This window comes from Falco punctatus (assembly GCF_963210335.1).
Source record: "Falco punctatus genome assembly, chromosome: 4".
Lineage (NCBI taxonomy): Eukaryota > Metazoa > Chordata > Aves > Falconiformes > Falconidae > Falco > Falco punctatus.
The window spans coordinates 110,202,400-110,269,468 of NC_137583.1; the positions used below are offsets into that span (position 1 = coordinate 110,202,400).

The 67,069-nt window shown below is 42.5% G+C and overlaps 3 protein-coding genes across 12 annotated transcripts; 1 reads left to right on the plus strand and 2 right to left on the minus strand.

Annotated features, from left to right (window-relative positions):
• Nucleotides 1–11,582: 11,582 nt before the first annotated feature.
• Nucleotides 11,583–25,078, minus strand: CBX3 (chromobox 3; the record flags this gene model as incomplete). 5 transcript variants are annotated; one of them, XM_080383160.1, is made up of 6 exons in its annotated part: nt 11,583–12,228; nt 13,791–13,885; nt 15,253–15,418; nt 16,944–17,086; nt 21,008–21,058; nt 22,706–22,826. In XM_080383160.1, 5 exons carry the CDS (start codon nt 21,029–21,031, stop codon nt 12,102–12,104), a joined length of 555 nt encoding a protein of 184 aa, XP_080239286.1. In that variant the 3' UTR covers nt 11,583–12,101. The 5 variants fall into 5 exon arrangements, with proteins under 5 accessions (XP_080239286.1, XP_080239289.1, XP_080239285.1 ...); XM_080383163.1 differs by lacking the exons at nt 21,008–21,058; nt 22,706–22,826 and adding an exon at nt 24,948–25,078; XM_080383159.1 differs by lacking the exons at nt 21,008–21,058; nt 22,706–22,826 and adding an exon at nt 23,845–24,348.
• HNRNPA2B1 (heterogeneous nuclear ribonucleoprotein A2/B1) lies at nt 22,936–36,997 on the plus strand. Of its 6 annotated transcripts, XR_013927501.1 has the most exons (12): nt 22,936–23,110; nt 28,375–28,485; nt 29,271–29,417; nt 30,895–31,105; nt 31,426–31,527; nt 31,633–31,722; nt 32,259–32,321; nt 32,785–32,904; nt 33,165–33,287; nt 34,288–34,370; nt 35,688–35,818; nt 36,653–36,997. XR_013927501.1 is itself a non-coding variant. In XM_080383156.1 (11 exons), the coding sequence occupies exons 1-10, from the start codon at nt 23,081–23,083 to the stop codon at nt 34,347–34,349; spliced, it is 1,059 nt and encodes a 352-aa protein (XP_080239282.1). In that variant the 5' UTR covers nt 22,936–23,080; the 3' UTR covers nt 34,350–34,370; nt 36,653–36,997. The 6 variants fall into 6 exon arrangements, 5 of the variants coding, with proteins under 5 accessions (XP_080239282.1, XP_080239281.1, XP_080239280.1 ...); XM_080383156.1 differs by lacking the exon at nt 35,688–35,818; XM_080383155.1 differs by lacking the exon at nt 36,653–36,997 and having other exon boundaries at nt 35,688–36,423.
• A 5,879-nt stretch (nt 36,998–42,876) lies between these two features.
• Nucleotides 42,877–60,280, minus strand: NFE2L3 (NFE2 like bZIP transcription factor 3). The gene is given in 5 exon segments (XM_080383153.1): nt 42,877–44,968; nt 47,362–47,422; nt 47,424–47,440; nt 48,356–48,460; nt 59,808–60,280. Coding segments are annotated over 5 exon segments (1,491 nt in total). The 5' UTR covers nt 59,907–60,280; the 3' UTR covers nt 42,877–43,759.
• Between the last annotated feature and the right edge of the window lie 6,789 nt (nt 60,281–67,069).

A 67,069-nucleotide genomic window follows, 5' to 3' on the forward strand; every position in this document is an offset into this window, starting at 1 on the left:
AGGATGTGAAGGTCCTCGAATGTGTCCAGAGGAGGGCAACCAAGCTGGTGAAAGGGCTGGGAGGAATGTCCTACGAGGGGTGACCTCATGGCTCCTACAGCTTCCCGAGGAGAAGTGGAGAGGGAGGTGCTGATCCCTTCTCCCTGGGATCCAGAGATAGGACACATGAGAATGGTTCAAAGCTGCACTGGGAGAGGTTTAGACTAGACATTAGGAAGCATTTCTTTACCAAGAGTCTGGTCAACCACTGGAACAGGCTTCCTAGAGAGGTGAAGGATGCCCCATGCCTGTCAGTGTTTAAGAGGCATTTAGAGAATACCCTTAATATCATGCTTTAACTTTTGGCTGGCCCCCCTGCAGTGATCAGGCAGCTGGACTTGATGATCGTTGTAGGTGCCTTCCAACTGAACTATTCCTATCCTATTCTATTCTATCCTATCCTATTCTATTCTATTCTATTCTATTCTATTCTATTCTATTCTATGCTATTCTATCCTATCCTATTCTGTTCTATTCTATTCTATTCTATTCTAATTCTATTCTATTCCTACTCTATTCTACTCTATCCTATCCTATTCTATTCTAATTCTAATTCTATTCCGTTCTGTTCTATTCTATTCTATCCTATGCTATCCTATGCTATCCTATTCTATTCTATTCTAATTCTATTCTGTTCTGTTCTATTCTATTCTATTCTATCCTATCCTATGCTATTCTATTCTATTCTATTCTATTCTAATTCTATTCTGTTCTGTTCTGTTCTATTCTATTCTATTCTGTTCTGTTCTATTCTATTCTAATTCCATTCTGTTCTATTCTGTCCTGTTCTGTTCTGTTCTATTCTGTTCTATTCTATTCTATTCTGTTCTATTCTAATTCCATTCTGTTCTATTCTGTTCTGTTCTGTTCTATTCTATTCTATCCTATCCTATCCTATCCTATTCTATTCTATTCTAAATTTTTCTGCCTACCTCCTTTCCCTAGGAGTACATGCTAAGGAATTTTTTGATGACATTTATTCCCAGCCCTGCACTGGCAGAAAGGATTGAATGGGGAATCATGTCCCAGCCTAGGCCCTGACTCTGTCACTTTGTGGGGAGGAGGCCTGTACCTTCTGCTGAGAGTGAAAGTTGTGGATTGTCTCTAGATAGTTGGAGCACCTGAACAAATTTGCAAAAAGCATGTGTGAACTGCAGTTTCTGAAAATCTTCTGTGTTCTTCCAGTTTGGCTGGGTTTCCACAGGATAGCACAAGATGACATCTCTGACACCAGTGAGGCTCAAAGATCAAGCCCCCCCAGGAGGCCCAGGGGGCTGTCCCTGCCCTTGGCAGCCATGAACTGGTCACAGCTGCTGAATGTCCCTGTGAATTAATCTGCACATTCAGACTATGTAAATAAAGGCATTTATAATATACATTCATTTCATTGTGGCGATGCCAGAGGTGAAAGAAAGGGTTCTGGTTCCCTCTGCATAAACTTTGCAGAGACGAAGAGATCATGCAGGATTTCCTCACCATTCCTTATCAATGCACCAAGTGACATTTGCTACTACACTGCTTATGGTGAGGTCTTCTTGGAAAGAAGTCCTGAATTGTTTTGTGCTCTTGACCGTATTTCACTTGCACTTCAATAGCTCTTTTCCTCCTTTGGCCTTCACCTTTGCTATCTTTCTTGAAAGTGATGGCAGCCCTCCCAGCCTTTGTCTTGCTCCTTCTAGTTGTCCTCTGTGGGCTCTACATGCCTCTAATCAACTGCTTTTGGTTGCCTTCATCCTGGACAGAATTTATCTTTCTTGAACCCGAGTAATGAGACATGCCCACAGTGGTACAGGTGAGTTTTCACCTGGGCTTTGCACAATTCTTGCCTTTCCTATGGAAAAGGCTTGTAGCATTTAAGAAATCTCTTTTGTGTTTTTCACAGAAGGTGTTTAGAAATTTGCTGGTGTTCATTAACATTAATGTGTCTAGTTCGGGGGGTTACCTGTTGTATTACTACCTGAATGCAACACTTCATTGATTGCTGCTTAATTCCATGTTGGTGTCAGATCAGTAAAGTGCTTTGATCCCAATTTGGTTTAAGCTGCAGGGACTGAGCAGGTTTTTGCTGCAACACTCATGAAAAACAAGTAACTGACTCACTTGTGTAGAATAATTTAAAAACCCTTAGCTCAATATCGCTTAAGGGTACCATAAAAAGGGTAAACTTTTAGAGAGTGATAACAAATCACCTCAGCAAGTTTGTTCACATCCTTGAAATGCAGAATGACTGTTGGTCTCTCTCCCATAAGGCTTATTTCTTGAATGGTCTGTCAGGGGAAAAGGGAAAGTCACCGAGGTCGTTATTGGAGATGTTGCTGTAGGTTGCAAAATGGAGCCCCAGCTGAGTTCCTATCTGAAATGAGGAGTTTTAACAAACTGTTCTTTTAGGCAAAACGCCATTATTCACACTGAAAACAGCAGTAGAAAATGCTGCTGTCTCTGCCCACTCCTGGCACAAAGTGAGCGTAATCACCTTCAGGAACAACCAGGAAAAAATAATACACACACACACATATCTCTCTATCTCTGTGTCTCTGTCTCTATCTCTGTCTCCATCTCCATCTCCATCTCCATCTCTATCTCTCTCCATCTTTCTCTCTATCTCTATCTCCATCTCTATCTCTACCTCATCTATCTACATCTACATCTATATATCTCAGTATCTATACCTACTCCCTATGTTAGCACAAATAAGCCCTACATGACCGCAGTCCCGGTAAGTGCTATGGAGAGCACGTGCCGAGGACACCAGTTCAAAATGCCAGAGCTGCAGCCAAGGCAAAGGGAGACAAACTGAGGGAACTGCAGCAGCAGCAACGCTGTGGCAAGAGCTGTTCATAAGCAAAGGCGGGGAACAGGGGAAGCCATGAAGGGACAGCTTGTTGCTGATTCACACGATGTCCTGAGCTGGTACCAAAAGGATGGGCTCTAGAAGGGAAGGATCAAGAAACAGTGACCTCCTCAGCTGTGAGAAGGACCAGGCCATGGAGGAAAGGAGGCAACAGACTGAAATCTCTGTGTTAAGAGAAACTCATTGTGTGCCCGGTAAAGGGCAGTACAGATGAGTTTTGCTGTGCTGGGCAAAGGACTGGTGTCCTTTGGCACTGGCTGGTGTGCCCATTCATGGGCCCCAATGTCAGTCCTGTACCAATGGTCTCTTTACAGAACGAGCAGTCTTCACAGCCTGTAACACCCCAGGAGCTGCTAGAGCTCCTGTCACTGTCCTAGTTACCCACAGACTCACACCACAGGTATCAGAAGCAGGGACTTGCAGAGGTTTCTGTGGCACAGGCTACATTTCAGAAAGCTTTTCAGGTATCATCTGTTTTCCTGACCATGCAAACCACCTCCCAACATTCCTGTCAACATCTGTGTTACACTGATGCCATGCACTGATATATGAAGATAATGAATTAAATTACTACAAATCATCCCCATTGTGATTGTTATCATTCACTATTTTTAGCTGTCAAGCTGGTGAGAAGTTGGGATACAAATATTTCCTCTGCCTATATACTTCCACCAAAAATCTCTACAGCAAGTACTAAAACAAAAGCTTTAAGCATATCAGCTCTGAAGTATAATGGCATTGAAGGAAAACCACAAGCCTGTTGGCATTTAAATACATTATGACCAGTCTCTTATGGTGCTCCTTATTAGACCTTCCTGCTTGGAGGAATTCTGCATGCAGTGGCTAAACCCAATACTGATCAGAGAGAAACTAATTCACCTACAAGAGAATGTGTCCTGTGAAGCATCTCAAAGGGATCAAACTGAAGCAAGCCTGCCTTGGAAGGTCTGAAGTTTCAGCTTGGGTAAACATGCAGAAAGTATAAACTCTTGTTTTAAATCTGCTGAGTGTGAAATGCTGAGCTGTGATTTGCAGGTGTGCTCCGGTGAGACTTCTCCTTGTTCTTCTCCCTTCAGGTAGAAATACTGTGAGAAACAATTTCAGAAGTTAAGCCTGAAAAGCAGTGCTCCACTGACAAATGTTCATGCAGAGCATCAATTTGCTTCAATATACATGTTCCGTCTGTGAACACCTGCCCCTATATACATCCCCACAAAGAATCAAACCACTGCAGAAAACAAAACAAAGGAACACATCTCCTGCTAAGCATGAATGAAACATAGATCTGTTTCATTAGGAGCAGGTTAGCTAATACTTAAGAATAAAAATAAAAATCATGAGAAGCATAACCAAGGTTCTCTTCCAGTCTGTAAAAACTCCTACAAATAAAGAGCTATACCAGATTAAACCAGTTCTAAGTCTTGGATCTCAGGCCCAAGAAAAACTTTCAGCCTAATGAAGATGATGGGAGAAGGAAAGGCAGTGGCTCAGTGCCACAGTACACAGCAGAGGCATTAGATGAAAGAGACAGTTTCTGACTGAAAGCATTTAATCTAGAAATGATTGAGAAGAAGAAGATTACCTCTGTCTTCTTTTCATTATGATTTCCCAGAGCAGATATGCGCCTTCAGATGTGCGAACAAATAACCTCAGTTCTGGAATTTAAAATACCTTCAAGTTGGGAACAGGGTGGAGATTTGCTCACCTTCCATCCAAAGAGACATAATTCATCTTTGCTCTGGATGGACAATGGTGCTCCACTTACAATCTTGTGATACTACATTGTATAAATTCTCCACATCCTATCTTGAGATTAGAACTATCTTTAGGATTATTTTGTGAGAATTCCTTGGATAAAATCAAGCAGAATCAGCGCATTTGTATCTTAGGCAGGTTAGTAAGTGAGCCAACTAGGGAAGGTGCCCCACTGGACCTGGCTGCGAACAGAGAAGGACTTGTGGGTGATGGGATGGCTGAGGCTGTCTTGGGCACAGTGATCATGAAATGATAAGGGGGTTTGATTCTCGGAGGAGGGGGCTCAGCAGAACCACCACCTTGGCCTTCCAGAGGGTCTGTTTAGGGGCCTGGTTGACAGAGTCCTTTGGGAGGCAGTCCTGAAGGGCAAAAGGAGTCCAGGGAGGCTGGACAGTCTTCAAGAAGGAAATCTTACAGGCACAGGAGCAGGCCATGCCCACGTGCCAAAAGATGAGCTGGCGGGGAAGAAGACTGGCCTGGCTGAACAGAGAGCTTTGGCTGGAACTCAGGAAAAAATTAGTTTATGGCCTTTGGAAGAAGGGGCAGGCAACTCAGGAGGACTACAAGGATGTCATGAGGCTATGCAGGGAGAAAATCAGAAGGGCCAAAGCCCAGCTAGAACCTAATTTGGCTACTCCAGTAAAAGACCGTAAAAAATGTTTCTATAAATACCTTCACAGCAAAAGGAGGGCTTAAGGAGAACCTCCATCCTTTATTGGATGTGATGAGAAACATAGTGCCAAAGGATGAAGAAAAGGCTGAGGTACTTGATGCCTTCTTTGTCTCAGTCTTTAACAGTAAGACCAGTTGTTCTCGGGGTACCCAGCCCCTGAGCTGGCAGACAGGGACACAGAGAAGAATGAAGCCCCCACAATCCAAGGGGAAATGGTCAGCGACCAGCCACACCACTTAGACACGCACAAGCCTGTGGGGCCAAATGGGATCCACCCAAGGGTATTGGGAGAGCTGGCAGAAGCGCTCACTGAGCCACTGTCCATCATTCATCATCAGTCCTGGCTAACTGGGGAGGTCCTTGTTGACTGGAGGGTATCAAATGTGATAAATGCCCGTTCACAAGAAGGGCTGGAAGGATCCAGGGAACTGCAGCCCTGTCAGTCTGCCCGTGGTGCTGGGAAAGGTTGTGGAACGGATCGTCCTGAGTACCATCACACAGCACATACAGGACAACCAGGTGATCGGGCCCAGTCAGCATGGGTTGATGAAAAGAGGTCCTGCTTGACTAACCTGATCTCCTATGACAAGGTGACCTGCTCAGGGATAAGGGAAAGGCTGTGGATGTTGTCTGCCTAGACTTCAGTAAAGCCTTGGATGTCATCTCCCACAGCATTCTCCTGGAGAAACTGGCTGCCCATGGCTTGGATGGGCCTACTCTTCACTGGGTTAAAAACTGGCTGGCTGGCCGAGTCAAAAGGGTGGTGGGGAATGGAGTTCAATCCAGTTGGTGGCTAGTCACAAGCGGTGTTCCCCTGGGCTCAGTACTGGAACCAGTTCTGTTTAATATCTTCATCAGTGATCTGGACAAGGGGATCGATTGCACCCTCAGTAAGTTTTCAGATGACGCCAAGTCGGATGTTGATCTGCTGGAGGGCAGGAAGGCTCTACAGGGGGATCTGGACAGGCTCGACCGATGAGCCAAGACCAACTGTATGAGGTTCAACAAGGCTCAGTGCCGGGTCCCGCACCTTGGTCGCAACAACCCCATGCAACACTACAGGCTTGGGGAAGAGCGGCTGGGAAGATAGCTGGTGAAAAAAGACCTGGGAGTGTGGGTTGACAATCGGCTGAATATGAACCGACGGTGTGCCCAGGTGGCCAACGGCATCCCGGCTTGTATCAGAAACCGCGTGGCCAGCACGACTAGGGAAGTGACCGTATCCCCGTACTCAGCACTGGTGAGCCTGCCCCTTGAATCCTGCGTTCAGTTCTGGGTCCCTGCCTACAAGGAAGACACTGAGGTGCCGGACCGTGTGTGTCTAAAGAGCAACGAGGCTGGCGAAGGGGCTGGAGCACAAGTTTTACGAGGAGCAGCTCAGGGAACCGGGGTTGTTTAGCCTGGAAAAAAGGAGGCTCGGGGGGGACCTTACTGCCCTCTACAGCTGCCTGAGAGGAGGCTGTAGTGAGGTGAGTGTCCGTCGCTTCTCCCAGGTAACAAGTGATAGGAAGAGACAAAATGGCCTCAAGTTGCACCAGGGGAGGTTCAGATTGGATATTAGGGAAAATTTCTTCCCCGAAAGCGTCCTCAAGCACTGGAACAGGCTGCCCAGGGAGGTGGTGGAGTCACCATCCCTGGAGGTATTTAAAAGAGGTGTAGATGTGGCACTTAGGGACATGGTTTAGTGGTGGGCTTTGTAGTTAATAGTTGGACTTGATCTTAAGGGTCTTTTCCAGCCTAACTGATTCTGTGATTCTATGATTCCAAGTTTCTTTAACATGTCTTTTCTTTATAGAGGCAACTTCCTGATGACCCTGCTTATACCAAGTCAGGCAACAAGGCCCAGTGTTTTTTGACAAATTTTGAAGCAAAAACCCACATGGATTTCAAATGGGAAGGAACCCTGCACAGAGCAGTGCACCTAAGAAAACCGTTTTTGGGAAGGAGGAATTAGATGTAGAAACCAATGATACCTCTGCTGGTCTGGCAAATCTGAGAGATTTGTACATCCAGCGAAGGAAACACACCAAGCCCTGCCATCCAATACCACACCCAGGAGGACTCTCTTTTCACCAGATTAATTTTGCAGACACTGCAATGAGTGTAAGTACTTGACCATTGACTAAAACCATTATCTAGTCAGAAAATCCATCGCAAAAGGCTATTGCATGCTCAGACGCCATGCTATCAATGCTAGCATCTTCAGACGTAAGACTATGAGCTCCCATCTGGAGCGCTGGGCATCATACCCAGTTCTCTCACCATGTTAGTAAATCCCACAGTACTTTACGAGGAAGAAAAGCACCATTCCTGCTTCCATGGGGCTGGATCAATTACAGGCTCTTTTCTAGGGCAAGTGCTGCTTTTTTTTTTTTAAATGATGCTTAAACCATCTATCATTTATTTGACATGAGAACCCAGAGTGCTTTCATAGTGGTCCCTGAAAGGGATTTTGGGAGATGGTAGTTTTCCATTTGAACTTCAAAAGGATCTGACGTTGCTGACAGCTGGGAATGTCCCAACAAGAAGGAGCAGGAGTGAAGCTCAAAGCTTCTGCAACTCTTTCCAGGTCCTGCTAAGATAAAGGTACTACCAAACACTTCTATGCCAGCTCAAGCATTGTCTCAGCCAAAGGCTGGGAGAACAGCAAAACACTATTGGTCAGAAACTACCCTTGAAAGGTATACACCTGAGTCAGATAAACCCCCCAACAGCCCGTCGGCGTGTTCGCTCTGCAAAACAAAGCACAACTCCTTGAGCCAGTGGAGACGCAGCTTCACCTATCACAGGGAAAAACGGGGCTCTGTTTGGCCCCACAGTGTTCTGGTCCAGGCACCATACAGCTGTTTCTTCCACGGCGCTGCACTTCAGCTTGTAAGGTGCAGGAAGTATGTGCAGTAAGGCTTTTCATTTTGGGGGAGGCACCTGGGAAACAAGTCTGGGGGCATCTGGCTGGGCTGCTAGTCCAAGTTCAGAGGCCTCTGTCAGCAGTGGAGATGTGCCTTAACATAAGCAGCTAAATTCAACAGTTGAAAAAAAGGTGGCATTTTGAGAAGACATTCCAAACAGAAAGAGAAGGAGACCAAGGTAAGGAAAACGCCAAGGATGTTGGAGAAAGCTGCTAGAACAAGAAAGGACAATCTTTTATAGTGCAAGAGCCTAATTCAGGCACATAAATAAGACAAATAATAATTTGCAGTTAAAGGAAATATTTACTTCTAGTTACATTTGAAATGATGGCAACATATGTTGAGTCCTAAAAGTGCTGTAACCTATTGTTAAGAAACTATCAGTTTTAAAGAGAACTGGACTGTAAAACTAGAGTTACCACAGAGCACACAGAATCCATTTGTACTGAACTGATAAAATTCACTTGCAACGCCATAGTTTTTTGCAGTTACTAAGAATTGTTTTATTCCATTTAACAGCAATTACTTTAATTAACTTGCAATTAATTCAATACTAATGAACAAATTAAGAGTTTTATTTTTTCCTAGCAAAGAAGTAAGAACCAGGCTTTGAGAGGATGATGCCATAACTGATCATGATTTGTATTTTGCGTAACCTAGCACTATCTGGTTACCCTTAACTCAAGCGTATTTTCTTCAGCCAGGGTGAGGGGTAGGATTGTAGAAGCAGAACTGGGGGTGGGGTGGGGGGTGTTCGTTTGTTTTTTTCAGGACAGCAGCACCAATACAGAGTGATCATGGAAGGACAGCAAAACCTATTTGTTCGGTATAAGAAAGGACAATGATGAGAAACCTCCGCACAACTCACTAACTACAGAAGATATCTCATTTATTTAATCAGTTAATTTTTAATTAATAACATTTGTTAACTTTTGCATATGTATGCAGCACATTCAGCATTTTACATAACTTGTAACTTTAAAGTGTTGCATTTCATTACTATCAAAATGGAGTTTGACACAAAGTGAGGAGAAAAAGGAAACAAGTACCAGTCAGCATTTCTACCATCATAATGTAAAAAATCAGAAATCTAAATAATTGCCTAACAAGCTGTAAAGCTGTTTAATGTGAATACAGTGCATATTTATAAATAGACAGAAGGAAGAACCAAATATAATGTAAAAGCTGTATCTAGTTGCAAATCTGTACTTTAAGGGTTAACAATTGAGGAGAATCAACCTTTCAACAAAAAACTGTCTACCACTTACAATAACCAATAATTTCAATCAACCGTTTAACCTGTATCACTTCAAATCAACAACTTCATATAAACTTCACATCCACACTTGAAACAAAGCATAGAAAATGCAGTTTCAGACAATAAAACACAAACTGTAGAATAACAGTTTTAAGACTTTAAAAAGCACTCTATACTGAAGAAGCAGGCAGGAGAAAGTAAACCGCTTTGGAATCTTTGTTTAGCCCGTGCATTTCTCAAACTACTGGTTAAAAAACCCAAGGATTTCAGAATCCTATATACTAGATGTATATCTATCTATCCGTAGATTTCTATCATAGGCCCCAAAGGATTAAGCCATGAACTCTGCAGCAGGCTTACCCATATGACAAAGCTGGAGTCATGTGCCTAAGGAACAGGCAAGAGAAGCTAACTAAGCTCTGAAATTATCATTACCTGGTGCAAGGGAACCCACACGCTAACAGGCGTATCAGGTTTTTCCTAGAGCCACAAATAGATGGTGACTGAATTCTGCCCAAACCCAGTAATAAAAAAAATCTCAACTCGACAAAGCTGTTACATGTAAAAAGGTAATTTATCATCAGTTTAGCCAATGAAATGTTTAACTGTAATTTTTTTACAAGTTTTGATTCATAATATAAATGGCTTTTGAAGCTACTGAGAAAAGTTACAGTACTGATTTGTAAAACAGTATTGAAAAAACACCAAGCACAGACTAAATTCTTTCATTTGCTCCTCAGCACACCATATGAGGGTTTCCAGGCCTACCCATCTTTTTTTCACCTTCTAAGAAAACATAGCTGGGCGACCTTAACTGTCTCAAGGTATCTAGGACTCTGCGAGTCCAGAGGAGGGGCACAAAGATGATCAGAGGCTGGAGCACCTCTCCTATGAAGACAGGCTGGGAGAGTTGGGGTTGTTCAGCCTGGAGAAGGCTCCGGGGAGACCTTACAGCAGCCTTCCAGTACCTAAAGGGGGCCTACAAGAAAGCTGGAGAGGACAGGCATGCAGTGATAGCACAAGGGGTGATGGCTTTAAATTGAAAGAGGGTAGATTTATAATGGCTATTAGGAAGAAATTCTTCATTGTGAGGGTGACGAGACACTGTAACAAGTTGCCCAGAGAAGCTGTGGATGCCCCATCCCTGGCAGTGTTCAAGGCCAGGTTGGACAGGGCTTGGAGCAACCTGGTCTGGTGGAAGGTGTCCTGCCCATGGCAGGGGGGTTGGAACTAGATGATCTTTTAAGGTCCCTTCCAACCTAAACCATTCTGTGATTCTATGACACTGACAGTAGTGTATTACAGGATTATTTTCTTTTTTTAGTCAAAACTCTTCAGGAGAATTCTGAAACAAGCATGGCCATTGACATATGGAGAGGCACAGCTCAAGGCAAACTAGACCATGGTAGTCAAAACACAAATAAAAGAAGGTGTAAAGATGGAAGCAAGTGAAAAGAGGAATGGAAAAAAAAGCAACTTTCTTCCTCCTGAGTTCCCTACCCCTTACTACTGCCCTTCTGAAGACATTCTCCAAGCAGCTGAGTATAGGACTCATTTTAAAATTCAATCTGAAACAGAAACAAATTATTTTGTTTAAAGTATATGACTTAAGCATCTTCATGAAAATATTCCACTTTATATTCCATCTTCAGGTGATGCCCTGAAGAATAATTCCATCCAAACCACCGCTACACTATAGCTTGTATTAAGACCTGAAATTAAAGCAAAGGCTGATACTGTCAACACATGTCAAATATTTCATAGTACACCTGCAGGGGCCACTTGGCCTTGTGACCAACAGCCACACCTAAGCAGTATGGTTGCCATCTGTGACTTACGTACCAAAAGCACGTTCATTTCACAGGCCCTCCCTGACTAAAAAAAACCTGTGCCTTGGACACTGCTCACCAAAAAAATACAAAGAATCAAAGCCTGGTATTTGTCTGGTATTGTGATTACACAGTAGCAATGGGGTAATATTAATTGATCAATCTACCCCCCAAAAACCCTAACTTAAATATATTACAAATTGAGAGCTTAACATATCAAAAGTTCAGAAATAGCATACCATTTCAAAAGAGTCACAGCCTGTCAGTATAAAGGAAGAATATAAAACTATTTTATTGACCACTGTTCACCAGTATTTACAATAAAGTAAACAATATACAGTCTGATAACATTCAAATTACTACAAAGTTAGTTGTCACTTGGTCTTCTCGAGACCAAGTGATCCCAAATACTAAAAAGAATAACTCTACAGGTTTAAAGGTCTAGGGGCTTGGGTAAAGAAGATACATGCACATCAATAGTATAGAAGACTACAAAACATCTGTGAGTTTGTTTAAACATTCATTATGATTCTGTAATAACTATGGAAGTTTATGAACATTTTATAAAAGCTTTTACCTAATATGGAGGAAGTAGTAGTATCAAATGCTCTCTTGTGATAAATGAAACAAGTTGCAGAAAGCTTTTATTTACTTGCTGTTGATGCAAAACATACTACTTCAAAAAAATATCAAATTTAATTCTTGTTAGAATGTATGTTTCTCACATGGCTAACAAATCAAATTTCAGGTTTTAATATTCATATATATAAAAAAGCAATGCAAACAATTATTGTGCTTCATCTTCTGGGCATGAATGCCAAGTTAGTCGCTCTTCATAAAAAGCAATTACAATCTGAGGACACTTCACGTTTGCTTCTTTGGCCAGCACCAGATCTGCCTCATCAGAGTCTTTCCTGATGTAGAAGAGAGTGAGACTTATGAAAATGTGTAATAATTCAGTACATTTAGCAGCTCTTGGTAGGTCGTAAGTTCTGAAAAGAACATCAGCTAGAAATCAGTTTTCAGTATACCTTTTGCTATAGCTACCAAGAATTTCCATGCTAATGGCGAGGTTTCATAGCTGCATCTTTCCTTTCCTCTCCACATTTCTGTTTGAAAGGAAAATGCTATTCTCAAAGGGAACCATTTATACAGTTACCTATTGCTGTATGTAACAGAAGAAGTAAAACTTTGCTGATTTTGTCTTTCAAAGCATAATCAAAACTTCAAAGCGAGACTTCTTAATATCAACAGCATCAGTCTTAAGAGGCGGTACTTAGATCCAAATTGTATTTACTATTTATGCAAGTAACTTGCTTAATTTCATACTACTATTCTTGATGCTGTCTTGGGGTGATAAAACAATCATTCCAGTCCGGCATGCTTCAGATTCCATTTTAAAGCATATGCTGTCTTTACAAGTCAGTTCTGCGCATACGTATTCACATCTGTGTTTGTTGCCTACAATCAATTATGGAAAATGAATCAACTGCAACTGAACTAACAAAAAAACCAGTTTATTTTTGTACGTTTCCTTTGTGTTTGATTTTTCCAATTATCTCTACAGAAATTCAAATAGTCACAATCTGTATTTTGCAACTCTTCCAAGTTTCACATAAAATTTATAGAGAATTTGAAAAGCCAGAAGGGAGGCAGAATTTTCCAAAGCACTAATCTTTAGCAGTCCAGGCATATCACATGACAAATCATTTTTCTCTCCATTCAGAAATTCGTGCCCTTCTTAAAGGCTGTGGAAAACCACCTTTCTTCTCATCCTACCACCATAAGAAATCTGACCCCCAGCAAACGTTAATTCAATCTCTTGTATTCTCAACACTGGGAAAAGTACCGAGTTTATCCTGCTTGCTCACAGGCAAGAAGTCCTCTGTCAACACTGTAGCTAATGAAGCCACTCTTCACCTGCTCTCCCAATAACACAACCCTCTCCCCATCAATTTCACCTCTTACTAGCCCACAACAATAAACCTCTCCTTCATATTGTTTATTCTTCATCTCAGCCTCAGCTTCCTCCACTAGTTGCTTCCAATTCCACTTGGCTGCACCCAGAGCAGCTGGCACTATGGTTGGTTAAATGGTTGGCTATGCAGCAACTGACTTATGCTTATTGAAACATGTAAGGCTGGATTTCTGCCTGCCATTCCCTCAGCAAGAACATTATAAAGATCCATATAAAGATCCAGCTTTTCCATACAAATGTCAATTTTTCCATATTTTATGAGAATTTACCTTTCAAATTTCTACTTCTCTAAAACCGAAGCTACAGAAACTGATCGAGTTTTGAAGCAATAAGGATGAATACTAACTGATTATAGAAGCCTTGTTTTTCTAACAATACAAGGTTAGTAAGCAGGCTACCAGCTTCTCTGTCTTCTGAAATTAAGTCGTCTCATTAGCCTAAGTGCAACTGTCTGCCCTCCCTTAATATGGACACATGAACTGTGGATATAAGACTTACCATTTCATGAGAAACATAAGCTCTCCACTGCTATCCGTAGCCCCAATTATCCGCTCAGGATCAAGACCCCTTGCAAACCCTCTTGGTTTATCAACCTATTAAGTAAGTTAGAAGACCGTTATCTAGTTTAAGATGAAATTCTATTCTGGCATTAGTGCTAGATACACATATTCCTGTACATACATATATGTGTGTATTAGAGCAAGAAAGTATAGCGTTACATAATTACAAAAGCTATCGTTACATATTATTGTCCAGAGATTACATTACTTTTTTCATGACTGATCTTCAGGCCAAATCATCTAGATGTAGAGTAATAATGAAGGATTTTACACCAATGTTTCTAGCGTTTATTTCTGAAAACTCAATAGGTGAAACAAGTGGTCTAAAATCATTATAGAACATAAACACACAAGCATGGCCAGCAAAAACAACAAAAGCAGCAAAGCAAAAATGCATTCTGGAAGTGGGAAAGACACATCCTTTTCAGCAAAACAACAGCCCTGGGTTGGCTTAAACCATCTGTGAAACCGCCCCTGGGGAATACCTCAACTCTTCCCGGCTGCCTGAGATCCCATTGGTGGGAAGGAGTATCACTATTTCCTGTAATAGTTCCTCTAGCTTCACAATATTCTTTTTGAAACAGTGGCCACTACTGTACCAGATGAAGCCACACACCAGACTTTATACAGAAACTAAATTCTTTGTATTATTCATCAACTGTTCCTTCTGATGCCTCCCAACTTAATTTTGACAGTAACCACACATCTAACAGCTGTCTTCGGTAAAGCACTGACTTTGCCAACCAGTTTAGTTTTCGAATTGCTAGTTTGAAAGTTTACAGCGACAAATGAACACAGTATTATACATCCATTATTTTATACTTATCAGCATTACATTTGTCAATTTTTTTTAATTTAAATTGTAGGAGAAACCCAGACCTTTTTAAAAAAAGTATGCTTTCTTCAGTCACTCTACTTCCTCTCCATCATATCTGGTCTTAATCCAAGTAACTGCCTGGTTTTCACATTTTGCCATCTTGCCACTCACCTATTCAAGATCATATACTAAACATGAAAGCCAAACCAGAACTTCATCTTTGTTTCATGTTTATTCAGGAACCCTCTGCTTTAATACAAACTGACCACTTAATATCATTCATTAAGAACTCTTAACCAGTCTTAATTTCAATTATTCATTCAGTAAGCATCATGGGACAACGCAAAAACTTTTAGTCATCATGTCAATCAATCATCTTTTTCCAACTATTTGGACAGTCTTATTAAATACCATGGATTACCCTTTTCAAACCACAGTTCCAGATGCTGTGCAATTTTTACAGTTTTAAACTCGTGTTTGGTCTCATTCTCAAAGCCACAATAGGATTTTTGAGGGGATGGGGATAGAGAGGTGGGAAAGAGACACAGGAAAAAAAAAGCTTAGTACATGAATATATACTTACAGAATCACGCTTTTTCTTTGATTTACTATCATCAGATTCGCTATCTGACAAAGATTTTCTTTTGGCACCATCTGTTTTCTCTTTACCAGCTTTCTGAGAGTTCAGAAAAGCTTCGATTAGCTCCGGACAATCTAAGTTTTCTTCAGGTTCCCATGTGTTGTCAGCACTGAAACACATATTTATGTAAAATTAAGAATAAAAATGTAAAACTATCCACACGGCTCACCTTAAGCAAGGTAATTTTTTCTCGTTATATAAGGCAGGTTTCTTAAACCTAAGGATGCTTATCTTGCCATCTTTAGTAACCTTCACGTACTGCATTTGATGACTGAATGAAGTATGCTCCGCTACTGTTGGAAAATAATGTTCTGAAACTGAAAATGCAGAATAAGCAGCTGTGTGAACTCCTGTGACCTATGTGGGATCACAAGAGTTAAAACAAGCAATCCCCACCCTACCAAAACCTACCTGTCCATTTAAACTGACTCCCTATATGGTATGAACACTCAAGACTTACGGAGAACAGAACGTACACAACACTCACTACAAAGAGCGTATATGTCTAGGCTTCTCTATACGAGGAATACTCTCAAAAAGCTGCCTCTGAGCACTGAGTTCAACTATACCTAGAACTTTCTTCCTCCTTCAGTTGACTACAGGAGGAGACAAAGGTTCCACGTCCAGAGCTGGGCATTGCAAATATTCCAGTAAGCGCATTTTGTGAACTAAAATTTTAACAAGTCCGTAAGTGTTCCCTACAACAACTAAGCACCTCATCAGAAGTCCTCATGCACAAATACTGCCACAGCATACTGCACAAGCAGGATGCCTACAAATTATTTTCAGTTACTAAAACGTATTTTCACAACTTCAAAACAGACCCTCAAATACTAAACACATTGCGTTTATGCACTTACCACTACACAAATTTCAGGTGCTAGAACGCAGTGTTGCAGTGCAATCACTTTGGGCAGAATCCAGCAATAATATCACTGCATATGTAACTACTTATATTCAAGTGCTAGGTGCATCCCCTTTTTTCAGCTAGTAAAGCAGTCTGCCAGTGTCACAGAAGGGAGGGAGGAGGCACAAATACGTGCCTTCTTTATCAATCAACTTTTTAAGTAAACTGTAAGGTTTTCTTGTGCCTCCACAAGTCCTGGGAAAGAGATTCAAAAGCTACCTTTCAGGTATGCCTGATGAAGGTGACCATGCCACAGAACTCCTCATGCAAATTCATTTAATTTGAGAGCAGTTCCGAAAAGTGAGTAATAAGCAAACTATCTGCTTCAAATTCACACTTAAGAGCTGCCTACAGTTTAAATCCCTGCAAAATTTCTTACTCAGAAGTAACATTCATTCCACCACACATGTAACAACTGACAACTGTCAGTCTAGCTTACCTTGCTAGATATTTACACAAACTGAATCAAAGAACAGTGGCAGAAGAACAATCACTAAGGAACTGTTAAACCTTTGGAACACTGTATATAGCACAAACACTGAACTGCGTATCTTCTATTTTGTTTTCATACTTTAGTGCCTGACTTGAATATGCATTTATGGATGCCCTTCCCTTGAGGTTCTTTAAAATGTATCCACATCATCCAATCTCCTCTCTGCACAGTTATTTCAAATATATGGTTAGTATTTAGCATTCTATCAGAAAAAAAAAAAAGGTAATGCCTTACTCTGTAAATCCTTTCCACTTCAAGTAGTATTCCACCTTTCCATTTACAACACGTCTGTCCAGAACTTTCTCCACAACAAATTCTTCAGGCTCTGCCTCTTCAACCTTTTTACCTTTGCCATTCTGTTTCTTTCCCATTTTGTGCTAGAAAAGAAATTCAGAACGACATTATTCATTCTTCTGCTTTACACAGTTACTTCACTGGCCAAATCCAACTTTGCTCAGTAAACAGCGAAGAATCATGTACTTATTCACATTAAAACCAGAAGCTCAGCCTCCTTTTTACATTAGTGCATGTGGTCAGGTAACCTGAGCAAGACATGTTAAATGTTTTGGTTTTTTTCAGGTGCTTGATGAGAAACTCAACACCAGTTTTTAAAAAGGTGAAATATTTTTGTCCATACACTCACTGCCTCTACTTCCCTTATTAATTTAATTCTCAGTGCTACATGCTCAAAAACTTATGAAGCTTCTAAAAGTTAACTCTATGCCCGTGAAAAGGCAGAAGGCAAGAAACAGCATACAGCAGAAGTAAAGGAAAGTAATAAGGGAACTGTGAAAATGCATAAAATAGAAAAGGGATGGTACTCAACAAGGTGGTTACTACCTTTTCCAAAACAAAAAAAAAAAACCAAACAACAAACCCAACCAACCAAAACAAACAAATGAAAAAAACCAAACCCAAACAAAAAAAAAAAAATCAAACCCAAATCAAACCAAAAAAGGAGAAGCTGATGGAAGCAAAGTTTATGATGTATTGCTACAATAACCAAAATACTCAACAATAACCCATAACTATTGAACAGGAAGCATGCTAGGACCATTCTGTTACTGCAGTCCCTTCTCATTCTTAGCCACGCACCAATGTTACTTACATTCAAACAGGTGTCACAAAGGTGCAAAAAATTAAGACAGCTACACTTAAAAGTACAGCACTTAACATGTAAATGAAATTTTGCTAACTTAAAAAACTTTATGTTTTAAGTTTATATTTTATACTTCAAATAATATTCTAAGATCTTAAAAATAAATATTACATCCACATCATCCTCAAGGCATTCCCAGTTTAATAAGGCACAATTAAATAGTAATAGAAGGACACATTTCAGAATTTCCTTGTTTGTAATCTTCAAAAGGTTGTAACAAGCCCATCATGTTGTTGTGTAACATTTCTGGAGCACCAGCAGACCAAAAGCAGTTTGCTTGCCATTTTGGACTGCACCTTATAAGGAAATTGTTAAAGTGGCAGTCATAAACTAATGGAGGCAGTATTAAGCTCCTAAAACATAATAGTCATGCAGCACCCTAAATCAAGGTAGATAGAACTAATTCCTCATAATGCACTTCCTATAGAACAGAAAACACACAAGCAAAAATCACAGGGCACCTCTACTTGCTTGCTGGCCTTTCTCTAGAATTCATTGGTGTTAGTTTGAGAATACTGCAAAACCATTCTGAAACTGACAAATTTTTAGACCTTCTAGAATTTTGTCCTGATGTGGTGAAAGGTAAAAAAACAGTATGTGTTAGACACAAGGAAAACTGCCTTCTTTCTGTAAACTGAAGATCTGAAGCTGATTCTTTCTTTCCAAAGCCCTGTCTTTGTGCCCCTTTTTTATAATTGATTTTTCCCTCTATCCCAAAATAGTTTTACTCTGGTTAGCAACCCACAAATTGAACGTGCAAAACAAAGAGGAGGAAAACTTCAAGTTTCCCTTTCAAACAGCAAGTTGCTGTATATGATTGTATCTTCTTTGACATTGGTTTTGATTTGGAAGCATTGAAGAGTGATTATCTAAAACTGAGCATGTATTTCCAATTAGATTTTAGCTGCCTGCATATCCCAGGTCTGTTTTGACCACAGTATTCCTGTCTGAAAAGTGTCAACTTAAGCACACTGGCTTTTTTTGCCTCCACAAGAAAAAGAATGTAAGACTGAAATTGAAGGAAAATAAAAACATGAAGATGTCCAAGGCTTCTATGAAGGCAGTTTCTTTCAAGCAATGGAAGTGTGAAAAAGAGAAAGGGGCACACGATGAGGAAAACAACAAAAAAAGCAGAGGGAAAAAAAAAAAAAAAGACTCACTAAACTGTAGTAATGGCATTATATTACTGGTGATGAGGCAAGCAGGATACAAGTGGGGAACATCTCCATCTGTGTTCTCTGTTGGACTAAAATTATTTGATTGAATGAAAGATTGTTTTCCGGTACTCTTTTCGGCTTCACTAATTCTTGTCACCACAAGATAAATGTTTTGGATTTCTGTATCACAGCAACAATTATTTTTTTTTACTTTCTAAGACTTAAGTATCTATATAATCTTCCACAGAAGAAAATTAATGTCATGGGGGTCTGTATTTTTTCTTGAAGTGCAGGAAGAATTAACAAAATTGAGAATATGTTGCTTTCTGGTTTAAATATTAGCGTTTAATTATGTCTTGCGTGCATCAGGACTGCTTTCCAAACTCTTGAGCCTTTCCAACCTATTAAAATAATGCTTTATTGTAGAGCCTGCAGAAATACTACTGAACATTTGTTAATAACCTGTACATTCTGAGATTACACAAGCCAATGTAAATCTCAGCCCACAAGTGAATTTGGTACCTGACCGAAGTTAAAGGGTACTAAAAGGTCCACTAGACCCCTGAAGCTCCATTCTCTAAGGCTGCATGTTATAAACTGCAACCTGGGCATTTGACCACTGAATGCTCATCTGTGGCTCACTTCCTTTCCTGCATTCAGAAGTCACATGTGACAGCTGCAGATCTGTGGATCACTCTTTCTTCGAGGGGCAAGATTAAAACAACTGATGTGACACTGTGGTGAAGTGTTTTAACATACAAGAGGTAACAAAATCGGAATTACAGTTCCAGAGCTTTGCTATTCCTTAATACATTTAGATTTTGCATGCAAATACATAATGAAACAGAATTAGTTATGGTTCCCATGGGAACCATAACTGATTTTCCTGACCTGTGCAGCAAAATTCTCAACAACATCAAAAGATTAAAAATACTGCATTCACAGATTCTTTCCTCTCCCTGAGGCATCCCCTCCCCAGGCTGGCTAACCCCTTCTCTTCCTCAAATTAGGGAAACGCGGGCAATCAATTACTAACAGAAAGTTCAGACATTCACCTTGATGAAATATTTTTAAATAGTTTGTTATTGTACAATGTAAAGGAAGCACTCCATTGCACTCCTAAGCCAGGAGTTAATACTAAATTTATCTTGATATGGGTCAACCAGCAATCATTTCACTAACTTTAAGAACAGGCCTTTTGAGTGCATTATAGACCAGTTGTTCTGCTATCCAAATTCTCAATTGAATACGTGTATTTTTGCTTTCTTTCCCACCTCAACCTCAGATGCATCTCATGCTATACTTCTTCAGTTCTGCCTTACATAGAACTATGTGTCATTATTAGCTGAACAGTAACCAGCCACCATCTGCCCTTAGAAGTCCCTATTTTAATGCCAAGCAAAGCTTTACAGGACTCGAGATCCGTGAATACATCATTAAAATGGTCGAGGAGGGGCTGACATCAGATAATCTCTGCTCCTATGAAATTGAAAGAAACCATTGTTTGTTAAAAATAATTTCAAAAGGCATCTTAACTATGCCACATAATTTCCCAATAATGTTATTTTTCATCTGTAGAGACTGCCTTTCCTCAGGCAATTAGTGTTCCCCAAATACACTGGGAGAAATTAAATGGATATATGATTTGGATTTTATTTTTTACATATATGATGAATTACGCTGTATGCTGAAAGTAGGATAAAAAAATCCTTAGTGTTTTCTACTGTAGAACAGACGAAATAGTGTGGAGTCCTTTAATGTTGTTTTTTTTCCCAACAAGTCTCTTTAGAAATGGCAGATTTATTAAAGCCAAAGCCAATGTCCTTTCTAGTAGCCTTACTTTCTGGATCTGAAATTTTGGTCAGAATAATGCTGGGGAGGGGAGATGTGGATGTATCTTTTAAATGGAGATGCCAAGTTATAAGTTTGAAGAAAAATATGTTGATTAAATCCTTATATACTTTAGGTGTGCATGAACTTACCAATGTAGTTTTATTGGAGGCCATTTTTATTGCAGACTTGCAGAGCTTTTACTAGAAAAATGCATGACAATTAAAAGGAAGTTTACATTACTCAAAGAAAGGCATCCCAATACAAACATGGTCCTTGTTCCAACCCCCATGTGTTCACTGCATATAATATTTCTAACATGGATTAAATCCAGAACAAAAAGTAGGCTACTACTTTGTCTGGCATAACCCAGTAATGCACCATTATGCTAGCCGGGATAAACGATACTGACAAAGTGGTATATAGGGTCAAAAAAGGTTTTTCCCAAGGCCTTCTAAGGCATAGCAACGTTTCTAGGGAAAAGGGGGAGGACCATCAGGGATGCTTATTTCCTTACACCCAATAGAACAGGAGTTCAGATTCTAGCAGTTAATTGAGGTATACCTAGGTATATTAACTGTGAATCTGGTGGGGAGCAGCTACAGCTCTGTGGTGTAATAATGAGTCTCCCATTACCCTTACATCATAGTAAATGCTTATAAACAGCAAATATTTATCTTAATGCAACTATAACGTTGCCTTCTGATTCTGAAGTTTGCAAGAGTTAAAGTCCTAGAGCAATATTAACTCGACTAGGCTGTACACACTACACATTTAACCTAAGCAAATTATGTTGAACACAATCCACCCCCTTTCTCATGTCATTTCTCAAACTGAGCACCTCCTTAGGCATGTATTGTCCCCGCCCCACCGCAAACTATAGAACTGTTAGAATTCCCCATATGCCTCTGCAAGGCAAAAGAGAAAGTCCTTCCAAGGCCAGAAAACCTCCCCGCCTCGGCAATCCCGCCCAACTCTCCCCTGACACCAAGCGGGGTTTGGCATTCCCATAGGCGGTGGGGTAGGTGAGGTGGGAGAAGAGCAGGAGCTAGGGCCCCAATGCAGAGGGGCTTCTCTCGTCCCCGTCGGAAAAGCAGGATAAAGGGAGAAAGAAACAATAATAAGAGCAACGAAAGCCCCGTGCCACCCCCGCCGGAAAACAAGGGCAGCCCCGCGGAGGCCTGCTGGGGGAGGCTGCGCCTCGGGCCTGCGGTGGGCGCACGTGAGGCCGGCGGGGCCGCCCCGGGCGAGCTAACGGGACTGCCCCGGGGGGGGCGTGGGGCCGGCCCACCGCCCCAGCGCGGGGGCCCGAGGGAGGCGGCCTGCCGCTCCCGCCCCGGGCAAGCCCCCGCCGCCCGGCGGGCCCTGCGCGCCGCGCCCCCGCCGCCTCCCCCACCCCGCCACGTTTCCCCCGGCCCCGGCACACGCCGCCGCCGCCTCCTGGAGCGGGGACGCCCGGTGGCGGAGGCCGCCGCTCGGCGGCAGCGGGCTGGCTTTGTCTCCCGAGCGCGTCCGCCGCCGCGCGGGTGCCGCTGCCCCCGCCCCCCAGCGCAGCCCTCCCTTCCCGCGGCGAAGCCCGCTGGCTCCGGGGCCCTCCCGCCCTCCCTCTCCCGTGCGGGCCGCGGCCCCCCGGCAGCCTGCTCCGCCCGTCACCCCCCGCCGCCAAGGAAGCGGCGGCGTATTGAAGGGGGGGGGGCGCAGGCGGGCTGCGCCCCGCTTCCTCCCGCGGCGGCCCGCAGACGAGGCCCGCGCAGCGCTGCGCGGGGCGCAGAGGGAAGGGGAGGTGGGGGGGTGGGGGGAAAGGAGGCGGCTGCAGCAAGAGAAAGAGGGAGAGAGAGAAGGATACAGACTTCAATGGTGCCCAGCCGCTCGGGTCTCCCGTCTCCTCCTCACTCTCGCCCTGCGCGCACTGAGCAGCGGCGGCAACAGCGACATCTGAGGGAGGCTGAGGCGGGGGGTGGGGGAAGGGAGGGAGGGAGGGAGGGAGAGAGGGAGGGGGTGGGGAGCGGCTGGGCGGCAGCGCGGCGCAGGGCGGGCGCGGCGGCTGGCGGGGCTGGGCTGGCCGAGCACTGCGCGCCGGCGGCTGACGAGGCAGAGCGCACGACGCCGCCTACGCGCGAGCTGCAACCTCCTACCGTCGTCGCCGCCAGCACAGGAGGGGGGCCAAGACGTCTCTCCAACGGGGGGCTAGCGCAGGACCGCGTCAGGCGTCCAAAAGAAGGAAGATGCCTCGCGGCGACAGAGAAAGCGACTGGGTGAGCTGGGGGCGGCGGGCGGGGGAACGGGCCCGCGGCGCCCGGTAACTGCAGCCGCCATGATGGCCGCCGCCATGAGGGCGCGTTGGGCCAGAGCGGACGCCGCCCGCCGCGGAGCGGGGCCCTCAGTCGATGCGGGAGAGCGGCCCCGGCGAGCCCCGGGAGCGGGGAGGGTAGGCAGGAAGCGCTGGTGTGCGTTTGAAGCTCGATGCGGCGCGGCTGAGGGGGCCGTTTGGAACGCGGCCATTTCCCGCGTTGCGGCGGGGAGGCCTAGTCGTTAGCGAGGGCGCGGGGGGAGGGAAGCGGGCTCGGAAAGCAGGGGCGCAGGGGAGCTCGAAAACTCTTTATTAGTGGGGAAGAGGGCTTGGAATTGACTGGGAGGCTTACGCTCTGGGCGAGGAACCGCGGGTGGACCTACGCTGGCTTTCCCTGAGAGCTGGGGCGGGGGGGGAGGGGGCGGGAAGAAAGGAGCAGCCCCATCGCCATTTCCCTGGCGCGCGGGGCGGCAGCACTCACCCTTTGTCGCGGTGCGTGCGGGGCCGGCCGAAGGGGGGGGGGGGAAGGAGGGAGGGGTGGAAGGAAGGAAGATCAGAGCCGAGAGCCGCAGCGGGCGGCGCACGCGGTGTCAGCGGCGCAGGGTAGAGCGGAGCAGGCTGCGGCGGGGCCCGCCTCCCTCCGCTGGCTCCCGGGCCCCCGCGATGTGTCGGCGCTGGCGCCAAAATTTAGGTAGTTACCGCTTTCCCCTGCCCGGGCGGAGGGGGAAAGAAGAAGCCCGGCTGCCAATGACTGGGAGAGATTTCGGGGGGGCGCTCCGCACCGTGCCAGTACCACAGGTGGCCGGTGAAAGGTTGGGGGGGGGCGATACGAGGCCGCCTTCGGTTAATTATAACCCCTCGCTTTGACCGTTGCGCCTTCGGAGCCGTTCGGCAATTTCCGGAAAAAACGGCACTGTGCCAGTCGTTCTCGGGGCTGGTTCGGCTCCGCTCGGGCACGTATTGCGTGTCTCTTTCGTTGTCGGAAATTGCCGAACGGGCTAGATAGTCGATGACTGCTGCGCCTTTTTCTCCGGAAATTGCCGAGCAGATCCCGAGCGCCATTCTTCTCCGCTTCGGCAAATTCCGGAAATTGCCGAAGCGAGTCGAATGGGCTTCCATTCCCCTTTCGGCTTTTTCCGGCGACTGTCGAAGCGGATAAGGTCGACGACGACGGCTCCTTCGGCTCATTTCGGAGACAGCCATTACTAACGGAGTTGATGACTTTTTATTACGTGATAAAAACACGTAGGGACGTTATACCAAACTGCTGCCGCTTTGGAGATATTTAAGCTCCAGAATCGAGGGCGGTTGTTTGTTGGTTTGGTTTTTTTTTTTTTTTTAAACGAAAACCTTGGAAGCGAGCCGGGGCTGGAGAAGGAGGGCGCTAGCACTACGTGGAGCTGAATTTCAAATTACGTAACAGTTAAGGCAGCCATTACTGACCAGTTGTACGGTACTCTCAAGCAGGAATACGTAAACCATGAAGAATATGGTACGTGAAAAGGGAAAATTCAGAGTTTGCTTTTACGGAGGGTGGCGCGTTTGTGCGTAGGGAGTAAATTTTTTTGGGGTCTGGGCGTTACGAGCAGGCTTGAGCCCTCGTTGGCGCAGGTTTGGGTGCCGCCGCTGGGTCCCGGTCGTTGCGCCGCGGGTAGGGGGCCGATGTCTTCCCGCAGAGGAAGCGTTAGCGGGGAGGAAGGTTCTGGAAGAGGTGGTTGGGGCTAGCGCGCAGCCGAGAGGGGAGGCGGAAGCTGCAGTAGCCGTGCATGGCGGGTGGCGAGTTTTTAAATCACTTGACGTACCCGTTGGCCGAGCTGCAGTTAAGGTGGTGCTGGAGGAGGGGGCCGCAGGACCATGGAGGTCTGTCAGTCCACGATCTGGCGGGGGGGGAGTCGCCTTTGCCCTGCGAGGTGCTGACCGGCCGGTGTGGCGCTGCTAGTAATGGCGGTGGCGAGGGGGAGGGGTAAAATGGCGGCGCCGAGACTCCCCAATGCGTGAGGCTCTGAGGATCGCTCCGAGGGCGGGAAAGCGAGTGAGGCGGGAGGGCAGTAGGGGCTGCGAGGTGGGCAGGCAGGCAGCTGTAGTCGGCTAGGGGCTGCGGGGGCGGAGAAGAGCGCTTGCAAAGCTTTTCCTGGTACCGTGTGTGTAGCTGCACGCTGGGAGCGGTTTGCAGCGCTTGGTTTGTGTTTAGCCCGAGGGCCCGGGTGTTAATTATTTCCTCTGCCCTATCTGGGGTCGGTGCTTCCAGCAGCGCTTTCCCTCCCGCCGCATCGCTGCCCCTGGAGGTGACGGCTGCTTCTGGGCGCCATTTTCCGCTTCTAGCTGCGGGGGCCCCTGTTTTCCTGATAGCCGCCACATGGCGGAGCCGGCGCGGGCACCGCTCCGCTCCTGATAACGGCGGGGGCGGGGGAGGGGGAGAACCAGGCTGTTGGATTGCAAAAGCCCCGTCGAGCGTATAGGGCCTAACTGAGCGCTTGGAGCGGCGGAAAGAGGGCGAGCGGTAGCTTTCTAGTTTGGGAGCAGTAAACCCAGCTTTGCGTTTGGCAGGCCTAGCCATGGAAGTTCAGAGATCCTTCTCGCTTGTGTCTGTTAACCATTTTTGTTACTCGCCTTCTCAACTCTGCAGAAGCCAGCGGTCAACTTGAGAGTATTTGTGCATGCATTATTGCTATATTAAACGCATTTCCTTGCTCTGACCATGAATTTTCCAGCAAAGGCTATGTGTTTTGCAGTCCTTTGAAGTGCTGCTTTAAGCCTGTGAAAGAAGACTTAAAATAAGCACTGATGAAGATTCTACAGAGTTCATAAATATTTCCTATCACACTCCATTCCTGCTAGAGAGTGTACTATGGAAATCTTGAGAGAGGTTTTTCTTCCAGCTTTTATATTGCGAGCCTTGGCAGGAGTGGGTTCTGTGTGTGTGTGTGGGGGGGTGTTTCTACCAAATGAGGATTTTCATCGAGATTCTCAGAGGGACTGGAGAATCTATCATACATTTTACAGCTTCAGCATAAACTTCAGATGGTCAGAGCTCTGCTTAATGTTTATTAGTAATGTGTGGTATGTGTGTCCTTTAAAAAACAAACGCAGTTGTTAGAACTAATAAGATCCCATTCTTGATTTTCATTTACATATTTGTAACTGATTTCAAAGGTAAACCTAAGGCTCACTGGAAAAATGCTGCCTGCCTACTAAATTTGCTTGATTCTCATAATAAGAATTTAAATTTGTGTGCATGACAATCCGTTATATAGGAAAAAGTGTCTTTTGTGGGTCTATGAAACTGTAGCAAGTAGTCCTTAATTTTCAAGCAACAGAACAGAAGTAATTTGAGGGGAGGATTTTTGTTTCAGCAGTATTGTCTCTTAAAGTGACGACTTGGCTACCCTACTGAGATTTTAAATGATAGTATGGCTTGCAGCAGACGACTTTTTAGTTTGTCTAGTATGCAGCATCCTTTCCTTTATTCCTTTTAAGAGATGAGGTGGAAGGAAACTTCACATGAGTTTGCTGCTTTTAAACTCTTTATGTCTTATTTTCCTTGTCTGTATAAGGAGAAGACAGCACTGGCTTCCTCTGTATTCCTCTGAAGAAAAAATGAGAGATCCAACAGCAAGTGCCAAGTGTTTTTTTAAGAGACTGATTGTTCTCAAATACTGTATTTATTGGGGGGGTTCTAATGTTTGACTTCCTTGTCAGGCTGCAGTATCTTAGGCTGGTAATAGTGATGTATTTTGAACAAAAACTGGTTCAGTACTAACTGCAGTAATTGTCTTAACTGTTACGTGCATCTAGATCCAGGCCTGCCTTGGACAAACTCAGAAGACGCGTTGGTCTACATGCAGATTGGCTTAATACTTTTTAAAGCATTTACACGGAACTATTTTGCTTATTTTTCAAATCGCATTGTTTGTTATTGTTCATCGTAATTTCCTTTTACATTTATCTTAATGTCCAGTGCATAGTTGTTCATGTTGCGTTTGTCAGTTATAGCTAACAATTTGGTGTTTTAAGATAAATACCACCCTGAAGAAAACACCAAACCAAACGCCCAAGCAGATTTTCTTGGTTTTTTACAATTAGTTAACGGTATAAAGCTGAAGTAATCATTGCATTTGAGTTCTGTTGTCCCTAGCAGGACAGATCTTTTTCAGACAACATTCTGAAATTTAAATTTTGTGGAAGAGGACTACCTTTTAGTACATTTTTTAAATCGTTGATTTTTGACATGAAATTGTGAAATGTATGATCCAGTGATACTACTCTGTGTAGAAAATGGCAATTATGATCCCTGCTTAGTATAAAAAGTTAGTACGAAAGTGTTTTTAACTGGTAGAGGTTGGAAGGTTGTCCTTCCTGCTTTGGTATAATACCGCATGCAAACCAGTAAATGTAGTACCTTATTAGTGGTCCTGTGTTTTTTTTCAACGATGTACTTGTCATCACAGCAGAAATTGCTGCTGAACAAGCGCAGTGGTAGTTTCTCTGGAAGGTAATAGAACTAAGTTTTACTGAAAGCGTAGTTTATATTAGTGGATACATACGGAAGTACATAGTATTCTCATTTCCAATTTACAGGGAATCTACTTAGTTTTGGTATTGCTGCTGTTGAGGATGGGTAGGTTTACTGCTAATTCCAATGGTGCAGGATCCCAGATTGATTTTACAGATGCTCCAGCTTTCATTATTTTAATAATTAATGAGAAAACTTGAATCAGTGACCCATTTTAGAACATCTTTAGCTATATATTCATATATCATTATGTTTAATGCCTTGGATAAATAGCATCATAGTATTCATGTACAACAATTTGAGCCAGAATGGTTTTTAAAAAATAAATGTCATCTGGAATAGCATCAGACAGTATGAATGAATACATGTTATCTGTAATGAGAACTTTTTGATTTGTTTTTATTTTCCTTTTCTTTAAAAAGCATATCTTACAAAGAGGAATATTCTGGAAATCTTTGAGTGTGATCCCTTGTTCTTGATGTTTGGAGGGAGAGATGGAAAGAAGCACATTACTAAAATCTGTGTCATAAAAGTAGACCCATAGAATTGCGTAATTACTTGAATAGTGGTAGAACATTTAAAGAGACAAGCCTAATCTTGAAAAATGTGTCTTACTGCAAGTTTTTACCAATTCAGAAAATGTTACTTAGGGTCTAATTATGCTGGTGCGGAAGGGGATATTGTTAGTTATGTTAATGTAATCTTTTCTGTGACAGAGGGAAAAGGAGCAGTTTCGCAAACTGTTTATTGGTGGCTTAAGCTTTGAAACAACAGAGGAAAGCTTGAGGAGTTACTATGAGCAATGGGGAAAGCTTACAGATTGTGTGGTAAGTTTGGCATACTCATGCACAATAATGGCATAGAATGTTTATTTAGAAGTTGTAAACATGCGGAGTTTTTCGGATAGCTTAATGAAAAGATGGAGTATTAAGTTTTCTTAAGTGTACAGTTGGTTGATTTAAACCTGATTCAGTCCATTGAAGCATATGCACAGACTTTTCCTTGCAAGAACTCTTGAGCATTCACAGTTTCCTATAAAAATCTTACAGATTAACTGTTTTCAACAGTTTAGCTTGGCTGTCATTGGCTGAAATGCATTAGAGAGTGCCTACAGAGAGCACTATTGTATCTGTGTAACCTTTGGCAGAAAGCTGATACAGTGGTAAGCCTCAGTAAAGCTGGAAAATGATGTCTTTCTGTGTGATGTTTTCAGAGAGTCATTTAGTTGGAAAAGACCCTCAAGATCAAGTCCAGCTGTTAACCTAACACTGCCAAGTCCACCACTGAAACATGCCCCTAAGGACCACATCTGTGTGCCTTTTAAGTACCTCCAGGGACAGTGACTCCTGCAGAAGTTCCTCCACTGATTTTGTTTTGGGAGTAGTAAATGCTATTTCATAACACCAAGTGACAACAATGGCTTGAATTTCTGTGATGCCAAGTAGTGCCATTCATGTACTTAACCAGCATAGCCTACTACTTCATTATAATATAGTATTTTGAGATCAATTTGAGTAAAATATAAGTTAAATTTACATGTCTCCTGTAAATATTGCTAGTGTTAACCTTAGGTGACAGATAGAAATGGTTAAAATGTGTTTATTGTTTTTAGGTAATGAGGGATCCTGCAAGCAAAAGATCAAGGGGTTTTGGTTTTGTAACATTCTCCTCCATGGCTGAAGTTGATGCAGCCATGGCTGCAAGACCTCACACGATTGATGGAAGGGTGGTTGAGCCTAAGAGAGCTGTGGCTAGAGAGGTAAGTATGACTTTGAAAGCAGATACTTTTCGTGCTTTGAAAAAGGCATCTCTTGTTTTGGTCGGACAGTTCTGCTTTGTTCTTGTTCGAAACTGCCTGGGTTTAAATTCTCTAGTTAAAAGGATGTAGTTGGGGCATTGTTTCCCACATTTTAGGTCTGTTATGTGACACTTACAGAAATGTTCCTTATTACAGTGAATTACTAAGTTACTCTGGTTGTGGAATTGTGTGTGCAAGGGACACAACTGGGGTCTGAAAATATTGTTATTGAAAACATGTTGAATGCCTGTAATTAGGCAAATTCCATCTAACTCTTGTCCAGAACAGCTACTGTTGCTAAACCTCAAATTGTAAACTCTTGTCAGCCTCTCCTGACTATTCCATGATAGTCTTAAAAGGTGTGTAACTTGAAGTGAATAAAAACAGAGAATGTAGTAGGGAAACTTTTTTCTAATGGTGGTATACAAAATCATCTTAGGACGACTCTGGTTTTAGCCCCAGGCATACATGGTTTTAAACTTCAGGGTAGAAATTAGATCTGTGTGCACAGGGATGCACTACACTTGTAAACTTTGCAGCCAGGGTACTGTGGCACAAAGGTACTTGAGGAGCAAGTGCAGGTGTAGTTTCTGTTTACCGCATTGTGGGAGTTCTTGGAGGGTTTACCAGTTCAAGGACCCCAGCTATTTAGTGCATTTGGACTGACAAACGAATTGAATGAGTTGTCCCAGAAGTCAAGGGAAATAGAAATCTTAACCGCTAGTACCTCTTTTAGCCATCCCGGTTTTCTTCTGTTCCCTGCAGAATGCAGGGTTGGCTAGCGTTTGGGAAAAGGTAATTAAAGCATCATACATGCATACTTTTGTACACACAAAGCTGTTGCTAAGCTTTAGGATGAATCATTCTTGCCTAGTGCAGCAGCTTGGATATCATGCTCAAAGTGTAAAAAAACCCATGAATGTGGAGTTGTCTTCATATTTTGAATAGCAGTTAAAATGCATAGGTGTGGATATGCTGAGGTTGAAGGACCTTTGTTGTTGATAGGAGTGGAATGTGGGTTTCACTGCTTTTGAGGAAATGGGCGGAGGAAGCTGCTAAGTCTTTGTTACAAAAATTGTGCTCTAGCTACTAAATTACTTAGTTATTAAATACTAGGCAGTTCTTTCAAACAGTTGACTTTATGTTTTGTCTAAATCTGTTTAAAGGCTTTTTACTTACTTCTATGCATTTCATAGCCTTTCTACCTGTATCTTCTTCTTCAAGTGCTTCTAAGGCTTTGATGTAAAGGGAGAGAGGAAAAAACCTCCTAATTGCCCCATGTTATTTGCCTCCCAGAAGACCTGCCAAGCAAGGTTGCAGGGACTTGCATTGCAAGAGGGTGCTTGAAAAATCTTAGTATTCCATTCCTGAAGTACTGCCAAAATACAGTGATTTGTGAAATTTTTCTTGGTGATAATTCAAAGGATTCTTTTAACAGGAATCTGGAAAACCTGGTGCTCATGTTACTGTGAAAAAACTATTTGTTGGTGGCATTAAAGAGGACACTGAAGAACACCACCTTCGTGACTATTTTGAGGAATACGGAAAAATTGACACTATTGAAATTATTACTGACAGACAGTCTGGTAAAAAGAGAGGGTTTGGATTTGTTACATTTGATGACCATGATCCTGTGGATAAAATTGTATGTAAGTAAGCTTCATTTGACGCTTTCATTTGATAGTATTAAATTTAGCAGTCAGGGTAATTGTGTAAAGCTTAAACTAAGGAGATAATGAGATTAGGTATGTGCATGAGTATTTGCTATGTCATAGTTCCGGTGAGTTGCATGGGAACATGTACTTAAAATAAGTACTGGCTTCTTTGCTTAAAAATGATATGTTTGGTGTGTTCTTAAATGATGTACAATATGTATTATTTGGGAAATTCCTTTTGGAAGCCTGCTATTCTTTCTTGTTGCCAGATCAGTACTTAAATGCTGATGGTATCTTATCTGATATGTTTACAGTGCAGAAGTATCACACCATCAATGGCCATAATGCAGAAGTAAGGAAAGCTCTCTCTAGACAGGAAATGCAGGAAGTTCAAAATTCTAGGAGTGGGAGAGGAGGTATGTATATGTAATGGTTAGTGGTTTGTTGTTGGCTTTTTGTTTGTTGGCTGGTTCTGTTTGCTTTCTGTGATCTCACTGCTTATAAATGTTAAATTGTTACAGGAAACTTCGGTTTTGGTGATGCTCGTGGAGGTGGTGGCAACTTTGGTCCAGGACCTGGCAGCAATTTCAGAGGGGGAGCTGGTAAGACAGGCATGTTTGTAGCATATTTTTTGTTACCTTATTTATACTGTCGTTCTGGTTCTGGGGAACTTTGTAAGATACTGCTGTTTAATTTAACTGCTACAGCTGCATTTATGAGAATTTTGGGGAAAAATAACTCGCAGACCTCTTCTGTAGAATACAAATGGATTATGTGGATAGTCCATAAAATATAATTAATTTTCTTTCTTTTTTAAAAAAATAAGGATTGTATTAAAAACCAAAATCAACTTAATTCTTTTAAGGAATTCAGAGATTTCTCCTCTGTAATTCTATGCATCGCTTGCCAGACCTTTACAGTGGAAGGGCTATATGCAAAATTAAACCGGGGTACCTTACTAGTGCAATAAAATGGAGATGTTAAGCAGTGATTGGATGTGTTATTCACATAGATTTTTCTAAATTCAAATCTATGCATACTTAATAAATAATGTCTTGAGGTAGTTATCCTTAAAGTCATAGGGATTTGCAAATTCAGTTAGTTTGCTAGAGTTGAATTGAACTTCTTTGGATTTTTTCTCCAATAGATGGCTATGGAAGTGGCCGTGGATTTGGTGATGGATATAATGGATATGGTGGAGGACCTGGAGGTTAGTTTACTTGGTGGTGGTGGTTGTTACTCCCTCATTCGTTTTTCGTTTTTACATTCACTTGTCATTTGTAGAAAATATCTAATTTCCACAGCCATTTTGTTTGTTTTAAGAAGCACACATGGTTGTTGGCTCCTGTTAAACCTTTATATTGCAAATTCTGTGGTTATTTCTTGGGCAACTGTGCCCTATTCTGTTTCTTGGATTTCCTGAAAAATCAAGATTTTAATTAAGCCTTTTGATTGAGGTTTTTAGGCGGTCTGACTAGTGGGTTTTGGTCACAGTTCAGTTAGGGTGGGAGTTAGCATGTGCCTCTAAAAACAGTGTTCATAAAAATTTCTTTACAAAACTACCCCTTTCTTCCCCTGTAGACTTCTAGACTGAAAAGTATCCTCTTATTCTCTAGAATTTGGTTGCCTTCTACATGGAAAGGTTTATTTTTAAAAGGATTGTATTGTCATAGGTGGCAACTTTGGTGGCAGTCCTGGTTATGGAGGAGGAAGAGGAGGATATGGTGGAGGAGGACCTGGATATGGCAACCAGGGTGGAGGCTATGGAGGTGGTTATGACAACTATGGAGGAGGTAACCTACTCGCTTGAAATTACCTAGTGTTTTAGTTGTAAATGAGTGCAAGTCATCCAAGACTGGGATGTGTGTGTGCAAATGTTATCTAAGGAAGCTCTTGTTTTCCAAAAAGCATGAAAAAGCAGTTTGTTGCACACACTATTGGAATATCTGTGTGATTTTTTACTTTTAACATTCTGATAATGAGATAACTTTGTGAGTCCTGTATGCGTTGTAGCTCACCTAGGTATTTCTCCACTTTTGCATTAATAATGCAGGCAATTACGGAAGTGGAAACTATAATGATTTTGGAAACTACAACCAACAACCTTCAAATTACGGTCCAATGAAGAGTGGAAATTTTGGTGGCAGCAGGAACATGGGGGGACCATATGGTGGAGGTATTGTATATGTTCTGGCCTGTCTTGGAGTTAGAGTGGGTGGGCTTCCGTCTTCTGGGAGGGTGGTAGGGAAGATAGGACCACGGGGTAACTTTTGTACTAAAAGAGGGTAGATCAAGATTAGGTAGAGGGAGGAAATTCTTCGTGAGAGTGGTGGCACTGGAACAGGCTGCCCAGAGAAGTTGTGGATGCCCCATCCCTGGCAGTGTTCAAGGCCAGGCTGGATGGGGCTTTGAGCAGCCTGGTCTAGTGGAAGGTGTCCTGCCCATGGCAGGGGAGCTGGAACTAGATGACCTTTAAAGGGCTCTTCTAATCCAAACCATTCCATGGTTCTGAGGTGGATGTGTAGAAATTGGGTAACTTCAGCAACAGAATGGACTGTAGTGCTCCTGCTCTTTCTGCAATTCGGCTACAATTTCTTATCTTAAGACTGTAAAGGTGAAATTATAAATGACAAGATCCTAACTTTTTTCCCCAGAATATTAGGAAATGTTTTGCAGTTTCCAGTTTGTAAAGATTTTGGCCAAGTTTTTAATGTTCTTTGCTATTGGCTTACTCCATTTGTAGGCAGTCTAGTTAAAAGTCCACTAAACTTGCTGGAATTTATCTTTTTCCCCCTCTTGTAGCGTTATTTTTTCCTGACACTTCCTGTTGTCTAAATGTAATTTAATATGTCGAGTAGAACTCACAAAATTGAAACACGAAGCCCTTTCTTGTAAGGCTTAGCCTGCAAGTAAAGTCAGCCCTTGGAGGCTCAAGATGGTACAGTGCATCAAATTATGTGTAACACTGTTGAATCTTCTAAGATTTCAGCATGTACTTCTTGTGGCGGTTTTTGGAAGTTACTTAGATTAGGACACCAAAATGTTAAAATCTTTGTTGTATGTGCCATCTCTGGAAGTAAAGCAAATGTTAATCTTCATACAGAATCAAAAGCATTCCTAGATTTAAAAAGTTTACTGATGAAACTGTTCTGCTTCTTGTTTCTCTGCAATTGCAGGAAACTATGGTCCAGGGGGCAGTGGAGGAAGTGGTGGATATGGAGGGAGGAGCCGTTACTGAGTTTCTGCAAGCATGCCATGGGTAAGTATGTTTATAAGTGTTAAAATTGCAGTGATTCTTGAGAGTAGCTGCAGGAGTTAAAAGTTTTTTAGGATCATATTATCTTTCCTTTAAAAAATGGTTAGATGAATAATTTCATAACCTATTTTTTTACTCTTTACTTCTGTTGAAACAGGCTTCACTGTATAAATAGGAGAGGATGAGAGCCCAGAGGTAACAGAACAGCTTCAGGTTATCGAAATAACAATGTTAAGGAAACACTTATCTCAGTCATGCATAAATATGCAGTGATATGGCAGAAGACACCAGAGCAGATGCAGAGAGCCATTTTGTGAATGGATTTGGATTATTTAATAACATTACCTTACTGTGGAGGAAGGATTGTAAAAATGCCTTTGAGACAGTTTCTTAGCTTTTTAATTGTTGTTTCTTTCTAGTGGTCTTTGTAAGTGTAGAAGCATTCCTTTGATAATGTTAAATTTGTAAGTTTCAGGTGACATGTGAAACCTTTTTTAAGATTTTTCTCAAAGTTTTGAAAAGCTATTAGCCAGGATCATGGTGTAATAAGACATAACGTTTTCCTTTTAAAAATTTAAGTGCGTGTGTAGAGTTAAGAAGCTGTTGTACATTTATGATTTAATAAAATAATTCTAAAGGAAATATTGTGTAATTTTAGATTTTTTTTTTAATACTGTAAAATAAGGCAAGGAGTGGGTAGTATAAGGTCCCACAAATAATATAAAGCTATTGTTGTACGTGTAAAATTAAATGCTGGTCAGAAGAAAAGTATGTTGTTTGTAAATGATCAGGTTTAAAGTATCTAGATAACTTAAGGGATATCTCTGCAAGGAGAAACACCTTTTTAGATCTTTTAGATGCTGCTTCTTCAATGGCAAGGAAAGGAAATATCCCCAGCGAGGTACTCTTCCAGGGACACAGGTCTAGTACAAGAGAAGTCTTGAAAACGTCACTAAGTTCAGCCAGTCTTAAAAAGCTGCGCTGTATTTCTGCAAAGCTTTAACCACAATAGTTTATAAGGATGCCAACGAAGGCTGAGGGTGTAGAGCAAAATAGTTCTAAGCTTCAGTTAAACTTCTTTAGGTAAGATCTTATTTACTTTTCCTTTCTTAATGTTCCAAAACCAAGAAATTAATATTGTATGACAGTATTCTTTCAGTATAGTGATTATCGTTATGTAGTTTAACATAGCAATGAATTAACAATTACCAATTGAAAAGAAATTTGTGAATCCTGTTTTTCTTGTATTATTAAATTTTTTACAAACAAATTTTTGTTAATTTCAGCTACTTAACATATTTTTTTCCTACTGGAATCTAGCTATGATATGAACCCTGGACAAGCATAGACTGCTGCCACTGTACACTGCTACAGTTGAACAAATGAGACCTGCAAGTGTCCATTAGTAAAGCTTTGCAAGGGTTCCATCCCTGGTGTTGGTAGTTAAAATGGTAGGTCACAAGTTAATTAAATCATACAACTTTATTTTTGCATCCTGCAACATTTTATTTTTTCTTGGGAGTCTATGCATTATGGTGGTTGCAAGGTAATGCAATGAAGGTAGTTCTGTGCTGTTGAAAATGAACTATGTTGTTGTGTGTCTTGTCTACTGTAATCTATTTTATATAACATGTTTCATCCTGAAGGTTCCCAAGTAACTGTAGACTGTTTACGTGTAAGGAAAAAAATTTCACCACAGAATACATCTGCCTCTGTGAAGGAATGTGTCGTCCATTCTTTTAACAACTGCATAAGCAGTTCTTTAGGAGGGGAAGTGAAAACTTCAAATGAAACTGCAGGTGGTATTTCATAAGTGTATACTGTAATTACGTAAATTGGAATTTGGCTAGAATGTCGAGGTTTCCACCATTTTTTATAGTTCTTGCAGCTAATAAACCTTAGTGCCAAATTCAGTCAGCCTTACTCTCACTGCATTGAATGTTTGCACCTCAAATTAATGAAAATTCATCCAAGTAATGAGTTATTCAGAGTAAGGGTGGCATACTCTGCTAGATTTGGTTTTCAAATAAAAATCAACAAAACCCACAAAAAAAAAGCAACCAAAAATAAGCCCTAATTTCAAAGTTCCGTTGCCTTTAAAAGGCTACCCACTGAAGAATGTGGACTCAGCTAACAAAAGTCCTGTTCCTTTTGTGTTAGACACACCAGTGAACTGCTTATACTTAAAAAAAAAAAAAAAAAAATGGCTGAAGTTCCCCTATTGGTAATTTGGTTTAGACATATGTGATAAACTTCTTCAGATACACTTTTTTTTTCTTTGGCAGGAAGGTGCCATGCTGCAGGTAACTAATGAAGAAGTGGTCAACCACAGAAACGCTTCAAGAAATAAGAAATTCTGTATCATCAGAAAATAGTTGTTTTTGCTGCCTTCATTAAAAATCTAGAGGTTAAATGAATACTGATAAAACATCACAATTAGTACAGCTCCCTGTAATGCTGGGTTTTTTAAATTATAGTAATAATGTCTTGTAAACCTTTCGAATAAAATTCAGATTCCTTAGGAGAAACAAATCACTAATGTTAAAATAGCAAGCATTCTGTGAGTAGAAAGTTTAACTACATATTTTTATAACTTTCATAGCTTTAAAATAAAGTATTTTTATACCAAAGTAGTTCTAGTGTAATGCTTAATAAAAAACCTTAGTGTGTGTCTAACATTAAATAATGTTTATGTGCAGCTTTTAGACCCTTTCATGATTTGAAACATTAAGTTTTGAGGTGAATTTAAAACAAAAAAGTCAACTTGGCAAGTGTATTCACAGAACTTGTATCTCTGTCCGTAGGCATCTGTTCTCTGTTGGGAGAAACAGTGCTACAAATTAAAAGTGCTGATCTTTTTGCTGTTGGACACAATTGCTTTAAAATAGCTTTTTGGCTGTGTTTTATATTACTTTTATAAAAATACCTCCTCCTTTCCTGTTAATGAAACTAACCGCTTCAGACAGTTTGTCAAAATGTGATAGGACGATAGTTTTATCCTTTTTACCTGTAAAGAGCTTCTAGCATCAAGAGAGAAAGACTGAATGGAACGTACCAGAACTGTACTGCTGATAGATGCATGTTGGGGGGGGGGGGGGGGGGCGGGGGGGAACCCAACAAAACCCAAACCCAAACAAAAAAGCCACCACCAAACCAAACTGCAAGTGTGAGCTTGGGAAAGCTTCAGCTGGGAATGTATCTGAGGGAAGCTATCTTCAGTCTGTACTATTTTACTCTGGTACCTACATACACAGTTTATTCTGAACTTGAAATTTATATGCTTGCTTTGGCAGAATCATTATGTCTTTAACGTTATATAATTCAAAAATACTATTTAAGGATTCACATACGAATTTTTTTTCTGTTTCTTAAGTTGCACTTTGAAGTATTTGCATAGGTAACCAGTGGGCTGCAATGGAAGCAGAAAATGAAGATGCACAATCTGCTTTACTTTCTTCTTTCCAGCAGAATGAGTTGACCAGATGATAAGGAATTTGCCTTCTTTCCTGTAACTTAGATTTAGTTGATGGAAGTTTTTCTTTACAGTTGCCAAGTCCACATTCATGACATAACACACTTCAAAAAGGAGTAATTGTTCTTTTTTTCCTGTTTGAGATACTTTCAGCAGTTTTGCAACAAAGTTTAAAACCTATTTGAATTAATTTCATTATATTTCCCATAATGAGGTGGTTTTAATTTTGATACGCTGGTGATGGGGGAGGGGAGTGTATAGGGGACAGCAGTACGCAAAAACTCAGCTACTGGGTATTTGAAGTCTTGAAAGGTAGGAGTATTTGAGTAAGTTTCCTGTTGTCTTACTGTTGAACTTCCATGACTTTTCTTTCTTGCTATGTGCCTAAGAATTGAGGCAAGTGACAATCGCAGTGTTCACTGATGAATTCAGCGAGGGAAATCATTGTTTTAAGTCAACTGAACACTGAAAGCCAGCAACTTGAAATAAAAACCAGCATGTGGTTAATTACTGGTCGTCAATTTGTAGGCAATGTATACTTTATTTCTAAGTAGTTGGTTTTTATGTCACTCTGCAGACTTTGTTTTGAAAGTAACGGTGGCATTGCTGGTCAGGATGTTTGAGTGTACTAAGAACCGAGGATGAGGTTGTTGGTACTAGGCCCAGCTTGCCCCCAGCAAACACTTTATAAACTGAGTGAAGAATGTGGAAGACAACCAGCTTGTTGGTAACTGGTATGGGAGCAAACTACAATGTGTGGCTTGTGTTTATGGAGTGGCGAAGAGAGGTCAGTACTAGGGTTCTGGCTGCTCAGACTTTGTGTTGTCTGCGTTACTTACAATGCAAGTTGAGTCTCATCCACTTCTACTACTTACGCTTCAGGTGCTGAAAGTGTTAAGGGAAATGTGAAAAATTGCTCTCAATACTGTAAAACTTGCAGGAATTTAACATTGTCACGTGTAGGGAAGAAGACTGCATTCTTCTGGTTTGACAATGAATGTGCATACTACCTTGGGGATGAAATCATGCTACTTCTGGGGAAGAAAAAGCACCCCCCAAACCCCATAGATCCGAGTTTTGAAGGGGCTGTCAGCCGAGTTTGTTTTGGCAACTTGACTGCATTTGTGAAAGGGGACGATTTGCTGAGAACATACTGGAGCAGCACATTCCCTACTGTAGCTGTAGCGTTTCAGGTTTGTGATGCAAGTGGAATCCCATAATACTGCTGTTACTTCCCTCTCCCCCCCCCCCCCCCCCCAGTAAGGGAGATGCCACCTTTTCTTCTCACTCATACACAGTGATACGGTAGGAACGCATCGCAGTGTAACGGAAGGGTTTGCCTGTGTAACGGTTGTTTTACTAGAAGTCACCCTGTCTGTCCCTTTAACGGTTCTTGATTGCAGCTAGTGTTGGTTTGCGTTGCAGCAGAAGTTTTCAGTGTTTTTAGAAGTTACTCGGTTCATGAAGCAAGAACAGCTTTCTTTATCAACAGTAAAAGTAAACGGTGTTTAAATGGCTGTGTGACTTGCCCGACAGTGCGATGAAGTAAGAAACAGTGTTCTTACTTCCCCGCCAGTGTTTGGGGACCATGTAGTTTATGAACTAGCTCGTGTGACCTCCCGTGCTGCTCCATTGTATGAACAAGGTGACTGGGCAAGTCCCAGAAAATTGCTGTTTCCCCCAAGATCTTGCCAACACATGATTCCTGCCCACCTCGCTTTTATTTGGTCTGGTCTTTCTTGGTCTGTTCCTGGGCATTCTTGCATGAAAATCAATGGCTGATGCGGTTAATGGAGTCTTAGTAGCTGTTGTAGCAGCTATCAAGTTGCTGCAATGCTTTCAGCGAGGTGTGCTACAGTAATAAGATTTCACATGGCTACACGTGTCATCTCAGTTTGGTTTATTTAATAAACAGTACTGCACTATACCTGGTGTCGAGTGTCCTGTTGCCTTATTTATAGGCCTCTGCCTGCTCTGCACTCGAGATGTTGGAACCGTACTGGTGGCTCCATGAGATACAAATGTAGTGTGTGTATTTTGGGGCAAATAACAAGCTGTTAAAACAGACAAACTGATCTTGATGAAGTTGCCTTGTCCTTTGAAGCGTCTTACTCCAGTTACCCCATTTAAACTAGATTGTAAGCTCTTGAGCAGGGATGGTCTTCACTCGTACAATTTAGCTTCTGTAAAAAGCCAGCTCTACTGAATAAAGCGAACGCAAAGCTAAAGCTGCGCTGCAGTGCAGGACTGTTGGTGGTCATTCGAAAGTGGAGTTGCACAGCAGGACGCGTTGCCTCTGCGGGGAGGGGAGGGCTGGTTTAAAGTAGTAAACTTGGGTTTGTTTCTAATGGATGCTTCTCTAGAAGAGGTATGGGTCGAAGTGCTGATGCTGTTCCGCAGTGCCGATGCGTGGCATTGCTGGCAGTAACGGGAAAGTTAATGTGTATGCTTTGTGATTTCCTTGCCACCCACTGTTTCGCCTTTTTACTCAACCTTTCCTAACCTCTTGCAGATAACCTCTTACTTCTCATTCATTTTACCACGCAAATGTTACAGACTACTTAATAGCTTTACCATGGGAACGATATTTTAATGAGAGCTCCCACATTGGTATTTCCATTTTGTGATGCCGTAGGAACAGCTACATCTACAATCCTCGGCTTTGCAGTTTTGTAGCAGTGTCGCAAGTCTTAGTGTTTTTTTCATTGTTCCTACTTTAGGGAGATGCTTTTTCTCCATGTTGAGTATTCAAGTGAGGTAGGATGCAGCCCTAGTAAGTCTGATACCACGTTGTGTCTTTTTACACAATGCTAGTTCCCGGTTTGCATGCTTGGGCTTTCAGTTCCTTGAAAGTTAGATCTACCAGTAAGAAAGCCAAGATTGACTGTAGTCAGGGGTTTCCCCTCTTTTACAATCATTTCAGTTAAAAGCTTTATTTAATGCTTTTCCTGAATTGCTGCTCAACTCCTGTACAGTGTCTTATTTTTGTATGTAGCTAAAAATGCAGTCCAAGGCCGTTGCGTGAAGCATATTAAAAGTAGCTTCTGGAACCCTTTGTCTTGGGAGGAAGTCTTGCTATAAAACCTCTTTCCTTATCTGTCTAGCCTAACTTTTAACACTACAAGGTCATAAAAATGAGGTGTAAGCAAGATAAGGCAATGTTTGGAGTTGGTTGGGGGTTTTTGGGGCGTGGGTTTCAAACAGGCTAGTCACGGAAAGGGAAGACACTTCCAAAAGTGTCGGCAGTTTTTAGGTGAAATTGAATGGTGGTCTACTAAAATGGAAAAAACAGGACATCATCCTGAATTCTGCCTACAGTTTTTTGTCTTTTCTGTGGGTGGGTAGCTGAAGGTTTTAAGAAAATCACGTAGTGCATCCAGCCCTGATGCTCTGTCTGTGTCATTGGCACTACTCACAGTCCACCCAAAATTCACACGAGAGGGTTGTGTTAGGGGTGCAGTTGCTAGTTGTGTTCTCAGAAACTGTGATCCATATGTAAATTTCTTCGTAGAAATACAGTTGTTGAACAATAATGAATGTAATTGGCAGAGGGCAGTTCGTGATAACTTTCCAATGTGCAGATACACAGGTAAGGGGATGGGGTTGGGGCCCATGTCTCTGCTTTCTATGCTTCAGCTGGAGCATGCTACTTCCTATTGGGATTGCTTGAAAGAGTTCAGCGTGGTTCCCCATTTTCAGCAGGTGCCAAAATGTAACCATGCAACTGTTCCTCAGTTGGGTGTATGTTTTATTCCACTAGTAGCTGGCTTTCGTCTGCAGAATCCCCAGAACTTGCTCTCTAATGCTACTAAATGAGTGGGCATCAGGAGGTTTAACCATTTTTAATTTTAAAAAAGAATATATATTTTTTTCTCCCCTCCTTCATAGGACTGTAGAAACTTGTGAGACTCTAAAACAGAAATACTTGGGCTTCTGGCTTTATCAGTTATAGGCCTATCTTGTCAGAATGTGTGCACGTGGGCCACTTAGACCTGGTCCTGCAAAGGCTACCTGCATGCACTTTAAAATGTTTATGTCACTTAATTAAAAGATGAGAATTGTGCTCACTCAAACGTACTATTTTATTTTTCCTGGAACTAGAAAGAAAGGTCACAATTAATTTTATGTACCCGTTACCTGTGGCATGTTTTGGTTGATGAGCTATCAATTAAATAAATGCCTTGTGAATACCAGTTAGGATGGAGATGCTTCACACTGATGCTCAACCAACAGCAAGAAATTTCAGGGCCTCACTAGTGAAAGTTTCCACTATGAATTTACTCTATCAATTTGAGGCTGTGGCAAAACTGGTAAGATGCATGTGTTTGTTTAAAGAAATCTTTTAATATAAAATGCAGAGGAAACTGTTCAAACTGGCTCTTTTCATTATCGGTAATTCAGTGCGTTCTGAGGCAGTGCGCTCTTTTTAGAAAATAACCACTCGATGCTACCAGGTGCTGTGCACACAAGAGCAAACAAACATTATTTACATGCTAGTGGCATAGTTTATTTCTTCAAAAGGGATAATTTGGCATTTAAACTTGTATTGCATGTATGTGTAGTTTTCCTGTGTTTGGTGCAAGTGCTTTTTCTGACATACCTGATCATCAAGTTGCTATGTTGTCATCATCCCATAATCAATGAGATTTTCTTTTAATGGATTTTGTTCATAAAAGATATAAAAAGTATTTCTTGCTATCTAGTTGTTAGTAATTCTTTCAATATCTTACGAACTAGTATACTTCTAACATTCCTTATAATTCACTACATGCCTTTTAGGCCATCTTTTTTTCCAGACCCTTTTCAGGTTGTAAAATAGAAAAGGATAAGGTGTTGTGAATAAGCATGAGAGTGAATAAAATGTCATCTTCTTCATAGTAAAAATAAATATCAAAACCAAAAGTTCATCTCTTCATTCCAAGCCACTGTTGGAGTGTAACCTCATTATCACAAGTACAGATAAATAGCAATTTGCTTCAGTTTAATTTACTTTGAAGGTTTAGGGAGACAAAAAAAAATAATCCACAACATTGAAGATACTTTAAAAATACCAGTTTTAAAAAGTTAAAAGGAAAAACTTCAGTACTTTTCCAGGAATGTATCCAAATGGGGAGAAGAGGGAAGGTACACAAATAAATGTATCACAAACCAGGAAACGACGGGGAACTCATTCACCGTTACTCACTTTCATGGAAGAAAAGCTGAGAATGATTCAGTTGCAGAGGATGAAGGTAAGAAAATATTGAATCAGATACAAGTTATTTTTCAGAATCTATTTGCAGATGTTCCATACGAGTGTAAAATTAACCGGCATGTTATGTTTGCTTGGAGCCATGATGGTGAAAGCAATAAGCAAAAATGCAATTGCTTCCTCAGCCTCTCTCCTCAAAGGGAAACTAGGAAAAGCAGAACAGCTCTGAACAAATGCAAAGCACAGAGTATCTCTTAGGAATACATAAACCCACAGTGAATTTAAGGTGAAGATTAAATTGCGCTACAGTTTTTCTTTCAGTGCTAAAAAAGAATAAAATAAGGTCACTTTGTGTATGAAGAATCAGGTACTGAAACCACATTTTTCTTCTACGTGTATCTTTGATCTAAAGCTTGCTTTTTTTCCCCATTAATGCTCTCCTCCTTCCCCCATCGCCAGAATTCCTAGTTTTACACAGGTCTATATAACTACGCTTACACCAATGGCCTAGCTCCTTTAATTCTAATTAAAAGAGATTTCATCATTCTGGAAGCCTCAGCTGGTAGCCCTTCTAACAGATCAGTCAGTTGGGTTTGCCAGACCCTTGAACATCCAGTCTTCTCAAATGTAGTCTTTTCTGTGTGTATTATTTTAGTCAATGACCTCCGGTCTTCACGTAAATATTGTTATGCTTTCAGGAAAATAAAACCTAATAGATCTTCAGCCATCTTATTTTTGTTTCTGCTCTTTTTTGTTGTCTTGTTTCTGTTTTGATGTGACAAAGTGTTTGGGCATTATGAAAACACTGCTATCGCTATGGCAACAAATGACATATTGGCGTGGGTTAACAGGTCTACCCTGGTTGTCCCTCAATCTACTGCAAATGTCACGGTACAAGTTGTTTAATTTTTGCTTCATCTGCCTGATTGATCTGCTGCACTGAGAGTGCTCCTTTTTAAGGCTTTCCTTTTGTGTCTGAAGGTTACACACATCTTCTTCCAAGCTAAGAATTGCATTCAGTTTGCGTTTACGACAATTTTGAGCTGCGACCTTGTTTTTTCCTCTTCGTCTGATGTCACGTAGAAGTAATACCTGAGTATCTGTCAGGTGGTTCTTTGCTAGCAAGGTTTTGAAAGAGTCCATAGGCATGCTCACAATTTCATCATCTGAAAACGGTATTCTCAGAGCTTCTGCATGGCATTCGTCGCTGCTAAGGTTTGTATCAGTAGAATTGTGGCACTTACCCTTTACTTTGTTTGGTTTCTTCGTCTGCATCTGTTGATGATGCTCTGGAGTGGATGCTGGTTGACCTAGCAGCTGATTATAAGTGTGGGTATGAAGAAACTGCTCAAGTGTCGCTTCTCCAGAACACTCTGAATCACCTGGATATTCCACGTGGCCATATTTAGTGTGTTCTTGGCAATGGCTACCAACAGCTCCTAAGCCATGTGAAGAAGCAGATTTAACATCACTGGTGTACCCAGAAGCACCTTCACTACAGACTGAGTAAGAGGTGGTGCTATGATTCGAATTCAAAGACAGTCCTGAATCTGAGCCAGCTTCTTCAAAGAGCTGAGAAACTTCTCTAGGATGAAAGCCTTCCTCCAAAGCCAAAACCATGAATTTAATTTCATCAAAATTACCATCAGGGGCTATTAGGTTTCTGATGTCATCAACTGAAAACAGCCCCGTCAGATCCGACCCATGAAGTAATGATTCTGGATTTGTGATATTAGTGGTTGACTGAGGAAAAGACTCTTGCCTTTGTAAATGTGTTTCTGAATTTGATTGAGTGGGGTAGTCTGTACTTAGTATCGTGGCATCACGAGGACTGAAACACTGGTGATGTGTCTGGATGAAACTTATATTGTGGTGTGAGGATGATGGGTCTTGGCTTCTACTAGAAGTAGCAACTTGCATATCTTCCAGAAAATCCACCTAAAAGATGACGAGGGGAAAAAAAGGGATCTTTTATAAAATTAATGCCTCTACATCCCTCACTTACACAGTCTTGATTAATTTGTTTTTTAATATTCCACTATTTGACTCTATTAAAGTCAAAATTTTGCATGTTAAACTCTTCTTCTAGCTATCCTGAATATTGTTTCCCATTTGTACAAAGCATAACCCATGCTGGCATACAGCAAGAGGAAGCAGGAAGGGGGCAGGAGAAACGTGACTGGAGGGACGGGAGGAGGACTCACAAAGGACAGTGTGGGACGGATGAGTATTGAGAAGTAGAAATGGGACTGTTGCTAAGTGTACATCAAACTACAGCCTACATGTTACAAGGATCTGGTCTAAGAAAGGGTCCTCCTAGGAGAAGCAGTCCTGAGCCTTCCCTGGTTGTGGTGCTGATAATCAATCAATTCCATGGTGACCTGGTTCAAGATGCTGAACAGTTATAAAATTAACCTTGTAAAGAAGAGAAATAGCTCACCTTCAGGAGTTAGCCAGTGGGAACAGCGGTGTAAGAAAAGAGGGGAGGAGGGCAGGAAGGTTAAGATCATACTGTCACAGTCTCACTGCTTTTCTTTCACAGTTTATAAAGCCTTCGGGGCTGTGAGCTGCCGCACTGGCTTAGCTCCTTCTGAACTCAGGTCTATCGCATTCTGATTTCAGCTCTCAACTCTTTACTAATCAGTTTGGAGCAAACATCCCCCCCCCCCAGATCACACCTTCTGTGGATGTCTTTTGACTTTTAAATTACTCTTCATTTTTTCTTTTACAAAAATAAAGCTGCTGTATGATGCCTCAGCCCTGAAGTCCAGACAACAAACAAGTGCTGCAGCAGCATCAAGGCCCACCTTTTGTGGGTCTGTGTTATATACTTGCTGGGTCCTAGAAGTACAAAGCCACTGCCCAAGATTATGTCAGAGCACTTGAAGACAAGCAAAGTAGTCATAAAAACTTGGGAATGTAAATAGATCAAGTAGGAAGCATATGATATGATTTCTCCATAGCTAAGCATCCCTACACTGATGCAGGAAAGGGCTTTTCTGACTGCTGTTCATTGAACAGACAATGTAAAAAGCATTTTCCACAGGAAAGGAATGACGGACCATAATGACCAGAATGTCTTAAGTTCTCTACTGTGCTTACTGGGAGCTCAGGTAACTGAAAAAAAAAGTCTTGCCTTATTTCTCCTAGGAAGTTACCTTATACTAGACCGCCTGTAGCCTGTGAGATAAAGCTGGTATTTTCAATTAAGCCCTTGAAAATAAATATTCTTAACAATTAAACTATTAAAAAAAATCCCCCCCACTGTAAAGAATTGTTACCTGGAAGAAACAAGCAATCCATTTTCACCAGATAGGTTGTCACAAGATGGCAGTGCATTAATAGTCTTACATAAAATATGCAACCGTGTATTTTTATAGCTACATAAAAGCTACAGCCAAATTCCTTCCAAATTATGAAAGGAACAGAGAAAACTAAACAGTTGAATTTCTGAACCTTAGCGTGCAATCTTCTACCAAAGCTGAACAGAGGAGGAGGCTTATTTATGGGCTAGGAGGCACTATCCAACCTGGAAATTCCCAAAACTAGGTGTTTCAAAGATAACCATGAAGTTATTCGGAAAACACTAATGATCCTGGCAGGCTCCTGCAATGGGAAGTGCATGCAAGATGCACTTGGACTATTGCAAAAAAGGAATGTAGGGAGTAGCTTCATGGTTAATGACTGCAGCTACGAGCTGTGGGAGAGGAGGGAGACTCCAATTAAGATAACAATTGTTTTTTGTGAAGATGATCACCTAGAAAGTAAACGATAGTATCAGAAGCCCAGAGGATAAAAAAAGAAGAAAAAAAATGGGTTTGCTGCTAAAGCTGACTGACCTGATTTGCAGCAAAGACGGGTCTGTTCTTCTTGAGGGTAGTACACGTCTAAGCACTTGACCCAGTATTTATGACAACAGCAATCTTTCACCACAAATGCTTAATGGCTGATAGTTGCTCTAGAGAAACACACCAAGAGCTGCTGTATAAATATGAATTGGCATTTGGTTTCAGCAAGAGAATTACTAGTTGAACTAATTAAGTTGTCCAGTGGCTGCATCTGACTTTGAAGACCAGGTCACAGGAAAAGCAGGACGCTGTAGCTTTCAAATCCAGACAAGTTACTGGGGAAAATTTTTCACATAGAGCCAATGAAAGCGGCTGTAAAAGGTAGATAGTAGTATCCTTAATGTCTTCAGGTAAGTTTTACTGCATTGATTTGCTGATATATTCCCTGGGTGTTTTTTTATTAGATAAAACAGAGTTAGTCATTATCCAGTAATCACCGACTGTATTCCAATCTATTAGTAATACATGTGTTTTCTCATTTACCTCTAGCAAGTTTTCCATCTGCGATGACAGAAGCTGTAAATAGCCCTCTGAGAAGGGAATATAGATGGTTGTGGTTTCTCTGTGACAGAAGAAACAAAAACACTTTGTAAAGCACAGTTATTTTAACCAAAAGGAAGTAAAAATCAAAGTCCAAGAGAAAACAGAGCACAGCTCAGTCAAATACCGCTGCTGACCCCGCTATCAAGCCTTCATCCCGAGGGGAGATGTCACGTCGCTAGAACGAGGAGTAACCCCATGGCAGGAGCATCTCTGCTCTGCCCCACAACAACGGGATTGTGGCTTTCCTCCTCTCTGAGGTTGCATCTACCCAAAACTGTGTAAAAATCAAGTATTTTTTCAAAGCCTATCTGCCAGGGCAGTGGCAAACAGACGAGCCAATGAGAAACCCGGATCGGTGTTGTCATTTCTCACAAGGTCTCAAGAAGATTAGATGTTCTTTTCATTGTAGATTTCAGAGAGAACAAAACCCAAAGTGTACCTGTTTTGCTTTAACACCATTAAGATTATTTCTCTGCCTTCTAGTTACAATACACATGTTAAGATCTGAGCAATCCAGTCTCCCAAATGTAAATCTGCACCTGAACATCAAGCTTTACATAAATGGTGAAAGCAGCATAATTTAGCATCCACATCTCTAGCATCTGTAGGCAAAAAAAAAAAAAAAAATCTGTGCCCACAAACACAACATCTTCACAATGGAGAAAATAAAAACAAATTGAAAAATAGTCAGTTGCAAGTCACTTCTGTAAACCTTACACCATTTTAACTACATAAACTATACTAGAGGGGGAAGCAATTTTCAAGATGTACCAGGTGTACACTCCAAATGAAAAAAGGAAATCAGATATTCCTTTCAACACAATTCGCCCCTTTCTTTCACCACTCTCTATCCCTATGTTACCTCTATATAAGACCTATAGCCTTCCTCACTTCCTTTTCAGTCTTCCCTTCTTTCCTTTTTTCCATTATTTACTTGATTTATGTCTTCTTCCTCCTTCTCTTGCAGTTCCAGCTGATCATCTCCTTGGCATGGACAGCAGTGATCCAAAGCTTCCTGACATGCTTTCAGGTCAACATCCTGAAGACACAAATAAAACACGTTGCCAAAATTACTCTTGAAAACGCTTTTTTTTCTTTTTTTCTACAGCTATAGCATTTCAAATAAAATACACGCTGAACGGTTCATTCATGCGGATGAACTGACTCTGTGTAGACTTTGGGGTCCAAATGAGACTGGTGTCCTTTCAAGAGTGCAGACACCACCTCCCCTTCTGGTGCCCAGGCACTGAAACCATCAGCAGAGAAATTTTTTCTCAGACAGACACATGAAGATGTGATTTTATGGAAAGTTTGTGCTATCAGTGTCCTATGGATGTCATTTCACAACATAGTCAAGCCAAATATATACTCTGGGGTGGAATCTTAAAACAGGCACTTACACATGGCCAGTTAGCAAAATCCCTCGCTAAAGGAAAACCATCACCTTAACAGCAGCTCTGTTTCTGCATCACTTCATGCGGTCATTACCCAGTTACAATATATCCACATGATGGAGTGGGTGAAAAAAAATTTTTTTTTCAATCTCCATCAGTGAAACTGTTCCGATTTAGTGGTCTCAGAAGCATTTTTCAAGTATAGTCCTATCAGCAGACTTTTTGTATTTTTATTATAGGGCTGAAGGAAGAAGGAATCACTGCTAAAGGACTTTGCATATTTACATTTTAAAAAACTTTGATATTTCATCTTTTATAGGGCAAGCCTGAGTGATTAAAACGAGAAACTCAGTGGAATGGCAGCCAGAAAACCAAGTGGCTGCATTACATTAGTTTCATATACTCCCAGTTAAATGCTATGGCAGGAGCAGGAAAGACAAGCTCTCAACAGCAGCAAATGTTCTAAGTTAGTGTCCTGTTCTAAAAATAAAAAATTTATTTTTCAGGTTTTACATGAAAACATAAACTATATAAAAGCTTCACCTGTAACATCACCAAAATGTGTAAGAGATTTTTAAAAAATTATTGCTTCATACAAAATACATTAAAACTAAAATGTAAGAGGGTTTAAAAACAAAACTCTGGAGTAAAATTAAATACAATTTGAAAATAAGTCTATTTCATTTTGATTAATTCTATTAACATTTACTCTTTAAATTATGAACATAAATTTTATTTTTAATTTATTTGTTGGCTTTCCATTTTTCTGTACTTTCTTTTCAAGGGTTGGAAGGGAACTTTTTTATAAACAGGCATTTCTAACAAGAAATAGATATACAGGGCACTCATCTGTCACTCTGATACAAGAGGTGCTTTCCTTCAATGATGCCTAACGGTTTCTAGTTATTAAAAATGACTTTCCAATTCATTGTGTCTTCTTTGTCAGCTGCAGTTGGCAATGATCATATGACTTGTTATTGCCAAATATGAGAAAAAATTACTTTTCTAAACACACACCCCCCAAACCAGTTTTCCTCTATGTCGTAAAACAGCAGGAGAGGGAATTTCGTTATGGGACACCGAGAACATGGTAACTAGCTATTTGCAAACACTTAAGTGAGTGCAGTGGACCTACTCACAGGCATGGTTAGTCCCATAATTACACATTCGCAAGATCAGGGCTCATCTATAATTTGACAAAGAACCAACCTAATACTTGTCCAATGAATATGATCTATCATCATCCTAAATAATAAAATCCATCATCATAATCGTCAAAAAGTGGATAAGAAGTCAAGGATAACTGCTATCAAAGACTTCAAGCAGCTCCTCTTTAGCTGAGTGGCCTGGAAAGCTGCTGGTGCTGAGACAGTACTCAGCTCTGAATAACGCAGCAAATTCATTACTCTAGTGGCTGATGAAGAGGCAAATGCAGGAACCAGTTAAGAAATACGGTATCTATAACGTGATGCTTTGAAAAAACAACTGAAAGCACTGGTTTTGAATACAGAAAGTATACGAGTGACAACCCGATGGCTCCTATTAAAATTGCCAGGTGTACAAACCTATTTTAGTGCTAGGGAAGAGAAAAGCTTGTGGAAACTTTGTGAAGATTTCACAGCGTGTCCTAGAGATCATTCAACACTCCACAGTTCCACTTGCTTACGGTGGAAAACTGCCTGCACACAATGCTCGTCCGCTGAAGTCTACGGTGGAGATGGTCCTTCCCAGCACCACCGTGAGGACAACTGAATTTCTGACACGCCTGACTGGACAGGTCCATTCCGAAGAGAAACTAAATGCTCCTGAAGATCGTAGAAATTTGTGAAGACTGTCGTGGCTTTGGTTTCCCCAGGAAGCCACAGACAACTAACTTCTCAGGTCCTTCCCTATTGATATATAGAGCTGTTGACCACTAAGGAGATGGGGGATAAATCCTAACATTAATCATTGGATGTATCTGGAGTCTGCCTTGATTTTTATGTATCTTTTTAAGAAAAATTAATGTATTTGACTATCTTCTCTGTGAAGCCATAGACGGTGTCCTTGGTACCCTTAGCTTCCAGGCTGAGAGCTACCAACTGCACTACAGGACCACACGCCTAACGAGCCTTTGGCTTAAGAACAGCATGGAGGTCAGAGACCTCCTCTGACCTTTGCACAAAGCTCCTGCTGTTGCGAATGGAGGTGCCAGTGGGGACGGGAGGGAGGCAGGGTTTCACATCTGTGAGCACGACCGTTCACTGCAGTTTACCAAAGTGAATGTACCATCCTTACTGAATGAGCTTAATAATGCTGCACCGTGTTAGTCTTACCACGACCATCTCTTCCTCCAGCAGATGGTATTAAAATATGCTCATGCCTGCTCACACTGATTATTATTACTGCAATAAGTTACCCATCCTTTTTTTTTAAAAAAAAAAAAAAGTTTCACCACTGCCAGGGCAGTTTCTGAAGGAGCACAACCCTGTGACCAGCTTTTCACACCAGTGGTGGTACAGATACAGTACAAGCAAGATTGCTCACAGCACCAATTTCTACGTAGAGGATCATTTCAGTGAAACACTCTATGCAGAAATCACACAACACAACCAGAACCTTTTCCCCTCAGTTTCTCAGTTTTGGCTTTAAAGAAAAATCCCCTGGATTATGCTGTTAAAGAGTTACTCTCCGACATTACACTTCCCACCAGCTTGTTAGTCTTTCCCAGTGATGAAGAACAGCTGAAAAATACTGTTCAACAACTGAATGCTTCTTTCTATGCCTACGCATCACTTGGGATTGACTGCTGGGCTACTGCTTTGGGAAGAACAGGAGGAAACAGGAGGAGAACTCCTCCAGAAACAGCCATATCATGTTTTTGAATAAGGCATTTCTTAAATACAGCTTAATTTCGCAATCTGAATACATATGTAATGACAAAAGGGATTAGGTGTAAATACCACTTACTCCATACAGCACTGCCACACTTAGCGTTTCTGTCCTGTTGCTTATTTTGCATTAATAACAGAAGAAACAGTAATTGAGTAATACCATATCACTACAAGCCCAAGAGCTAGATCAAGATCACATGTGGTTGGTCTCTGTACAGAGAAAAAGACTGATTTTTGCTGATTGCAGATTACTTAATATTACCACCAACCCCATTTACTGCTGCAGTCTTTACACTCCTACCGCTGGAGGCTGTGGAAGTTCACACCTCCCACAGCAGGCTGCTTCCACATGAAACCCTACCTGAAGACAACCTTCCGTTTGCATTTGGAAGGATTTCTGTGCAAGCACAAGGCAGGAGGTTTACACTAACACTCCCACGAAAAATAATGAAAAAATAAATCCTCAAGTAGCTCGAATTGTAGTCTTGCTTCTGCCATCTAGTAGTTTCAGTTGGGCTACAGAACGCAATCTGACACTAAGTCTGGTTTACCAAATTACCCACCAGCCCTGTCGGCTGGAGAGCTGGGCTCAAACCGTGCATCTGCCCATTCCCTAACGTACAACTTACCACAGGTCAACTACAGCTTCGGTTTGTCAGTCTTTGGAATATGAAAAATAGTAATTTCTAACAAAGCTGCTACTTAAGGTGATCCAAGAATCAATGTGGAGGGTAAGAGAAAGTACGATTTTCAGGTGGGTGGCCTGGACTACGCTTAATTGAAAGGATGCTGCCTGCTCTGGCAGGTTTCCAGAGTTTTCTACTATGTTAAAAATAGAGCCTTCAGTTTCCAATTAAATACATTGGAGTATCGTTCTCAGCATGAATTGGGTGCACCGTACATCAAACTATCCCTCCACGTAACTCCTCCCTTTGCACCCCACACTCATGTATTATTTGTTGTCCATAAAACAACACGTAGGGAGCAAAACCTGTAATGATATCAAAATACAAATAGGTCCACCACGATGCATTGGATGGGTGAACAAGACCCCTCTCTAGGAGCAGCAGAAAGCATAAGCGAGCTGTTTTCAGCTGTCAATCAGCATGCATTTGTCAAACAGGGCTAAAACTACAAAGCTCAGGGCTACAAGTGCATGGAGACACTGGAACTAGCTCTGGAGTTAATAGCAGCAACATCTCACCACAGCAGAACTGAGCAGACAGGGTGTTCTGCCTGGGTGCACAGACAGCACCAACAGTCAGGGGTACCTGCCCCTGGAAAAGCTCTGTTTCACTGCAGTCAGACTCCAAGTTACCTCTACGAATATCCCAGTGCCAGAGCAAAGGTATATACGGCCACGACTATTTGCAAAAGGACATCACGTTTTGTGCCGATTACTGGTGTATCCTGTTCACATGCTGTCTTCTAATTGTCCTACATTACATTCTCTTTTAGTTGTCAAGCTTTAAATTGTTCCACTACTGTCATTATTAACCTTTAAGATGCTTTTCTGCAGCCTTGTGTCCCTTCTCCTTTATTAACTGCACTTCTTTGCAGAACTGGCCCTCTCCTTGCTACTAGCTGAAAAGATGCAGCACAGGCCTGGTGATCTTTGCTATGTTTAGAATCATTAAGTAGCATTTCCAAAAAATTGTCCCACACCTGTAGACACTAGGCAAAAGAAATACAACTTTTAGTAACATCACCAGTAGTTTCACTTTATTACTGTGTAGAATTACATACAATTAGTAATTAAATCTAATTATGCATAGCTATTATCATATAGCTCTAAGGTTACTGATGTTGCTCTTTGCCTGTGTAGATGATAATATGATAATTTAAATTATAATAATTAATCTTACCAATTGCTATCTACCTAATCTGAGTTAAAAGCAAAACATTTTTTGCTGTTTCTCTATATTCATAATGAGCCCTAAAATATCCTGAAAACACAGGAAGAGTACTTTATTATTTGAAATGTAGTCAGGGTTTAGAAAGCATGGAGGGTGGAATGGCAGATGGAAACACCAAATAACAAAGTAACTGTTACGTTACAAAAGGCTACGCTTAAAAAAAAAAATAAATCACACTAAACCATGCTAATTAAGCAACGCAATCGAGTAAATCAAATTGTAGATAACTGTGACTCCAAATGTGGCACCTGCCAAATGTCCACGACACATCTAAATCCTAATAATACCATCTGGGCTGCAACCAACTGCACACAGTTAAAGGCGCTCCTGTTGCAGAGAGTTGTTAGCACCTCTAACCACATGAGGTTCTGAAACAAAAGTGCTAGGGCTTTACACAGTGTGGCTCAGCTATGTGAGCTATTACAAAACACACATACTCTCTGCACGTTCAGCATAAACACAGAACTAACACCAACCACCTTCCCAGACGAAGGCAGAAACAGGTACAAGTCAAAGCAGACACAAACAGTATCGCTAATTTCGATTGAGACATCAAATCTCAAAATCCAAAAAAATAAAAAAAAAAAAAAAAAATCAAAAAAAAGCAGACAAGCCGAAGACGACTCAATATCCCCTTCAAAATGAACTTTTAAAACCACTTCTAAATCATAAATCAAAGAGTTTTACACTCCAGCCATTTGGTCCCATGCTAGTGTTTTGCACCAGAAATTCATTTCATCCTAAAGAATGCAACATCTCTGACAGTAAATCTGATGAAGGTTATTAAATTTATTCAATCACTCTTCCAGATTGAGTGGAGGGTGGGGGGAACCGGGGGGAGACCTCTTTCCTATGCCTCTGCTGTCCCTACATGTCTATTTTGTCATTAAACTACGTGACGTTTGGGTTCTGTAAGAGACTCCTCTCTTTCTCTCCCCTTACCCAGGCTAGGTTGGTAGTATGTCCTCACTGGTACAATGTAGTCACTAAATAAACACGGCAGGACGCAGGGCTCACCCTTTCTGATGAAACTTCATCCACAACTCTGTTCCAGACGTCTTCCTTTTGAGCCCTGCCAGGCAAACACCTTCTCAAGTACCCAGCTCCCGGCTTGCTCAAGCTACCAGCCCCATGGCGATCCCAAACGCCTGCCAACTCACGGGTAAAATCCACAGCCTGATACTTCAGCTCCTCTGGGATTGAGCATCTTTACCTTGCGTCTGCCACTGTATGTAAACTCTTCTGTTTTCCACATTTACCGCACTCTTTAATTCTTTCTTCTTTACGCCCGATATTCCCCTCATTACCTCTCACATACACTTCTCACGCACACCCTACGCTGGGAATACCTTCCCCGCTCTCCAGGGAGCAGGATAATGCTGGTGTAGGTCAGCCCTTCCCCGCTTGACTCCCTCTACACACTTCTTGGCCACTCATTTGATGCAGCTTTTTCAAACCCTTGTACATCCCACAGCACACCGTAACAAAAATTAAAATCCCAGTCTTTCAAGACAACACGTACCTCAAATGTCTGAGGTTATTCTCTTAGCCCACCTCTCCCTGAAACACCACACGGTCCTTCATGCACCTTCTTACTAAACCTAGGTGAGTTCTGGCTAACAGATAAGTCATCCGTGAGCAGAGAACCGACCCATTGAACTATTTGCAGATGTCCCTCCGTAGCAATATTGCCATGCCCTAGTGCTCAATGTGTTAAAAAAAAAATTGAAATATGTTCTGTAAGTTAAGCATACAGCTTAGTGGGACTGCTCTTAAATGGACTGAAGAAAAGCCTACCTGGTTTCTACTTACCTTTGCTTTACCAAGTTTTTGACACTCACCAAGAAAAAAAAAAAAATCATAAACTATCCTCAGTCAGTGTAAATACTTCAAACAGTGCCCAAAGTCCTGGACAGATTCCCCCCCTCCAGTGTTTTAATACCGTGAAAGTCTGCCTCTAGCAGCGTTCAAAGAACTGTGCTTGTATGAGGTTTCACATAACCTGCCCCAAACTGCCCTTTCTAAGCACAGACATAGAGCACACACAAACACACGTACGGTACAAACAATACAAATCACCCACTGTGCATCTTCTTCCTTAACTTCCATAATTCAGCAATGTTAGGATGTTAATTATTAAGTAGAGCAGGTGTTCTTTAATCGAGCACAGGAATTCAGTTCTTTGGAAAGGCTTCAAAATCATCATAGAGAATGTAATACATCCAAATAAATACAGCAAACGTACTTGGTTTGAGTGGGAGCAGTGCTTTCCTTCCCTGCCCCCCCCCCCCCCCCCCCGCAAGCTGGAGCATGTCTCATGTAATGGCACAATGACCCAGCACAGCAACTACTGCTCTCGTTCAGGTACTGGGCAGCATCAGTGCTTGGGCGTTCATGTGATTTGGAAAATAAGAACATTTTTACTGTAAGATTCAGGCCACAGATAAAAAAAACCTGAACAGATACATAGCCCATTGCTGCTAATCTAAATAAATCCCCACGTATATTCCATGAAAGATAAAGAACGCATCCAATTTTTATACTCCCTTTCTTCAAATGTCTACACGTATACATGCACACACAGAAATCTTGATATACAGAGAGAAAAGGGAAAGAAAACTATTGAATCAAGTAGGCCAGCTCTGAACCCTTGCAAGATCTCCAGCTAAGAACTTGTTTTATGACAAGCCTCTTGAGACTTTCTCTGTATTTGTGAATAATATTACCATATACATAGGGGTGATGCCACATCCTGCGGCACTGAGGCCTCCCATTTTCCCACACGCAGTTTTTTAAGGTGCTTTGGAAAATGTGCCTCATCCATTTTGCATATGGATTTATGGCTCAACGTAACAGCTTTTGGAAGCGTTGTCGGGGCAGGGTTACAGTGAGAAGCCTAAGGAAAATGCAGTTAGACTGGGGCATGGGCTGCATCCCACGTTACGTGCCTGTGGGTTGGCTTCTCTCTCTTCCCTACCAATGTAACACCTCTGTGTCTTTTTTCCTTTTTATTTCCTTCTTCTTTCTCCATGCTTAAAACTTTAAATTTACCCACCACACTGTCTCAGTTTAGTGTTTTCCTTAAAATGCATTCCTTGAGCAATCCAACAACACTTTACAAGCACAGTGGTGATAGAAAGCTTAGCAATAACTAGATTAATAGGATATGGAAAACTTAGAATAATTAAAATTCTCATTGTACGTGCAAAAAGGAGTTTTGTAGTGTGACTTCGCAAATGAGGCGCGGAGCTTCACAGTATGACTTTGCAAATTATCCCAGTCCCGAGGCCCTTCGTACTGATAAGGTGGACCTGGGACGCTCTGTGTGCCGATAAGACGACACCAGTATCTACATCTGTGCCTTGAGATAGGAAAACTGGATCTGTCCTGGTTTATGGTTTGGAAAAAACTGGAGACACGACTGAGTCTGCGCAAAGAGTGAAGGTGAAAAGTTCAGAGCGAGGGAGACTGCTAAGCCTTCATCCTCAACCACCACCATGACCATCATGGAGACAGTGCGCAAGCGCAAATGGGAGGAAACTTATGATAATGACTTCTCAGTAGACTATCCTAACCCAACCGATTCTCTCTCTCTCTATATATATATAAATAGGGCATCTGTTGAGGATGTATGAATGTATACTTTAAATCACACGTGCACAAAGAAGTCAGGGCATTTATCTACCCTGATGCCCGCCGGTGAATTAAACATACCAGCTTTATAATCTATACTGAGTTATAGAGTTAATTCCACATGCCAGTGAGGGGAAAAAAAAAAAAAACCAGACATGCCTCACTTCACCTGTGTAAGTCAGTCAGTGCGACCCACTCACATATGGCCTATTCTATGTGACCTACTTACGTGAGTAGGTTTGACGAGGCCAAAAAAAGTTTAGGCAACCATGTTTTCAACAGTGAATGTCAGCACTCAAATAGGTGCTGAATATTAAGGAGTCAGTGGCGGTCCCGTTATGAATTACTTCTTAAAAAAAAACAAGACTGCAATCTCTTTTTTCAGCAAACCGTGAAGAGGAAGACTAGGTGGTGGATAAATAGTGTTGTACCTGGAAACAAAGTACCGTGATAAATTATTACCCCGAAAAAAAGACAAGGTTCACTCTTACGCTTTTTAACTATTTCCTTAGCAAACATACCCACTGGACCCTAAAATCTTGGAGCATTCTGCAAAGGCCAGGACCTGAATTGGCTTTCATTACTACAGAAATTACTCTGTTTCCTTGCATGAACTGATGCATATTTTCCTGGCTATTCAAAGCAAAAGTTCACTGCTTTTTCTTTAAAGATGTAACTCATGGTTCCTAGGCAGGAACCCTAGAACCTTAGTCTCAATCTTAAACATCCGTGCGAACCAAAACTACACATCTTCTACCAAGCACCAGCTATGACCTGCTGTAGGTAATGCAGGACAGTGAGTTATGGACAGGATTCAGAACAGAAAACTCTCACCTGTAGTGTCCACTGGGGTACAAGCACTCTTTATCCTTGGTCCTGTTACACACATCCACCTAAGAAAATGGGTAGCCAGACTCTGAGACCACATGATGGTTTTCTCCACTAAAAGATGATTTCAGAATAAATATATTTTTAGGGGGGTTATTACCAAGGCAGCAAAATACTGCGGGGCTTACATTTCATCTGCAAACTTACATGTGATTACAGAAACAGAATGAATGAAACAGTTTGCTGGGAACATAGTGAATACAAAGGTTAGGGCTGATCCCAGAATGTTAGGCAGCAAGCTGAAAGTAGGAACCCACCTGTTTGCTCTACTCATCGTCAAAGATGAAGTGCCCAGGCTGTCCTAAACAGCACTCTCTCTCATTTTAGCACAGAACAGAAAAAATAAGCCAGGTGCTCCATGCAGTTTAGCATGCTTCAGGCACTGAATTAGTTTTCTTTTTCATCTGCAGTTGTCCTCCAGAGCGGTTTTAAACACCAGTTCCCAAAGGATGAGGATCCACAGCTTGCACTGTGTTGCCTGCAATGTTCTCAGCAGGGACTGGGGCCCAATAAATGAAATTATTCCAGGGGTGGATGAATCCAACTGCTAACTTTTCAGAACTCCACACAATACCAAGCAGAACAAAACAATCACTTTTCATCTGTTTAAACAGGCTCTTCGTCCTGATACAGCATGGGTAAGAGTAACTTTAAATATCTCAGGTCAATTTTGCAAAAGGCAAAACAAAGGTTATGAATCAGCTAAACCAGTTTGAAATCCATTATACTGTTACAATAACATTTTGACAGCACAAGTAGACTTACTCAGACCTGCAGAGGTCACCTTTAAAACACAACTTTTTCCTTAGTGTTTCATGTTTTGAACCTGTTACACACTTCAAAATAAGTCTGGTGGAACACGCATGGGGGGCTTTCACTTAGAAGTCCATTTACATTTTAGGTCAAGAACTGAACATTCATTGCCTTATCCTGCTCCAATCATTCTTTCACTTAAAAACCATGTGCTTAAGCAAGAGGCGCAGACCTACATTTAGCAAAGAAATGAATCATCTTCTCTCCATAGAAAGGGGTGATCCCTTACAATTAGGGTGTTGAAACTAGTTTTCCAACTACTTTACAAAAATAACCAAGCTAACACATGGGGGAGGGGAGGAGAAAAGGAGAAAAAGAAAAGGAAGAAAAAAAGAACCTACCATGCAAGACAAATTTAACAATTACCAGTTGGTGCTGGTCTGTTAACTCATGATAAGAACCTGCTATTTGTAAAAGTTCAAAACCAACTTGAAAAATGCTGGTAGTTCCACTCGATATTTCAAAACGTACTGAACGTCAGAGTCACAACCCCCCACCCTGGGGTTGCTGCACCTTTTGTATCTGCACAAGGTACCACAGAAGTCTCGGATCATAAACTACTCGGGGAAAATGAAACCCTGTGCCCACCAGCCCCTGCAGCCGTGTGGCCCAGCTCATCTTCCTGAGCCACAGCCGCACACGGCTCTCCCGTGGGACGAGGGTCTGCGCGGCTGGGCACACACGGTACGGACCGCTCGGTGCGTGGCCAAAGCTGGGAAACCGGCCACCGCCGCCGGGTCCCCGCTACCCGGGCGTGTTGTTCAAGGTGCCAGCCCGGTAACAGAGCAGATGCGGCGAGGCTGGGGGGTCGGCCCCGGCACAGTAAGGCCCCCAGGACGTTAAGCGACGCTCCCGACACGCGTGGTTACCGGCCCCAGGCGCAGCTCGCCCCTCACGGCGGTGCCCCGCGGCGGCGCTGCCCGCCCGCTGCCGTACGGCATCTCCCCGAGCCGCCCCTGCGCCCGCATCCAGAAACGGCGGCGGCTCCGCAGGACGCGCCGAGCAGAAGCGCCAGCGCCGTTCTGGCGACCCTGGCTGGCCGGGGCGAGCGGCGCCGGGGCCACGCGTGGGCCGGGGCAGCGCCGCAGGAGCCGGGGTAGCCGCCGGCGGTCGCTCCGTCAGCACAGGCTGCGCGGCGCTACCTCCGGCACCAAGCGCCGTGGGGCCGGCCGGGCTGCCCGGGAGCCCCTCCCGGCCGCGGGAAGGAGGCGCGCACGGCCCCCGCACGGCCCCGGGGCGGCCCCTCACCGTGCCGCTGGGCGGGGGCCGCGTCTGGCTCAGCGCAGCGCCCCCCTCCGCGGCCCACAGCTCGCCCCCCCACCCGCCCCCCTCGCTCGGCGGGGCAGGCCCGGCACCCGCCGCCGCCCGGAGCAGCCCAGCCGGGGCAGCCCCTACACCGCCCCGGGGCCGTCCCGCCGCCCTTACCTCCGCCGTGGGGCCGCCGCCTGCCCGTCCTCCTGCCGCGGCAGGGCGGGGGGCGGCTCTCCCGGGCGGGGCGGGCACCCGGCAGGGCAGGTCCGGCTGCCAGCGGAGCCCGGGGAGGCGCGGGGGGTGACCGAACCATGGCTGCCGGCGGCGAGCCCGCTGCTCCCCGCAACCGACGCGCCCCGTACGGTGCTGGGGCGTGCAGGGGGGCAGGCGGCCGCCCCGGCTCCCGCAGCCCGGCACAGACCCGCCCCTCCGAGCCGGCCCCCCGCCGCGCCGGCCCTTCCCCCGGGCGGGAGGCGGCGCCAGGGCGGCCCGGGGCCGGGGTCGGGGCCGCGGACACCCCCCGGCTTCCCGCGCCCCGCCCAGCGCCGCCCCGCGGGGCCGGACCCTCACCTGGGTCCGGGGGCTCCGGCGTGCCCGGGGGGGCGGCGGCCGCCGGCTGCTGGAGCGAGCTAGAGATAAAAGGAGGAGAGTCAAGAAAGCACGGTAGCGGGGGAGGGAAGGGGAAAAAAAAAATTTGTATTTAAAAATGCAAAGAGATTCCCCACCTGCCGCCGGTAGTAAACATTTTTTTTCTCCTCCCGGTTTTTTGAATCTCCAAGTAAAAATCCCCCACAAGGTACAGGTTTTAATTAGTCGGACTGGTGTCTAAACACCTCTCCGATGCCTTTGCCTTCCCACCGACCGAACTGCATTTTCCACCGCACATCTGCTCAGCGCCACCCGAACTCTCGCACGTGCTGGAGGTACCTTTCCCCGGTCCGTTCTCTGGCTCCTCTTGACGTGCGGAATTAGACTCTATAACTCGAAAGTTATAAAGTAGGTATGTTTATTGCGCGCAGATGCACCGGGGATCGCTCCTCCGCAAGCGTGCATGCCCGAAGTGACGAACCATCTCATATTTATACAATAAACCAAATGCATATTCAATTAACGCCTATACATATTCGTTACCTAAACCTAAACATACTCTCACTTCGTATGTTAATTAGCTTATCAGTCCTTTTCCTGGAATGTGGTGGTCTTGCAAGTTTGCAGCTAATTCATGTCCTTGTCGATCATCTGATTTTCTTTAGCGAGGAGATCTCTAGATAACATTGGAATGTTTCTCATCCTTTTTATAAATAGCCCCTTTGTTAGAGGAAGAAGAGTAGGCATTTCCTTAAAACTATATGGTTATGTGACTAATCATCATACCTACACTCCTTGAGCAGACATATACAATCACAATCGATGTTTATTGTCCCTATTTTGCACTATTTCTCCATATCACTCTCAAAGGCCTTTTATCACTTCTCATCGCTTCTGCTTATCTGAGCGTTTCAGACTTGTTTGGGCATTTGCAAGGCGTAAGGCTGCTCGGGCAGACCCTGGAGCATCACTTCTTCAGTGATAACTCCGTGTGTAATGGGCGCAGTTTCTCATTTCTCTCTTATCACGGATGACATTTCCTTTTTTTCATTACATCCAGCGTGATACCGTGCAACGGCTGCCTTACAACACTCCTAGCGTCTGCCTGCACCTTGTTTCTTGAATTCCAGTAAAATAACAGTTTTCTTTCAAAAATCCAAATGAACTGGAATCTGATAGAGGCTTCCCCTGCCAGCTTTTTTCCCCATGGTGCACTAAGATCTTTGGCTTAAGTAGAAGTATAACTAGAGTAGCAATGTTGATTTTGCTGTTGCAAAAATAAATACGTCTGAAGCAAACTACATTTACATGTTCTGATTCATGGCACAAATGCCAAGACAGACACCCACCACAACAAGTCCTTACATTCTGCACTATTCATTGGTGTTAACCATTTTCTTCTTTTTCTTTTCTTTTTTTTTTCTTTTCTTTTTTTTTTTTTTTTTTGGTTGCAGCACAATCGAAATCTTTGCATGTCCTTTTTAAGCGTGTAGCTCAAGCCTTCCAGTGATAGGAAAATATACAATTGAATATAGCCTATAGAACTGCTTGCAAGGGATGGAGAAGGGAGCGTAGGTTTCGAAGGTGGGGGGCGGGTACGGTGGGGGAGGAGGCCCTGGGGGATGTTGGGGCACATCTCACTACTAGAAACCAGCGTCGTGTTTCCTTTAGCTCAGCCCAGCCCTCAAGGGAGACAAGAGCCTCTTGGCCACTGTAGGCTAATACAGCAACGTGCGTTAAACAGACTATTTAATCGCTTTGTCTTTTCCTTTACAAGGTGGTGAGGTTTAAATGGTTAACAGGGTACCGAAGCTCCGTGCTGTTGCAGTTGCTTTCGGCTGTTTGTTTTTCATCTGAGCTGAGTTTTGAGTCGTGGTCTTTAAGATCCTCAGCAGTGTGCACGGGCCACTCGAGGCACTGAAAGCTCTGCCAGGCTAGCGCAGCTACCTTCAACTGGAGATATTTTACGATGGTGGATTTAGGGATCTGTTCAGGAATCTGGCTCCCAGTATTCAGGACTTTAAAATCCTGCCCCCAAACAGTGGCGAATAAGGGTATGCTCAGTTAGCAGCATCCCATAGAGAAGGTGTTGGTGTCAGAGAGCTCAGGTTCCCCCTCCCAGTTAACACTGTGGCTGTTTTGCAAGTTGATTTAAAGAACAAAGTTAAAATTTCTTAGTGACTAAGTATCCTTTATTGGCAGCGCTGGGTGCATGGGGATGGCTCCACCAAAGTCATGCACACCCACCGAGGGAACCCCTCAGCCCCCTCCTTATACAAGTCACTCATGTCTATTCATCAGCTTTCCGGGAATTCATTAACATATCTCACACCTGGACAATCAGCACATTCCATTCAAGGACCCCAGCACATCTTCAAGTTAACAACATTAACATATCTTGTGTCTGGACAATTAGCGCATTCCATTCGAGGACCTAGTTTGGGCTTTAAAGGTTTCAGGATGTTTTCCTGGTGGCCAGCAGCTCCCACAACTGTAACAAATTCTTTTCACTGAAGTTTAACACCAAATAAGTTGGTTTTGTATTCACTAAAAATTCCACCTCATTTTTTCCTAGTCCCTAGTTCACCAGAACCCCTTGCTGGTTCTTTAGCTCAGGGCAATCTCGCTTCCAGTGTCCACTTTCCCTACAATATGCTCATTCACTTCTGCCTGATATTCTTCCTTTCTCTGCTTTGTCTCCTCTACTAGTTACAGCTCTTCTTCTCTTACCTTCTGTACACGTCTCCTTTTCCTTCTATCAACTTTTCTACATCACGATTACCTAGTAAAAATCAACTCGAACCTTTATCCAGTCCTATTCACAACCAACTTTCAAACATCTAAATTTCCCCATCAAAGATTCACCTTTATTCTCCTCAGACCCATTGCCTTGCCCTAAAGGGGCCGTTACCGGTCCTGTTGTGCTGCAAATGCTGCAGCAATTGGGGTGACATTGTCAGGTCCCTCTGCTCAATTGTCAGCAACAGCAACCCCCTCCTCCTCACCATCAGAAGGATTGGAGCAGGAGATGCTCTTCCTGCTCTGCAGGTTACACAGGCCTGCCTCTGCAACAGCACTTCTGTTTTAACTCTTTCTTACCCTGAACGCAAATCTGCTCCTTGTTGCTCTAAGTCTGTGTTCTTACATATCGTGCACTCGCAGGCAAACAGCAAACACCCTGCCATGCGTCCAGCATGCACCTTCGAGGGGGTACGGGGGTTTGTACAAACTCACCCCAATACTTTAACACTTTCACAGGGTCTTTGATTCTCCACCCCACACCCCCCACACCCCCCTGCTTCAGATCTTACATACATTAGTACAAGCTTTTATCTTATAACGTGTTTCATTCTGGTTGCTCTACAGAAGGAAGCACAACCTGGGCTCTCTCTTTTTTTTTTTTTTTTTTTTTTTTTCCACAAATATTTCAACAAGAACATCTTTCTAGTTTAGGTCTCAGGTTTTTTTATATCTTTTTCTAGAGCCATAATCAAAGATCAGGTGGTTTTAATCCCACACTCCTGTCACACAAACATATCGGCACACATTACTTGATCCCATTTTCTTCTCGCCTCAAGAATAACATTAACTGTAATAAAACATTATAATTCAGTGTCCCATTTAAGGGCCATGTCTCTCTGTCCCCCAACTTATACAGGGGCCACCACCGATTACAGTAGTTAACCAAAGTTCTCTTATTCACGCTTCCCCCAGGCTGCCCCCCCATTTCCTTCCAGTGACTTAAAACACATCCCAACGGACTCTTTCTTACTATTCCACCACTTTGTTACCTCAATCGCTATCCCAGCCGCAGACGACTCTACTTTCACTTACAGCAGACCACTCTAATTTCACTTACAGCTCTCTCTCTTATCCCATGGCATCCAAACCTTACAGTAAGGGCATTTAATTTCTTGTCCCCACCATACATATAATAATTCTTTACACCATATACACTTTAAAACTTATAGAGGTTCACATTCCCCGCTCGGTTGTTCAAGACAATAACGACATACCAACATTTATAATATACTTAATACAGAAATGTTCTTACATTTCCAGCATAAATGAGTATAACAACTATTAATAACCTTATAATTATTAATTAAAAGGTCACTTTTCTCCACATTCCAGCTTATAAAGCGGCCACCATTGATTACAATATTTTATCAATGTTTTCCTATTCACATTTCCACCAGCGGATCCTCCAATATCCTTCCAATGACTCAAAACACATCCTAAAGGGCTTTTCTTTAAAATCCCACCACTTTGTTTTCCTCCCATTTTCCCACTTCACACTAACAGAACACACTTAACACTTACAAAATGCATCACGCAGGCACCTTTCTACAGCAACACCAAGAACCCACTATTATTACCAAGAATATAGCCAAAATCACGATAACAATAATCAAGAGTCAAATTCCACACCCAGTAAGTCAGAAAACCGTAATAAGCAAGACGGTACCAAACGAGCCCTACAGGCGAACTTGCCAGGCTCCAAACGGCAATTGAATGCCAGCAAAACCAAACGTACACTTAAGGTGCTAGCCACAAAAGTATACACCACCCTGCAGAAGTTAACTTTTGTCTTCCGACTTATGGGCAGTTCCAAATGACCGGTCTACCAAACAAACAAACCAGCAAAAAGAATACCGTCACAGCAATGGGGTCCTTGTCTGCCTCAGCAGTGATCCGTTGAGTCAAGAAGTCCCTCTGGGAAATCCCAGGGGTATCCGAGGGAGTCCTGTCCCCAGTGGGTCCTACAGCCCGGCAGAGAGGTGTCCCATCTGGGTCGCCAAATTGATTTACAGAAGGAAGTCAAAATTTCTTAGTGACTAAGTATCCTTTATTGGCAGCGCTGGGTGCATGGGGATGGCTCCACCAAAGTCATGCACACCCACCGAGGGAACCCCTCAGCCCCCTCCTTATACAAGTCACTCATGTCTATTCATCAGCTTTCCGGGAACTCATTAACATATCTCACACCTGGACAATCAGCACATTCCATTCAAGGACCCCAGCACATCTTCAAGTTAACAACATTAACATATCTTGTGCCTGGACAATCAGCACATTCCATTCAAGGACCTAGTATATCTTCAAGTTAACAACATTAACATGTCTTGTGCCTGGACAATGTCCTTGAGGAGTTGTCTCTATGCAGACTCTATTCCTTAGCGGTCAAGTTTAAAGTCTCCATCTTCACCACGTTGCATGTACAACAGGAATCTAAGACAAAATGTCCCTTTTTAAAGATAACCAACCCAAGGACTTAGCAGTCTGTGCATCCGTCATGTGGCAATAAGGGTCCTTGGACATCTCCCGACTTTAACTAAACATAGGCGCGTCACCCTTTAGATAAGTGGCACAGCATTCACTATTCAAAGCCATGTACGAAGGCAGTCAGCCCCTCATCCTGATGTGCAAAGTCACTATTATTTCTGTGCCTGTTTACTAATACATAATGCAAAGACCACTACATAGATGATGTTGTAGCGTGAACGCTTCTAAAATGAACTTCTTAAACAAGAGATTTCCCCAAACCTCTCAATCAAGTTCAGCACAACAGCAAACGTGACATTTTCTATCACTTGCCCTGCTCTGGCAGCTCACTGATCAGAGAAAAGGCATCTGACTTCCCTAGGTCTGACTAAAATCTTGATCAGAGTCTGCAAAAAATATTATGATGTAAAAATGAAGGCTTCCTCCTCGTTTCTTAGCTCAATTTGCAATACAGTAACTTCTCAGTTTCTCCTGAGTCACTCGAATGTAAAGGACAGTTGGTCCCTATGGCATATGGTCCCCCAGACTCATCTCTGCACAAGAGAGAGCTGGGCATGCAGCCTGGGTAAGCTCCACAGTGTTTTTACCAGATTCCTGGTCTGAATTCCTAGAGAACAAAGAGTGCATATGTGTCCGTGTATGGAGCTGCAGGTGAGCTTAGATTACATCTCAGCCGTTTACAGCTCCTAAATGCATCTGTAGTAATTTATTCCAGAAAAATCTCTCAATAGTTTCAAGTACTCTGCTAGCCTTACATTCAGTGAATCTAGTAAATAGCTGTTTAGTTTTTCCTCATTGCTAAATTCTGATAATAATTTATTCTGTTTAATAACACATCAGCAAAATTTCTTGCATGTGACATTTCATGCATCATTTCTGATTATTTCAATTTATAAACCCCTTTCTTGTGAACGATACTTTTAATTGAGGTAAGCAATTCATAGATAATCTTCTCTCAGAGAAGCATTAACATCAGCTTTAATAAATATGTTACTCAATTACTTGG

What these genes read in the sequence shown, in the direction of transcription:
- HNRNPA2B1 (XM_080383156.1), top strand. Translation starts at nt 23,081, where the DNA reads ATGCCTCGCGGCGACAGAGAAAGCGACTGG. An exon ending in ATATGGTGGAGGACCTGGAG is followed by an intron (nt 32,322 to 32,784) that starts GTTAGTTTACTT and finishes GTATTGTCATAG; the next exon opens with GTGGCAACTTTGGTGGCAGT. An exon ending in GGGGGGACCATATGGTGGAG is followed by an intron (nt 33,288 to 34,287) that starts GTATTGTATATG and finishes CTGCAATTGCAG; the next exon opens with GAAACTATGGTCCAGGGGGC.